Source organism: Phocoena phocoena, chromosome 18 (genome assembly GCF_963924675.1).
Source record: "Phocoena phocoena chromosome 18, mPhoPho1.1, whole genome shotgun sequence".
NCBI lineage: Eukaryota > Metazoa > Chordata > Mammalia > Artiodactyla > Phocoenidae > Phocoena > Phocoena phocoena.
This window is the reverse complement of record NC_089236.1, coordinates 75514122-75586210: the sequence shown is the minus strand read 5'-3', so window position 1 is coordinate 75586210 and position 72089 is coordinate 75514122.

The window sequence follows — 72089 nt, the reverse complement described above, 5'->3', positions numbered from 1 at the left end:
TTTTTATTTTCATTTAACTTTTATTTTATATTATAGTTGAATTACAGTGTTGTGTTAGTTTCAGGTGTACAGCAAAGTGAGTCAGTTATACATGTACATATATCCATTGTTTTTCAGATTTTTTTCCCATGTAGGTTATTACAGAATATTGAGTAGAGTTCCCTGTGCTATATAGTAGGTCCTTATTACTTATCTATTTTATATATAGTAGTGTGTATATGTTAATCCCAAACTCCTAATTTATCCCTCCCATGAGGTTTTATAATAATACAAGATTAGGTAAAACAAACATGGAGAAAAAGGACATAGAAAAGGCTCAGATGGAGAAAAAAAAGTCAATCAAAGAAATCAGTGACTCAAATTTTCCAAGCAAAAGGAAAGGGGTGACATCAAAATACAAGTATCCAAGAATAGAGGCAGCCTGTTAAACTGAGAGCAGGAAGTATGTTATTACTTTAAGTGATGGCAGGAAACTAATGGGAAAGTCAAAGGTAATGATCAGTGTATCAAACCACCTTTTGGTTTGGGGGTGTGAGAGGTGATAACGTTTGCCTTGTGGTGTTTATTCCATTTGAATTTTCGTCCAATGGAATCAGTGATTTAAACTTAAGACAGTGACATAAAGATAAGCATGGAAACAATGATTTGTTTCAAATATGTCCTACAAAGAAACTCAAAGTCAAAGGTGATTCAAAGATTAGAAAGTCTGGGGTGGGGGTGGGGTGGAAACAGACTCATGAAACCATGCAGGATGAAGTTGCCAATAGGTATCTCCGTAGAGAGGACTTTTCTATAATAGCACTATTTTACCGGCAGTATGCTTAGGAAAATTAGCCAACATCCAAACATTAGTATCAGGGAAACAATCAGCAGAGGCAGCAGGAGCCATTGTGGTAAGCTGCAAAGCCCCATAAATATCCCCCAGTGCTATTAGCCTGACAGCGGAGGTGATGAGCACAGGTTATTCTGACAAATAGATGCATATTCCAGACACACTGAATTAGTTCCAGGATATATCATCAGGGGACACCAGATGACATTGGAAACAGGGGACCTCAAAGCGACATAGAGCAAATCATAAGAAAGATGGAGGGCAATTAAAGCGAATGGTCAAAGGTGTCAGAGGGCACGGGGCGGGGTGGGGTGGGGTGGGGGTGGGATCAAAAGGACCAGGGAAGAGAGGGATGACAACACCGCTTCTGAGACACCCATAGGTCACTGCAGACAATGCAAGGACACAGAGAAGAGGGGACTCAAATTATGATGCCGAGCAAATCGATTCCAAGTTACGCAATGATGAAGATAAACTGCCCGAAACAGGATGTATAATTATCGGCTAAGCTAACAACAAACTGTAGCAACCGTCAGGACTTTATCTTAAGGAAAACAAGAATCTGTAAATATACATTGAACCAAACCGGCAAAAACCAAATTACATATATAATTCAATAAACATAACTGAAGGCCAGCTACACGCCAGGCACTGGGCTGGGAATTCAAAGGCACATAAGAGACCCTGTGGAGTCTGTGATACAGACAGGGAGAGGGAGCCATGAACAGGTCGAGTTGTCTCATAATATATGAGCACTTGTATGCATTGAGTACAGAGCATAGACATGTCACCATGGAAGGGTTATGGCCGGAGAGCTTTTCTATGAATGCTTGGGATTTTAAGAGATGTTTACAGAGAGACGAGGGGAAGGGGCATCGCAAGGGAGGAAAGGGCAGGTGCAGAGGAAGAGGGCCGGGGAAGGACGTACGGGGATCAGGGTCCCGCTCGGTGTCTGGTCCGGGCGGAGGAGAAGCTTCAGAGGGGCAGGAGTGGAGCGGGAGATAAGATGGGAAAAGGAGGTCCTGGTGGGTCCTGGGCGGCCTTGTGTGTCAAGCAGGGAAAGGGGACTTTGTCTTCAGTCAGTGGAGTCAGCCACGGTTTCAGTGGGAAGCAGGGAGGGAGCTCTGCGTTTCAGAGCTATGGCCCTGGTGGTGGTGTGGTGGGCAGACTGGGCGGAGGCAAGACTGAAGGTAGCGAGGTTTCTGCCACCAGATGGGGATGGAAGACCTGGAGGGGAAGGACTTTCAGAGTTCCTCTCCCGACGTTGTCATAAGAACAGCTACAAACTGTCCATCACTTCCCATATGCCAATTGCTTTACCTGCAAAATTCTCTCATTGACTCCCTGTAACCATCAAACGTCTCCCTGTGACAGCTGGAATTCTCCCTGCAGCTCTGAAAAGGTAAGCAACCTGCCAAACCCCTATGGCTCTTTACCCCAGAGCGGCTCTAAAACTCGCCTTCTTAATACCACGTGTGCTTAAGAGAATTTTTTTTCCCTAAAAATCCGTAAAACTATAAATCTGAAAATCTGTAAATAAATTGACTTTGGTGAGGAAAGCAGCCATTCCTCTTCCCATGACTTCCATCCTGTGTCTCAGATCAGACCACATACCACTTCTTTCTGAAAGTGTGTTGAGTTGACCCTTTCTGCAGCACATGTAACTGAGCTTGCACGCATCTGTCCTCTAGACTGGAGCTTCCGAAGGCGGGGTGTTCTGGATCTCTTGACCTCCAAGTCTCAGCAAGTGCCCTGCACACAGTCCATGCAATTATGGGTTGAACGAATGAAGGAATCTCCTGAGTGGCTTTTCAGCCCTGTAAAAGGCCTGTAAACGCTTGTAATGGCCATGTTACAGCTGAGATGGTGACTTTACCTGTCAGTAGTTAATGTCCCTCATCAAAGGACAGGCTTTCCCTAGAGGATCGCACACATGCGTCCTTCATTGGAATGGCCTGACTACCAAGCTTTTAACTAGTGAGTGAGAGAAATAAACTAGCACAGAGCTCTACTCGTTAATCTTTTATACATAGTATAATCGTTAAACAGGCTGTAAGTCAAAAAATACTACATAAAATACATTTAAAGACTACGATATTTTTTAATGCTTAAGAAAAATGTTAATTATTCAGCCTTTACTTAATCATAAGCTTAATGTAATCACTGCCATTTTCCCCATTCCCTTCTTAGAATGTGTCTTCCTCACCAGGTGTGAAGTTGAATTTTAGGGTCATACCCCTATCAGGGCTCATATGCATTTCAGGAACCTCCGCCGTGGGACATGAGGCCAAACTGTCACCTCAGGCCACTCCTGCTTCTTCCATCTGCCAGGGTTTTTCCCCTACATGGCCCACCTTGATCCACTCAGCTACAGTGGCCACTTGCGCCAATTAAACATAGGTCTCTCAGCATGCCTGTCCTTATCATGCTAGAAAGTGTTTTCTCTTCCCTCTGATCTCTTGACTCCAGTCTTTACTCAGGACCCAGGCAGGCAGGAAGCATTAAGGTAATAAGAAACCAGTCTGCTTTTTATCTCTGAGTCTAGAAGACCCTCCACACCTGACTGCCTCCAGGGATTTTCTTTAACGGCTGCTTTTTTCTATCTTTTTCTTTTTGAAAACACTCTCTCCAAGTTTTATTCTTTTCTGATTAAACCTTTATTCTACAAACAATGCCTTTTCTTATTAGCTCCCTTAGAATCTTTAAATTTTTACATTCTCCACGAAAAAGACTGTATCATTTTACACAGAACCTGAGTTTTTAAAACCAAACCTAAAAAAGGTCTGAAAGCACATATTTTACATGGGGTTTTCTCCTAATCATCTGACCTATCTTTTTTTTTTTTTTTAACATCTTTATTGGAGTATAATTGCTTTACAATGGTGTGTTAGTTTCTGCTTTACAACAAAGTGAATCAGTTATACATATACATATATCCCCATATCTCTTCCCTCTTGCGTCTCCCTCCCTCCCACCCTCCCTATCCCACCCCTCTAGGTGGTCACAAACCACCGAGCTGATCTCCCTGTGCTATGCGGCTGCTTCCCACTAGCTATCTACCTTACGTTTGGTAGTATATATATGTCCATGCCACTCTCTCACTTTGTCACAGCTTACCCTTCCCCCCTCCCCATACCCACAAGTCCATTCTCAAGTAGGTCTGCATCTTTATTCCCGTCTTGCCCCTAGGTTCTTCTGACCATTTTTTTTTTCTTTTTTTAGATGCCATACATATGTGTTAGCATACGGTATTTGTTTTTCTCTTTCTGACTTACTTCACTCTGTATGACAGTCTCTAGGTCCATCCACCTCACCACAAATAACTCAGTTTTGTTCCTTTTTATGACTGAGTAATATTCCATTGTATATATGTGCCACATCTTCTTTATCCATTCATCTGTTGATGGACACTTAGCTTGCTTCCATGTCCGTCCTGGCTATTGTAAATAGAGCTGCAATGAACATTTTGGTACATGACTTTTTGAATTATGGTTTTCTCATGACCTATCTTTTAGGTAAATAAGATTCCCATCCTTCACCCAACAAAGCAGATATATTTCAAATGAGTTCAACTGCATTTCTAAATATATTTTCCCAACTGATAGAGGGAAATTAGTATCACTCAAGTGAAAAGCCCAGAGCCCTAACATGGGAAGGCTGTTTTTACCAGAATGCTGCTTGCTCATCATGGGATCATGGATCTCAGTCTTCCCTAAGAATCTGCGTCGTAAATAATGCAGCGAGAGCATAGCAAGAAATCACTGCTTGTCTTTTCTTTCTTCTTGTCCCTCCCCATGTACAAAATAGATACTAGTGGGACAAAGGTGATGGAACTAATGACTGATGATGACAAAGAAGCCTAATAGCAGAGAGCACTGCCATCAGAAGGACATTATGCATCACCCTCGTGAAGCACGCTTGCCAATTCCCTCCACAAGAGAGCTGCAGCTTCTTAGGTCTTCTACTCCTTATCCAGGTCCCACTCCAAACACCGGAATTTAGTGAGCAATGTTTATGCCCCATGGACTCTAAATGCCCTGGACTTAATGACACCACACCATTTAGGAACGCTAACGCCATAAAACCAATCGAAAGAAAGCGGACCTGTGGGCCTTCCTGGAGTGCGCGGTACTCCGTCCCTCCCGCCCCTGCCTCCGCCCCTCCCTCTGCCCCACCCTCACTTATCACCCGCGCTGTTTCCTGCTGCAGACCCTCTCCCCGATGGCTGTGCGCTCCGGGAAATGTCCAAGGGAACCGTGTCGCCCCCACCTCACAGAGCAAGCAAGAATTCACATCCTCAGTCGCCACATTCAAACGATTACTCTGATATAACATCGAAAACATGGCATTTGAAATCAGAAAACTTGTATTTTAAATTCGGTTCTGGTAATCATCCCTACTGGCATATTAGAATCATCTGGAAACCTAAAAAGAAATATCAGTGCCAGGCCGTCTCCAGAGATTTCGATTTCATTTATCTAAGGTGAGTCCTGGGCACAGGCATTATTTAATGGCTTCCCTGATTATTCTAATGTGTCACCACCATTGAGAACACACACACACACACACACACACACACACACGCACACATCTGTGAGCCTTGAAGACAAGCGCTTAATTTAAGTCTTTGAGTCTCAGGGTTTCCACTTGCAAAATAGGGGTTGTGATTTCTTTCTTGACAAGGTATTACGAAGATTAAACATGGTATACATATGAAGGCATCTTGTAAAATACACATCACTAAATTTAAAGTATTTTATAGTCATCATTAATAATTCAAGTTTATTTGTCGACTTATTAACTCCTGCGCATTCTTTATTCTGTTGTTACTTTTCTGCCCATCTAAGCAAGTGAGTAAGGACCTTGTGCCTCTCTGCTTTGTGCGTGTGCGTGTGCATGTGTGTGTGATTTTTAGGGACAAAACAGAAGTTTCCATGAATTAGAAGCTTTTCCAACCCAGGCTATTTGGAAAAGCCAAGACTCTGGGGTATCTGGAGTCAGGAGCAAGGACACTCAGATGACTTCCTCAGACGTAGGACGAAGAAGGCTTGGAACCAGATGCCCAGACTTAGGAAAGAGAGATTTAAGTTGGTTGGGAGGGCAGTAGAGGGACACAATTCCTCCCAAGTTTGTGTAAGATTGTCTAGAAGCAGCGTTCATAACTTTATGTCTCATCCTGCAAGGAAGAGGCCCGGCCTGCAGGATGGAGGCCAGTGATGTGACCCGTGAGAGTCAGGGCTTGGGGTGCCTGTCCAGCCTGTTACCGGAGCGGCAGAACTCACCACCTCGAGGTCCACACTCCACTTCACTGTGATTAGAATTCACATTTCTATCAGCTCAGAGGGACCCTGGAGCAGATCTTTTCGAGTTATAGAAATAAAGAAATTAAGCTACTTATTATACAATGTTAATATTGTATAATAAAAATTCAGAGCTAATAGTTCTTCATTTAACAAAAGTTTAACAAGACCCACCATGTACCTCAGAGCTACTATATTAGTTTACAGGGATATCCTTTAAACTCAACAAAATAGATTAGGGATACTCATGATAGAAATGGGAATAACTTTAATACCTTTGTCCTCCCCACCAAAAGGCTCACATGAGATAGTAAATTTAAAAGTGAAAATCTGTACTGTCATCAAAATGGATTAAGAAGCTGAGGCTATGCCATAGTCAGATACACACAAAAGAGTTGGGTAGCATCCTAGTCAGTAACTTTTACATAGCTCTAAGACGAGTATGAAGAAAATCTGCAATAATACCAAATTTAGCATCAGTCATTACTTGATTTCAAATTGGGAGTCACAGAGCCCAGGCAGAGTTTGCAGGCTTAAGTCAGAGCTGAGAATCAGAGGAGTCGCACGTTCAAATCAAAGTGTAATCCATCCCACTTGTAGGGTTTGGATTTGAAGCCCAGTTTGACCAAGAGACTGTAAAAGAAAGTTCGATCTGTCTCTAGTCACTTTGAGAAAAATTGCCCTGAATGTCTACCACTGCAGCCAAAATCTCTGGGTACATAAGCTCAGCCTATAAATGATGTAACTCAACTTAAACTTGGGATAGGAAGTTGTTTCCATAAAAGATAAATAGGGGACTATAAATAACCCAGAGAGGTTTGGAATCAAGTATATTGATGACATAAATCAAATTCATTGTATGAAGACTTTTGTTTTGAGTTTGGGAATAACTGTTTGTATATTTGATATGTAGGGTGCTTATAATGTTTAAGAGAATTTAGCATCCTAGAGAATCCAAAAGATTAGCCATGGTATTATAATTTTTAAGGTAATTAAGTAATTAATTTAGGCTTGTCATTTGACCTTGAAAGTGAAAAGATAATTTTAGCAAGTTTTAAAAGAATATTAGAGTATGTAAAACTAACTAAAGTCACCATGTTTTCTATAATAAATATGAAACTTGTCAATGTGTACTATATTACACTCTGTCTTGGCAACCCGGAAGTATTGAAAATATTTGGCATTTAAGGATAAAAATATGAAACATTTTAAATGTCAAATAGGAATATCCTTACCCTTTCTGTGGGCAAAGTTTGCTGTACTCAACATGTTTAATCCATTTTCTTAGACTTTTAGACACAAAAGCATTGAGAAATGTCATTTAAACCAATCCTCCAGCCTTATCAATGAAGATCAGAAATAGAGAAGTTAAGTGATTTGCTCAAACTGCAAAGTTATTTGTGTCCAAATCCAGCAAGAAATTTCACGACCCCCCAGCTGAGTGTTTTCTCTCCAGTGGCATCAGCTGGGTTTACTGTTTAATGAGATGATGTCGTTCCCTGGGACATACCACTGATAGTATCTTAATCTGAACACAGTAGATGGTTCTTATTTTTCCAGACAGAGAAGACATTTCAGTTACCCCAATGTTTACAGCTGAGAACATCCCTCTTCCTAGTTATGAACATTCTCTCCTTGGTACATAATAAGAAGGCTACAACCCTAACCAAACTTCACCGGCTTCTTTCCTAAAACCACTGGAAAATCCCACTGACCTGAACAATGTTTTATTGTAGCCACAACTTATCCATTATTCAAAAACACTGACTTTCTTAATGTCCAATATCCTATGCTCACTTTCACAACTTTGTAGTGAATAACTTATTCCATATGAGACTTTGTGAAGTGCTTAAAACCCTGAATAATGCTCCTAGGACCTACTGGAGAAGGATCTTATGCTGTAAGAACACTGACTACTTAATTTCTGCTACAAGCAAATCGAGGTCCTGTTCTAAAGTGCTAACATTCCTCTAGGGGTGGGTGGAGAACAGCTTACGCAGGAGAAGAAATCTGGCTCACTGTCGACAAAGCACTCACAGCCCTTGGAAGAGTGGCATTGCGCAAATGCAAAGCTATTATTACATGAAAGCATTCAGAGGATAATATTAGCCACAATTGTATTAAATATTAATATGAATGCAAATGGTGGCTAAGAGCTTTAAAGAAGAACTGTAGAAGTTGATAATACGTGAAGTAAAAGTACGAAAAGCTCGGGTATTTCTAACTGTGCATACCACGCAAAGCCAACAAACTGAGGACTAATAATGAATTGTCAGAAGTCATGCTTTCATCTTTAACTCTTTCAGCTCAAAACAATTTAAGTAAAAAATGAAGGTTGTCAGACGTTTTTCAATGAGCATTGAAAACTGGACTTAGACCCGATTTACTTGATTTCCATAGGTGATGGTTTTTTGATGTGGCAACTTGGCTAGGCTAAAGCACAGTTCTCAGTTATTCAATCAAACACAAATCTAGGGATGTTTGTGGGTGTGATTAGAATCCCTAATCAGTTGACTTTTTGTGGCCATGCCTCACAGCCTGCAGGATCTTAGTTCCTCGACTGGGGCTCGAAGCCACGCCCTCGGCAGTGAAATTGTAGAGTCCTAACCACTGGACCACCAGGGAATTCCCATCTAATCAGTTGACTTTACATTAATCAAAGGGAGATTATCCTAGACAGGCCTGACCTTATCAAGTGAACCCCTTAAAAGTGGGCTTAGGGCTTCACTGAGCCTGAAGACTCCATGCCTCTTAGCTCACACTCGTGGGTCACCATCCTCTCTTTCTGACTCTTACAGACTCTGGGGACAGCTCTCACAACACATAGGCCAATTCTCTGCAATAATGGAAACATCTGTCTGTCCTCTCTCCTTCTCCCTCTCCTGTTGGTTCTGCTTCTCTGATCGAACCCTGACTAATACACTATATTTTTCAATAAACATATTGTTGGATTTTCATGGGTAGAAGAATGTACTCTAAATAGTATCATTTTACTTTGTAACCATAACGCATAAAGGAAAACAATGTTTAATTTTGCTACCACTGTAGATGACATAATCTACCATTGATTTTAGGATATCACTACTCAAGATGGATGAGCTCTTCAAATGTTTTTCAACTGGATTTCAAATGAAATTCCAAACATAATGAATCATTGGGTCCTAAAAATTAAGGCTTCAATACTTTGGGTTAAAGCAAAGCTTTGGAGATAGCCTAGGACATTTAGTATGGACCAAAAATAAAAAAGGGCTCCCAGCACCATGTATTCCTAATGCCGTATTTCCTCCACCCTTAAATGAAAATCACACACGAGCACACACATGTAAACACACTGCCTAGCTGAGCAAAGCAAAATGTAAGATTGGGGCCATCTCTCAACAAGCCTTAGGAATACTGAAAATTTAAAAAACAGATTAAACTATAATTTAGTTCGAAGTTGAATAAAATAATTAAAATCATTTCAACTGGTTGTAATAATTATCTTCTCTATTTATCCTGAGTAGCTTCTGGTGTCTTAATAGATGACATACACGTGTTATTAACTCCCTTTTAAGGAAAACCAAAATATTTTAAATGATATATCAAAAAGCAGTTAAATTAATCAGACCTCTAACTTCATTCCTATTAAAACTCTCCAAACAATAATGTCTCAGAATTAAAAGGCATTAGGCAAAGCAAATTATAACACATTTGTAAAATGGAATATTATACAGCCACTGAAAATTATGTTATAAAGTAATTAGTGAGTGGGGAAAAATGATATATAATCAATAAAAGCAGGATAGAGAATTCTGTATATGTCACCTGATTTATAAAACATATAGGAAAAAATACTGGGGAAAATGTCCACAAATCCTAAACAATATTTATCTCTAAGTTGTGGAGTTATAGGGGATTTTTTTCTAAATTTCTATAGCTATTATGCATTACTTATTTACTTAAAATGATTTGTGAAACATGAAATCAATTGCTTTAACGAATTCTCATCTGTTACATACTGGTGATATTTTGATATTAAAAGTAGTGAACTCCACCCCCCATTCCCTGCCCAGGAGCACACACTGCATTGACCATGGGAGCTGCACACATTCTGTGACGAGCTCCTGGTGACCTACGTGCCTATGGCTCCTGCTGTGGATCAGAATTGGCTGGTGCCTGACTCTAGACTGTGTGCAGACCATGAGGGATGCTTCTGGATTGGCTTCTGGTGCCCCCAGTCTTTTTGTGATTATAGTTATCAATACAATCTTATTTAGTAAGAAAACCCAAGACTGTATTAAAGTCTTGATAATATGTGCACACACACACACGCACAATAAAAAGGTGTGAAGATTTCACAGACTGAAGAATTTTGCTTTATTTTTGCAGAGACCTAGATTAAATTCATCATCTTAGCCTGCCTGCTTCACATACACCCCTATTCTCACAACTGCATTATCCATCTCGTCTCAAACAGACGTTTTGATTTCAGTATTTTTCTCACTATATTTACTACTTTTCTCCCTCGGGGACCACGGTTCCCTCTGTCAGGGGGATTCACTCTCTCATCTTAAGTTCTCTTTTGCCAAAATTATCTTTCTAATTAGAGATGAACAGATGGACAGAAAGTATAAGAAAGAGAATTCAAAATAAGGGATATTTAAATCAACTTCAAAAACTAGTAACTGACCCCAATAATTTTGTATCAGAACAGTCTCCCTTCTTTCTTCCCACATTTATGATCCCTACATATAGCGGGAGTGAGTAGATCCGTGACTTCAAACATTTTCTACCCAAGGCTGAATTTCAGACCAGATTTTCTCTTTAGGATTTCAGCTTATGAAACATCTAGCTCTGTCAGCACTTCAAAAAGAAATCATAGAGGGTAATGTTCCAGGCTTTGAGTCACCTGGAGAAAATATTTGGGAGTGTATGCATAGCTCCATGGAGAACCATTCTGATGTGGATAAAGAGGAAATAAATTCTCCTTTCACCAAAACCTCTGAAAGGCTTTCCTCTGCTTAGTGATAACAAATCAGGGCTCTATATCCAGATCAGATAACCAGAGGTATAATTTCTTCAAAATCAAATTCATCCTACTGAATGTAGCTTATTATCTAGCATAATGATAAAGAAAACAGCCAAACTGATGGAAAATATTTCTAATAATGACAAAGACCTGATCATCTGTATTACAATCATATAATTATCAGGTATCAAGGAAACAGAAGCAGGTTTGGGGGAATGTTGAAAGAATCAAATAATAGCGTCAACAACAAATAACTCGGAAGTTACACAAGTTGGGTTGAAAGCCACATGCACAAACTGGACTATTTGCTTAAGTTTTAAATGAAATTGGGGGCTGTTCCAGTTCCTGTCAGGCTGACAAACTAGTGGGAGCAGCTGTCCTCCCAGTACTTTGCTCTGGAGATCCAGAGAGATGAGAAGTTAATGGATGTAAGAAACTGATGTTAAAGCCATTTGACAGCCTGGGGAGAGAAAAGGTGGTGTTTCCTGTGGAATGTGGGAAAGTGATGGCCCTGAACAGTAGTTGCCAGGAGTATAAATGAGGATAGTTCGAGGGAGGGCATTTTCTTTGCAATATTTTCTTTTTTAGTCATAATCCAGGGCAGATTATGGCTGCCCATCAAGTTAAAAGCATCCGGAATGAAAGAGCACATCACCTACCACAGAATAAGAATCAGGTAGACACCAGACCTCTCATCAGAAGCACAAGGTGCTGGGAGACAACGGGGTCATTACTTCCAGTGTTGATAATCACTTTGCAACATGAATTTTCCCACTTAGTTATATTCTCAATCAAATACATCTGCAGAAGTTTTAGTAGACAGAACTCTCTTAATAGAAACGGCTCAGAAATAAGAAAAATAAATGTAGGCTCTCTGAAATCTATATATATTCACAGATGAGTAAATAACTGTTGTTTCTGCTGTTTTGGAAAAAAGGCAGAAACTGACACCATGGGAAAGGGTGAGCTTGCTTGGGTAGAAACTGAAGAAAAAATCTGGCTTGGGTTGCTCTGTCTGGTTTCTAATTGTGTTTGGTTCTGTTTTGTTTTGTTTAGGGATGAAGACGTAGATACTGAGAAGCTTAAAAATCAATGAAGAAAATACAAAAAATTATGGGCCTATTTTTTTTTTTTTTTAATTTTTAAAAATTGGGACACTCACCATAGGCATAAAAATAAAATGTATGATTTTTGAATCAAAAGAAGGAAATATTAATCTATTTTTTAAAAAAACAGAAAAGCGGGGCTTCCCTGGTGGCGCAGTGGTTGAGAGTCCGCCTGCTGATGCAGGGGACATGGGTTCGTGCCCCGGTCCGGGAAGATCCCACATGCCGCGGAGCGGCTGGGCCCGTGAGCCATGGCCGCTGAGCCTGCGCGTCCGGAGCCTGTGCTCCTCAACGGGAGAGGCCACAACAGTCAGAGGCCCGTGTACCGCAAAAAAAAAAACAGAAAAGGAGAAAAATTAAAATATGTGGTTCATAAAACATAAAATAATGGCACAATACATCTGACTATGGAAATATGGAAATGGATTATGCTGAATGATCAAGACCTTGTCAGACTTGTGATCGTCAGATTAAACAGTTGAACGAATTGCTGTCTACAAGAGACACCATTAAAACTAGAAGATCCAGGGAGTTTGAAAATTAAGGGATTGAGAACGATACTCCAGACAAATATAAGCCAAAGAAAGCCAAGTTAGTGATTTTAATATCACACAAAATAAAAATTCAAGCTGAAAATTCTGTAACTGCCATTATATAATAAAATAACAGTCGATTTTAGAATTTTATTTTTATAAACATTTGCTGACCTAACAATATTGCCTCACAGTATATAAGGGATCAACTGACAAAACCACAAGAAGAGTGAGAGAATTTAGTGAGAGTGAGAAAAATTAGTTAGTAATGGGGAAATGACAGTATATTAAACTGCATTGGGAGACTTGCATTACTTATAAGCCCAGTAAAAAATCCAAATATTTGACAACATAACCTATTGGTGAGACCATGGGGAAATACATACTTTCACCACTGGTAGTGGGAATGCAAAGTTATTCAACACTCAGGGAGAGGAGTCTGGCTCTATATCAAAAAGTTCCATATGAATTAATTCTTTGACCCAGCAGTCTTACTTCTTTAAATCTATCTCAAAGATACACGGACAAAAATACAAAATGAAATTTACTCAGGGTAGTTTTCCACCATTCGTTTCCAATAGCAAAAGATTAAGAACAACCCAAATGACCATCAACAGGAGACTGGCTGACAATCTTTGATACCATCCACAAGCTGGGATACACACAGCTGACTAAAGAGACTAAAGAGAAACTCTGTATCATGATATGGATCTCTAGGCTATAATGTTTTTTAAAGAGAAGCAAAGTAGACATAGTGGTTACTTAAAATCTTGGGTAAATAAGGGGAAGGGAATTTTTTTTTTCAAATGAAACAATATAAGGATAAACAATAAATTCTTTTCCATAGGAGAAGGAGACAAGCACATTTTCTGAGCAAATAAAATAAAGTAGGTAAGTTAGAAACCTTGTAATGTTCAATTTGAATTGGAAATACCAGGACAATTTTATGATGTGTTTTGCTTTAAAAACTATATGTATTTTGCAGGCTAGAAGCAGTGAGCTTGGAGACACTTATAGCACCTAACCTGGGGTCTCTAAAAATAATTCCCATTAAAGCCTGGGCACATAGAGATATAGCTGATGCCAGATCTGAGGTAGAAAGTTCATAAATAACTCTCTTTCTGGCATAAACTTCTTGTTATGCCAGCAAGTAAGGAAGTTATCAAAGACTAACAGAATCCTATTAAAAGGACACAGGGACACGAAAGGTGCACCCATTGGCCTAATGGCTGGGGGGCTAGCATGAAAAAGAATAATGATACACAATAAATAGAAACACTTCAAGCACATGAAAGCTCACGGGTTCTTAATATTAAAATATACACATTGGTCTCCACTGGAGGTTCCTAAGATACCAGCCCATGATTGTGAAAATTGATAAAGGCAAGAAAATTAAACATTCATCCTGAATGTCTTTTACCAACCGTATTTCAGGGTAAGAAAATGGTTGCTGGGATCCCCTGGTGGCGCAGTGGTTGAGAGTCCGCCTGCCGATGCAGGGGACACGGGTTCGTGCCCCGGTCCGGGAAGATCCCACGTGCCGCGGAGCGGCCGGGCCCGTGAGCCATGGCCGCTGAGCCTGCGCGTCCGGAGCCTGTGCTCCGCAACGGGAGAGGCCACAACAGTGAGAGGCCCGCGTACCGGAAAAAAAAAAAAAAGAAAAAGAAAATGGTTGCTGAGGGATATTTCTTCTTTACGGAAGAATTCTGGCTAATACATGTGAAGGAATAAAAGAATTATAAAATCACTATTTTGCCATTTCTAATGAAATAACAAATGTAGACAACAATGACCCAAGACCTCTGACTTTATTTATTAAAATAAGAAGTCAATAACAAAAGAAGAATTAACCAAAATTCCAGATATTCAGAAACTAAATAGGTGGTTACTAAATGAATTTTGGGTTAAAGAGTAAATTGCATGGGAAATTTTGGGATATTTAAACTGGGCAATAAAATACTACAGGCCAAAGTGTGTGCAACGCACCTCAAACAGCACGTAGCTTATGATGAATTATTTGGCAAACAAGAAATCTGGGGAATAGATAGCTAAGCATTCAACTTAAGAAGCTGAAAAAAAAGATCAAGAGAATAAGCTCAAAGAAACAAGATGAAAGGAAACAGTGTAGGTATGAGGATAAATCAATGAAATAGAGAATACAACAAAACCAAGAATGATAATGTTCCATGAGCTAAGGAACATGAATCACCCAACTTTCTGCCCTTGCAGTCTAAATAAAAAAACAAATGCATACGCCAAACAGACAAAATACGTAAAGAAATACCGTTAGACCTGGAGACGACCTTTAGATATAACACAGCCCGGCAGTACCCTTCCAGTTCTTGTTTTTAACTGTTTCCAGCTCCTTTCAAACAGAGGCAGACCTCAGAGATATTGCAGGTTCGGTTCCAGACCATTGCAATAAAGCAGATATTGCAATAAAGCTAGTCACATGAAGCTTTTGGTTTCCCAGTGCATATAAAAGTGATGTTTACAGTATCCTGTAGTCTATTAAGTGTGCATGATGTCTAAAATAACAATGTGAATACCTTAATTAAAATATATTTTATCGCTAAAAAATACTAACCATCATCTGGAACTTCAGCAAGTCGTAATCTTTTTTGCTGGTGGAGTGTTGGAAATATTGCAAGAATTACCAAAATGTGATACAGAGTCACAAAGTGAGCAAACGCCGCTGGAAAAATGGCTCCGGTCGACTTGCTCAGGGCAGGGTTGCCTCAAACCTTCAGCTTGTCGAAAATTCAGTATCCACAAGCACTAGAAAACGCATCGCAATAAAACACGGTATGACTGTATATTGAATGCTATGAGTTAGATGAACTGGAAAGTCTTAAGAAACAACCCCACAAGACCACCCTCACTTCAGATATCAGCTGCAGGTTCGGGGGCCACCTGCACTTCAGACCAGCTGACTACACATTGGAGGGTCTCCACACCCACTCACAGAAGTCACTGAGGGCTCTTACACTCACGGTCACGCTTATTACAGGCAAAAGATACAAATGAGATCCAGGAGAAGGAAGAGACACCTAAGGTGGAATCAGGAAGCATCACCATCCCTGCATCCAGGTGGACGATGGGCACAGAGCAGCACCACCCAGGGAAGCTCACCCAGAGTTTTGGTGTCCAGGGATTCTGCAAGGGCTCCATCCAATCCTGCCTGAATGTCTGACCTGTATTCCCCAGCTCCTCCCTTTTTCTCTGGCTACTCCAAAGATTGAAATTAACTTGAGTATTCCCCCAAAGCCCCCATCATAAGTCATATTGTTAGACTGTCCAGTGGCTAAAACCCCAGGCAAATAAAGACACTCTTAGGCAGGAACGTTCCAGGAGCCTGGAGAGCACCTCCTAGTAGCCAAGGGCAAAGGCCAGACCTCTCTTTAGAACTCTTTAGTTCGTTCTTCACTACACACTGAATACAAATTTGGGGGAGTCAGGCAGAGAATCCATGTTTCCTAAAAGCTTCCTTTCTAAAAGCCAGATTTGGAAACCACTGATGTAGCTTAAAATTATAGTGTAAAAAACAAGAAATTAAATGCTTTGTTGTGTTAATTATCACACAGATAGTAAGAGGGGAGCCAGGACTAGAATTTGGGGAACACGGCTGAGCTGTAGAGGGCAGGGTACCTTCTCACCAGCCCTCGTGCATCCATCAACTGATTTAACCTGCCTCGCCCACATACATACAAACCTATTCTCGTATTGTTGCAATTAACAAACTATGAATTCATGGAAAGGCATTGTGGAGTTCTTCATGGCCTTATGAATCAGAAAGTGGTAAAGGAGGTTTCAAGGTATGCTTGAGGAGAGGACTCAGGAATAATTCAATCAGTACAATTCATATATTACACCAACAAACTCAACCCTGCCCTTACCGATCCTTCTGTGTCAAATTTCATTTCCCCAAAGTCAAACGTGAGCAAATGTGGCAGGGCTATTGCCATTTTGATAAAACAAAGTGGAAGAAGATTCCTGCAATCCAATTACTTTTTAAATAATTTATCATTCATTCAACTTCACCTGTGTTTCACATGGACGGGAATCTCATATACTACCTGCATTGCAGAGAGATTATCATCTCGACTAAACATTAACTACTTATTCTTCCTTTTTGCAGTTGTGCCTCACAGTAGTACTCAGTGTCAGCGACGTATAAGAATCAGACGAGAATCCATTTCTTATTCTTGCCTTTTCATATTACTAAGCCTCGTTGCATAAATGTTATTTTTTCCCTTCAATAATTGAAGTCAATCGCTCTACTCACGATTAATTAGCAATTGATAAAATTTCTGTGATTTCTGATGTGGAATTAATGACATGGATATAATTTATGTCAAAATAGTTGTTACAAAAAACGTAGGTAAACAAAATCTAAATTATACTCAACTGATAAATTGTTGCTGAGCAAGGACCCCATTCTGGGGGTTCAGATTGTGTAAATCTGTGTGAAAGACCAAGAATCTGCATTTCAAATAAGCATCCTGGTGATACTGTAGCAAAAGGACCTAGGAACACTCTGTGAGAAACATTTTAAAATCCAGATGTGAACATATATATCACCTGTGGATATTTCCTCCTGGGCAAATAAATATTCCTTATCCCTCTAGGCTACTAAGAGGAGAAGTAAATTTAAATAATAAACTATAAATAGATGTTAAAATATTTAAATATCCCTATTTGCTAAGCCTAGGGGTGCCTTTGTGCCTTTTTTTAAAAAATAAATTTACTTCCTACATACACTTGGGGAAAAGAAATCATTCTTCCCAAATAACATTTGTCAGAAATAAGAATTCTATCCTTCCCCAATCTAGCTCAGATTTAGATGTCTGAACAAAAAGAACATAACTAAGAATAAGATGTGAAGGAAGAAAAATATTTCCATAACAATGTAGAGACTAACCCTACGCAGGCAGGCATGGCAGAAAAATGCTGTATTTAAGGATACAAAAACACTTTCTGTTTCAAGTGTCAATTTTAAGATACTTGTGGGTTTTCACATTTTTTTCTTCAAGGATAAAATTTCTGAGATTATGCCTATGAATGTTGGGGTGATCTATGATTACCAGGAAATGGTTCTTTATCCGTTTCTTAATAGATAATGGGTGATGGGTATGGAATATGTATTCACAAACTGAAAGTAAAAAGGAGTTGAAATGTCAGATTTGAAACTTTTAAATTCAGCCTATGTCAGTCTCAACATTTATGATACATTTGAAAGAAGTTTTAATGAAACACATATGATAAATTGAAAGAATATTAATGAATTGTGATTCAGTCAACTGAGTTTTCCCATTGATGCCCAATCGCAGTTATTAAGAGCTTCTATCCTAACTCCCTTGGGACGTTTTAATTTCTTGGTTCTCCTGCAAAGAATGTGCATTGTTATGGAGTGCTGTCCCATCCGGTTCCTCAAGGGAACCAACCCTCCCCAAGCATCGGGTTTATACAACGGGAGCGTCTTGCCACATGAAAATATATTTGAAGACTTAGCTTGTCGACCCCTCTCTCAGCTTCCCTACCGTGCTTGCTGCCTGCTTACCATCTCTCCTCAGCCTTTCTCCTTCAGCTCCATGTGGATCAATCTTCTCTGGCCCCCATCCCTCCCTTTCCCTCTCGGCTCTGTTCTACTTCCGCCCCCTGAAGTCTGCATATTCATTAGAAGCCTCGCGATAATATCCATCTCGGCTGTGCCAGGGCTCTGGATGCCTTTCTCATCAGCGTTGGTTCCAAGATTAGGACCCCTGAGGGGACACTGTAACCGTGCTTCTCAGCCTTTCAACTCATGCATGTGTAAAGGCAGAGAAGCTCAGATGCACAACATCAGGAGTGCAGGATACTCCCCAACCAGCCACGCTCCCGTTTAGGTGAGTATAGGTTGACTGTTTAACTGCTATCTGTGTAAATGTGGTATCATTTTGCAGTGGAAAACCTGGAGGCTATGAGGCGGCCTTGAACCCAATCCAATGCAATGGAAACAGTCCCTTACATAGATTTCTCAGTAGCATTTGGGTAGAGGACAGGGACCTTGCAGAGAACCGTGTCCAAAGAGCAGTTTGGATAAAGACAACCGAGGAGCCCTAAGTCATTCTTTGGGACCCTCAGAGTCCTAAGGAAGGGGAGATTGACTCCTTCATCTCCCCCGGGGACCCAGATTTTCATTTTGCATTGAGACCCCACAAATAACGTAGCTGGTCTCGTTCAGAGTGGAATTAAATCTTCTTATATTCACTCTCTACTTCCAAAAAAAGAGGAGGTAGATCATGAGAGTGGTCTAGGCTTGAGGACTGGTGTGGATCAGGCGAAGGAGAGCCTGGGGATCTGGGGGACCCAAACCAAGGGTGATGGGGGAGGTGCGCCACAGCGGAGAGGGGGCTGGGAGACAAGAGGTCAGAAGACAAGAGAGCTTCCCAAACGCATCCGGATTTGAAATCAGCTTTTGGGAAATAATAGTAGTATGTTCTGTTTTCAGACGTGTAAGTTATCATCTCTATTACTGATTAGGTGCTCAAATTCTTAAAGCACCATCGGTAGGTAAACAGGTAAAGATGCTATCCACTTTTCACCAACGACTTATTGGGAATAACTGTTTACATACTTAAAGAAGACCTAATGAATGTGTGGATGTATGGTTTCCATCTCCTCAGACACAAACCCACTGTCCTTTCCCCTGATTTTTCTACTTCCTTTTGTTTTCTTCTAATAAATAAACATATAAAACGTCTATTACTGGAAAAGCTAAAGGCAAAATCAGAAAATGCCAAAATGAGACTTCTCATTTCAGGGTTGAGAACCAACACACGTATATTTTATTGTTACAAGCATGTGTGTGTGTGTGTGTGTGTGTGTGTGTGTGACACAGAGACAGTCACTGCCTCACACTGGGCCCAATTCCCTGAAGCTGGGCAGAGAACACATTTGAGAGCATCATGGGGCATTGCCTGAGGTGGAAAAGAGGACGGTCAAGTCATGAAGCAGTTCAAATAGAAGGTGTAGAGGATCCAAGGGAAACAGTTTTCCTTGCCCCGCTGTCTCTCTGGCCACAAGGAACCTGGGGCTTTTTCCCAAGAAACTAGAATAAAAAAAGTAAGTCAGAGAGAAAATGATCTTCCCTTGGGTCCTAATTTTTGGAATTTTTTTGTCCTTAGGGACATAATTGCTCAACTATTTATTGGGCATTTATTTGGACAACTACCAAGTATGCCCAATTCTGTGAGAAAATAAAATCAGCCCTATATAACTAGAAGGCAGGAGAGAACTCTTTTACGATGTTTCTTGGATAGAAACTAACATCCTTTACTAAACCATTTTGCTTTACTGGTTTCAGCTATTGATAGGAGCCTGGGATTTGTGAGATTTGTGAAGACAGCATCCATTCAGCAGGGATCAAATGTAAGCTTGATTCCAGGACACGGGGCAATACTCGAAAATGGACCTGACTCAAATTACAGCAAGGCTGCCACATGACTTTTTTATACTTGCTCTGTGCTGTGCAACACCATTGCTGAATTATTTGCTTTCCTCATCAATAATAAAAAGTGTACTGCATGCTTATTATGTGCCAACCCCCTTAAATAGATCATCAATTTAATTCTTATGCCAACCCTGTGAGGTAAGTGCTAGTATGAGATGCATTTCATGCAAGGTTGGTGGGGCGGGAGGAGCGGGGATGGGGGGGAGTGAAATGAGACAGCAAAATGGAAGAGTCAAGGTTTAAACCCAAGTTTGGGGGCTTCCCTCGTGACGTAGTGGTTAGGAATCCGCCTTCCAATGCAGGGGACATGGGTTCGAGCCCTGGTCCGGGAAGATCCCACATGCCGCGGAACAACTAAGCCCGTGCAGCACAACTACTGAGCCCGCGCTCTAGAGCCCGTGAGCCACAACTACTGAGCCCGTGAGCCACAACTACTGAGCCCGCGAGCCACAACTACTGAAGCCCACGCGCCTAGAGCCCGTGCTCCGCAGCAAGAGAAGCCACGGCAATGAGAAGCCCGCGCACCGCAACAAAGAGCAGCCCCTGCTCGCTGCAACTAGAGAAAGCCCGCGCACAGCAACAAAGACCCAACGCAGCCAGAAATAAATAAATAAATTTATTTAAAAAAAAAAAAATTAAGCAGCCTAAATCCAATGTCTTCAGAGTGCACACTCTCAACCAGGTTTGTGATATAACCTAGGGTTATATTAAGACTGTTAAAGAATGTTGCAGGGCTTTAAAGAGACAATAAGCGGGGGAGGGGAATATGTCCCAATAACTATTAAGGTGTATTCTGAAATCTTTCTACAGTAGTAAAAAAATAAATAAATACATAAAAAGCTCAGTGTTTTGTTTCTTATCACAAACTCCCTTTTCGCCCTCATTCGACTATTGTTTTGCTACAAAATGTATTATAACAAAGTGCTTTTGACCGTTTCTTCCTCCCCTGAGGCCCAGATACTAAATATTTATTAATGGGAAAAAATACCTTAATCTGGACATTTAAATTATGGGTAAAAATTATATTACATTTAAAAAGTGGAATGAATGTCATGGAAATTATTTTAGAAACGAAAACAAACTTTTTATTTAAAAGCGATTCTTTTAATTGAAGTAGAGTTAATTTGCCATGTTGTGCTAGTTTCTGATGCACAGCAAAGTGATTCAGTTATGTGGGTCCTTTTTCAGATTCTCTTCCATTGCAGGTTATTACAAGATACTGAATACAGTTCCTTGTGCTACACGCTAAGACCTTGTTGTGTATTTTATATATAGTAGTGTGTATCTGCTAATCCCCAAACTGGATTTGTTTTTAATGGAAGTAACACCTACAATGTCTTTAATACTAAAAACAAACAAACAAAAAGCAGATACTTCAGGGCTTACAAAGAAAAGCAATAGTTCCTTGATCCGTCCTGCCCCTAGCAGCCCTGCTCCCCAGAGCCATGGACCACTTTTATACACTTTGTGTCTTTAATGTTTTTGCTGGTTATCTTCATGTCTCTAAATAATATGACCACATTGCTGCCTGGAATCATCAGTTTTGCGCGTTATCAATTGACTTCCACCCGGTGAGGGAAGGCTGACATGAGTCAGATCCAAGCCAAGCCCGGCCCTGCAGCCCGTCGACTGCAAACCACCGGGTGAAAATAAAAGCCAATTTGGAAACCAGAGGGAAGGGCATGTCTTCAGTAACCAACTGTTACTTGTACTGCCTTAAAAACTAAAAATGTGACCTTTGGCCTCTCCAAATAATGGAGTCCATCTTACAGTCCTTCAGGGATGGTAGAGGCACAGATAACCAACGGATCCTCATAGAAATCCTTTTTCCTTCTGCTTTGTTTTCACTCGTCCCCTTTTGCTTGGCTGACTGGATAATCCCGGCCTCTTTAAATTCCAGGGCGTTGTGTGTGCTGGCTCAGAAACCCAACACCAATGCAAAGGCTCCAGGAAGTCATCTTAAGGAATAAGTATGTTTTGTAAACAGACAACTGGCATGGGACTGAATACATGGACTCATAAGCCACCCTTGCCTGTGCTTGCTATGGTCTTCAGGATTTGAGCCAAGGTTTTAGCTTAAATTTCAATGTAGCCAACATTAGGATATGCTAGCAACACCACTGTTCTCACATCCCATTATTTTCTTCATTTACAAAGTCATAAACGTCTTAAAATGAAAGGCATAGCCTTTTTTCGACGTGAACCTACTCAAGAATAATCCTAGCTATCTTTAATAAGAGAGGAAATAAAAAGATCATGGTTTGGAAACAGAAATAGACAGAAGTGTGGATGGAGGAGAACTAAAATAGCTGGGTTTGCTGAGTAGTTCCCGGTATTTATTCTTGGAAACTTTGGGATTATTTCTATGATCTTAAAATATTCTCAACAGTCTCAAGATATAGCAAAGCCTAAATAGTTTTGATTTGAAAAACAACATAATTAGATTTCTTTTTCCTGGCATATTTTATAATACATCTTATGCAGGAAGAAGAAGAACGAAAATATGAAATGACCTGCCTGCACACATTCAAGCAGATGTGGATGCTGTAACCCAGGTTTAGTGAAACGCATATACGATAACAACCCCCCAATTTTTTAAAAATGAAAATAAACCTTTGGGTCTCTTACCATTCACATTACGTTTCATATTATGAGAATCTAGAGCTTCTGGCATTTCAGACAAGTCAGGGCATGAGAATCTTGAAGGAGACTTGGCTTCCGTTCTCCTTCATTTCCCCAACCCCGACTGCAATAAAATTGACACCGTCTATTCCAAATGCAATGCAAAAATGTCACTGTCACAGAATCAGCCTTTAAAAACAATTTCCTGAATGCTGATTCATTTATACATTTTCACAACGAAGAAGAGACATTAACAAGTATCGGTCCTGTCCAGTTGTGACAGCGTGTGCACAAATCTGTGATAGAAGAAAGAGCCCATGATGGGGGCTTCCCTGGTGGCGCAGTGGTTAAGAATCCACCTGCCAATGCAGGGGACTCGGGTTCAAACCCTCATCTGGGAAGATCCCACATGCCGTGGAGCAACTAAGCCCGCGCACCGCAACTACTGAGCTTGTGCTCTAGAGCCTGCGAGCCACAACTACTGGGCCCGCGTGTCACAACTACTGAGCCCGCACGTAGAGCCTGTGCTCCGAAACAAGAGAAGCCACCGTAATGAGAAGCCTGTGCACCACAATGAAGAGTAGCCCCCGCTCGCCGCAACTAGAGAAAGCCCACACGCAGCAATGAAGACCCAGCGCAGCCAAAAATAAATAAATAAATGAATGAAACTTTTTTTAAAAAGGTGTCTTTGAAAAAATAAAGAAGAGCCCATGATGGAGAAAAGGAATTCAAAAATAAGAAGGAAAAGGGATCACACTTCAGGCAATGAAGACTTCATTAAGTGGAAAATAGAATAATTTCCAATTAACTAATTGAATTTGGAAGACAATCTGTTTTTCTCAAGCAGAACAAAGTCTTCAACCATAACTTGGACATGTTTATATTTTTCCTTCCGTGATTTTCCAAAACATGTCAGAGCATGGAGGAAATGGTATATCATCCTGATAATGTGCCCTGAGTTGATTTTACACATGTGACAACAAATTCATTGATAGAACAGTTTCTGTCTATATGATCAATAGTGACTAGTACCATTCCATGAGCCCAATTCTAAACGTAAACTGAGATTGGTTTAAGGCTGAGTTTGCTTCCCTGGGATACATCTTTTTCTGTTTTTTAAAAAATACTCATTCAGTGGGAGGAATAAAAGAAAAATCAACAGGAAATATCAACACAGGTTTCAACCTTGTGGACGCCTGTCACAGATGATAGCCAAACAGACTTAAAGGACTAGGTCCTCCTAGGATAGGGGCTGAAACACCAAGGAGCTTCTCAGAAGTCCTGAAGGCTGGTCCTCAGGAATCACCATCTCAGGAATCACTATTTTCTAAATAGCCTCCTTCCGAAGGGGGTTGGGAAGCTCTCCGATTTAAATGATAGACCAAAAAAAACCCCAAAACAAAAAAGGCTTTTCTTCCTTTATTTCTTCCCACCACAGCCTGAGCACAGGGCAAATCCTTATCAGTTAGGGTGGTGCTTATTTTTAGAAGTACGGCATGCTCCCTGGGTACGAACACAAGGCATTTATCTTTGCAGTTAACAAATGCCATCAAGTTAACAATTTCCACTTATGCCACTAAATCACCAACAACTAAAAATAGAAAACATATTATCAGATGTGGGCTGTGATCTAGAAAGTGTTTACCTAGAAGCATCTGATATAGAAAAGAAAGCTGGATTTCTTTTTTTATTTTTTTGCGGTACGCGGGCCTCTCCCGTTGCGGAGCACAGGCTCTGGACGCGCAGGCTCAGCGGCCATGGCTCACGGGCCCAGCCGCTCCGTGGCATGTGGGATCTTCCCGGACCGGGGCACGAACCCGTGTCCCCTGCATCGGCAGGCAGACTCTCAACCACTGCGCCACCAGGGAAGCCCAAAAGTTGGATTTCTTATGGAAGACTTTGCTTAATATCTGGTTTGTGCCCCTGAGGTCTGCTTGACCTTGAAAAAGTCACGTCAGCATGCAGAAGCCTGGTGTCTCTTCTTCATAGGGAGAATAACATCTCTCCCACCCAGTTGCTCTAAACATTCTGTGAGTTTAAACAAATAAATTAAAGACTTGGCAGGGAGGGCTCTTTTAAAATATCATGGAAACTTTACATCAAATTTTGAGAGTCTCACTTTCATTTACACTGTTTCTACGCACTAAAACCGGTTGAAATGATTCCACAAGAGAAACAAAACAGAATGGGATTCAGTCGACTTACCAGATTCAATTTCCCATAAACTAAATAACTATTTAACTGGATGCATAACTTCCTAACTAGTTATTTTGACATTGTTTAGACACAATCACAAAGAACCCAAAGTACAGCAAATGTTTTACCTTTAAACTTCAGAAACATCCTCTGACAGTATTTTTGTTATTTTCAACATATTCTTGAATGCTCCCTTCTGAGAAAAAGACTGACTTTTGGAAAGAATTTACATGGATTCCATTCCCACTGTAGCGTGCATATTTTAGCAAGTGGTTGAGTTTTGTTCCAAATGATTGTATTGTTGCTACAGGCATCATGACACAGACTAGAGAATTGAGACAACGCGAGAGATAATTCAATATTAAAAGTAATTACTCTTCCCTCCACTATTGCACTGTCTCAAATGATATTTTTCTCTTAATTATGTAATTACTTGCCTTGGTTCTTCATTTCACTCTGAAACACTGTGAAACACCACAGCCTCAGAAAGTAAGATACTGGCATTTTCCATCCACCAAAAACTGGGGCGGTAGATAAAATAAAAACTGTGATGAAATAAACGCATTGCCAAGACTCTCAGTTATATTATACTTTTGCATGTAAACAAATATCCACGTGTAGGCGATTAATACATCAGTGGTGACAGTGACAACTTCTCTGAGACAGCGGAGTGGTTGGCAGTGCTTCATGCTGCCAACCACCTAATAAATACCTCTATTTAGATATTTAAATGGTGCTCTGTCTGCCTGAGGAGGTTTAAGAAGCCCCATAATCATGGATAGGATCATTCCATCAGTGTAATATTTGCAGCTTGCGGTGGTCTGTGGGTGGTCTCATGTACTTCCAAGACTTTGAATTTCTCCTATAAGGCAATGACCCCAGCTCTCTGTCCCTAGACCAGATCACTATTCTGAGCTCTGACCAATAAACCGAACTCACTGAAGGACCTTGTTCTTTGGATATGGGCAGGTACCTTGTACCACATTTCCAAACTTCTAGTATAGTATAGTGCATCAGTATCAGCAGGGGAGCGGCTCCAGGACCCTCTCCTTCCACGGATACCAAAGTTTGTGGACGCCCATGTTCTTTATATAAAGTGGTGTGCTGTTTGCATGTAACCTACACACCTCCTCCTGTGTACTTTAAATCACCTCTAGATTACTTAAAATACCGAATACGGTGTAAATGCTATGTAAACAGTTGCTGGAGCATGACAAATTCAAGTTTTGCTTTTTGGAATTTTCTGGGATTTTTGAATAAATATTTTTGAATCATGGTGGTTGAATTCACGGATACGGAACCCGCTGATATGGAGGGCCGACCGTATGATGAAGTCATTAAAAGCATAGGCTCCAGAGACAGACTGCCTGTGTTCTAATCCTGGCTCCTCTGCTTTACAAGCTGTGTGATCTTGGTCAAAGTACCCATCCTCTCGTGTGCCTTAGTTTCTTCACCTGTAAAATGGGGGAAACAATAGCTGTCGGAGAGTTTTTTAAAAATTAAGTCAGTTAATCTCTGGAAAGGACCTAGAATACTATCTGACACATAGTAAAAACTCAGCAGATGTCCTATTCTCTTGTGATTCTTCTCCTCCTTCTTCTCTTTCAATGAATAGCACCAGGATTTGCCCAGTGATTTAAGCATAAACCTGGACTCAACTCTTGGACCAAGCACTTACCAGCTCAGTGACCCTGGGCAAGTGGCATAACCTCTTAGAGAGCCTCAATTTTCTCATCTGGGAAACGGGCATTACAGAGACTTCTAATACGGATTCAGTGAAAACCCAAGTAGAATGCATCATGCAGGGCCTGGCAGGTCGCGAACACTCAATAAAGATAGGCCATTGCTATTGTTTGTCTTGGACTCTTTCTCCTCCTTAGCTCCCATTTCTAATTACCTAGCAAGCCCTGTTGCTCTTAACCCTTACAAACCTTTAAATACCTGTCCTCCTTCTTCCGCTCTCTCTCACCTTGTGTCAACTTTCATCTCCTAACTGCTCCTGTTACCCCTGGCTCTGGCTTTCAAATCCATCTTCAGTTCTCCCCTAATTCAGGCATAACTGGGTCATACCCCTGCCCCATCCTCCAGGCCTGCCTCTCACCTATACACTGTTAGCACAGCTCAAGGGAGCTCTGCCCCATGCTTACCTGTCCACCTGGTGGTCCAGCTCCCCTATGTGGACACTCACCCCAGCCCTTCCCAACAATCTTGTGGACCCCTGGGTGCGGACACACACACCCGTTCCCCAGGACAGCAGTGGCACAGGGGCATGAAACAGCAAGATAAGATACAAAGGGCAAATCACGCAAAGCATTCTTTTCAGATGTTCGCACTCTAGGGAATGACCACTATTTACAAAATAGAAACAGACTCACAGACTTAGAGAATGAACTTATGGTTACCAGGGGGGAAGGGTGAGGAATACTTAGGGAGTGTGGGACTGACACGTACACACGGCTATATTTAAAATGATAACCAACAAGGACCTACTGTACAGCACAGGGAACTCTGCTCAGTATTCTATAACAACCTAATTGGAAAAGAATTCGAAAGAGAATAGATACATGTACATGGATAGCTGAATCACTTTGCTGCATACCTGAAACTAACACGACATCGTTAATCAACTGTACTCCAATATAAAATAAAAAGTTAAAAAACTTGTTTTTGACATATCAACAGTTTTGTTGGATAGGATCTAAGGTTAGAGAAGAGAATACAAATTTTCCACTAATTTTCAGGTTGACACATGAGAATTCAGATTCTTCGGAGCTTGCCAAGTGTTGCTGCGGGCGAGGCCTGGGACGCTTGGGGACGCCATCCACCCCTCACTGCCACTGAGGTTGTTTCAGGGAAAAACCCCCATTCCCTAAGGATGTCTCATATCCTGGTCTTTGAGCAATATGACAGACAGACAGACAGACCAAGTCCACACCCTCCCCATGGACCAGCTGAGTGAGCGATTCCTCTGTGTACACAAAAAACACACACTTTGTGTCCCTGTCTTTCAGTGAAGGTGTCTCCTTGGTCATCCCGTTTACCGGCCTCTCCTCTATAGTCTAAGGGCACAGGCTGTGTCCCATTCGTTTCTGTATTGTCACAGCCCAGCCTTGTTCCTGACACATAGCAAAATATATTAACATTAGGCAAAGGTGATACGTCTGCAAAATGAATCGTGTTTCACAGGAAAAACTATCTGGATATCTAAGTTTTTAACATTAACATTCGGCAATGGTGATACATCTGCAAGTTGAATCGTGTTTCATAGCAAAAACTATCTGGATATCTAAGTTTTTTTTTCTCAAATCTGTTTCAGATTCTATATGATACACCTTGATCTGTAACAGAGACCACAGGATATGGTCACCTATGCTGTATGTGCTGTAAGCCCATGGTCGCTAAGGTCACTTTGTGACACATCAAGTAGATGGCTAAGAAATACATCTAAAAATGTTTGAAGTAAAGGTTTTAAACAGTGGTGAGTAAATACCTCACTCTTCCAGGATTTAAGGACCTAAGGGCATAGTAGTCCCTTTGAAAATATTTTGAGATAACTTCAAGTTATTTATTTTCCAAAAGATTAAAGTCGCTCTTTCCACTTACACTCTGGAGACTTGTTGTATTCTTTGTTACCCAGAACTGCACCCTTTGAAGGCACCATGCCAAAAAATATCTTTTTTATTTGTTTTTTGTGGTTTTATTTTGGAGGAGTTTAGGGGAGGGAGGTTTGTTTTCTTTTTTACCCTTTGTCAACATTTGAGTTACAATAGCTGCAACAGTGGCCAAGCTGATAAGAAGGGGAAACCTTGTAAAAGTACAAACCTTGAGCAAGAAAGGAAATTACCAAATAGGGAAGTTTCATTCTCCTAAAATTAAAAACAGCCTGAAATTAAAGCAGCGTGACTGGAAGCCTCCTCTGGTTTTTGATTGGCCTTTAAGGCAGTAAAGTGGCGACCCTGTAAACAGAAGAGAGCAATCAACCCTTTTCCCCCATTCCTCCACCGAAAGGAGCAACTTGGTCCCCAGAATGCCTTAAACTAGAGGTAGGTTCAAGGACTGTTCTCTCAGATCCAAATTGTTCTCCCACAGTTCTCTGATTCTTCTAAGAGTGTTGCCAAGAAAGTCAGGCTTAGAATTGCAGTGCTTGAGAAAAAGTGCAGACTAAGCTTTGATAAGGAACTTTGGCATCTCTTGAATGGAAGGTCTACAGACTGGCTTGTTCTTATTTGGAGCTGGTGGAGTGAGGACAGAGAGCCCAGAGGGAGGTGGAGGGAAGGGCCGGGAGGATGTGGAAACTTGGACCAATTAGCTTTGTCTTTCTGGGACTCCTGGTTTGAGGGCTGGGGAGGAAAGGATTCCAGAGGCATCAGCCCAAGGTCACTTTCCTTTGGGCAAGGAAAGTAGAGAGACCCACAGTATCTGGATGGCCCATCATGGCTCTCCTTATTCAAAGACCTTTTGCTCCTTTAGACCTTCCATTCCCTTCTGAGATTAGCTATGTAACAATAAAATCAAAACGCAAGGAGATGCAGGGTATTTCTGCAAAGATCAATTGACCTGAGTAATTCAGAAGATGTGCATATCAGATTTCACCTTCTTTTCCACTTTCTCACTTCCTTCAAAGCCAAATGATGATGACGTCATTGCCAAGGACATCAACTGAGCTGCGATGGTAATATTGTCTCATTGGTCCTCAGACTGTCCAAACTTTTCATAAAAAGATGCATGTTTGATTTCAGTTACTGCAGTTGCTTGACGCTGATTCAGTGTAGGAATAAACTATATCACAACAGAAGAAGGAAATGGAGGACAGATCCAACTCAACATAATCACAGTTCTGGATTTCTTAAGTCTCTTTTCAAGTAGATAAGACAGAGAACTTGTCTTAGTCAACTCAGGCTGCTGTAAGTCTGGGGGGACTTACACAGCAGACATTTATTTCTCATAGTTCTGGAGCCTGGAAGTCCAAAATCAAGGTGCTGGCAGACATGGTTCTTGGGGGAGGGCCCACTTCCTGTCTGCAATTTGCTGTCTTCTTTCTGTGTGCCCACGAGATGGAGAGAGAGAGCTCCGGTGTCTCTTCCTCTTCTTATAAGGACACTAACTGAGTGTCCTTACAATTGAGGCTTCACCCTAATTGAGGTTTCAACCTCATGACTTTATCTAAACCTAATTTCCCCAAATCCCCACCTCCAAATACCAGCACACTGGGAATCAAGGCTTCAGAATATGAATGGTGGGGGGAGGGAACACATTCAGTCCATAACCGAAATCATAATCAATTTACTGAGACCCCTTTTAAATTAGCTATTAGTGAAAATGCGGTTAAGTGGATCCATGTCCACGAAGACAAGACTTCAAGAGGGCTATTTCCTAACTCTGCTTCCTGCCAAACCCTAAAGACAAGCTTGTCGCCCTTTCAGTAGGAGTTGGCTGGTTTTTTTTTTTTTTTTTGAGAGTTCTTTAAAAGTAGACTTAATTATATCTGTGTAGATCATTCCCCCGCACAACAGATAAGAGGGTCTGGAAGCTAGAATTCCTTATGTTCCACCTCATCAATAATCACAAACTACAGCCCTGTGAGAAGAAAATAGCTGTATTTTGTCAGGCAAATAAACTGGCCAGGCATACGTATGCCTCCAGTGACTAGGCTGTACTCTAAATCATGGCGATAAAGAAAGCATTATCTTCTATACTTTCTTATGTAGAACGTTGTACTACTTTTATGTACTACACTGTTTGCCAGAAACATATCTGGATAGGACAGGAACAATTCAAAATGCTATAGCCAGCACTGGGAACTATACTCAATATTTTGTAATAACTTATAAGAATCTGAAAAATATATATATATATATAAACATGTATATATATAACTGAATATATACATAACTGAATCACTTTGCTGTACACCCGAAACTAACACAACATTGCAAATGCATTTTCAACTGAAAAAATGCAATCAGGTAAAAAAATGCTATAGCCTTTTTCTTTCTGTTTCCTTTCTGACGGCCATTCTCTAAAGCTCTTTGGCAAAAGTCTAACTCTTCAACTACCTGCATAAAACTCGAACTACCTGCAGAAAAATTGAAGGGTGGCATATTAGCAGAGCAGCTATGTAAAAGCTTGCTGATTAGGGGAAAAGTCTGCTTTGGAGGATCCTGGTGTGACTCCATGTTGCTCCCCACTGAGTTACTGAGTGACAAGATAAGACAGGGCAGGAAGCAAGAGCTTTTAGAAGGATTTCGCCAGGCCCTAGGAGGGGCTTAAGACCCCTAAAACTAGCAAGACAATGTTAAGTTCTATTTGGGGTAATGGGGTAAACATCCAATTAAAGGATTTCTCTCCAGAAGTAAGGGAGCCTTCCAGAGCATTTTTCCAAGTCCCAGTGTACAACCAACACAGCGCCAGTATCAAGAAGAGGTCCCAGGAGAAGGCAGACAGTGCTTGCGAAAGCTAAACAAGCACCAGTCCCGAAGTCCTGACTGTAAAGGTTGAATGTAGAGCAAGAAGGTACTTACATCTATCGAGGTACTTTTTGTTTTAAGCATTTACCTTTATACAGTAAAAACATCACTCTGTTAAGAAATTGATTTTGCACAAATAGTACTAATTAGTAAAGATTTTTTTTTTTTTTAATTTTAGGTCACATTAGATGAATCAGCCAATAAATATTGTAAACTCTCCATGACTGGTGAGTTAGCTTAACTGAAAGTACAGGGTTATTTTAATAGATACAGCTAATGTGGAAACTATTGCAATTACCAACATAGTGCTCAAAATAAATAAATAAATACCCAAACACCTTCTAGACGGTACGCCTTGCGAGTAAAATCTTAGTATATTAAATGACAAAATCACCAGTAACAAGTAGAGCAAAGCAAGCATAAATGTTGAATAGTCACATTTACATAAGAATTTAAGGTACTCACAATCCAGTATTTATACAAGAGAATAATAAAGATAATAAAGAAAGCATGTTTCTATAATGAAATTATCTTTTGAACATATTACTTAGAAGATTTAAACATAAAGTCATATTTTAAATATACTTTTTAGGTGATCTATAATTACACGGGAGAACAAAGCATTGCAGCAAACTACCATCCTGTCCTAGAAACAAAATGTCTGTTGCATCCTTGTTTAGGACATGAAATAATTAATAGCTATGACCTCAATTTTGCTAAGTATTTTGCCAGTAGGGGAGTGTTTTGTGAAACACTGCAAGTAGCTATGTATTATTGAAACTGAGTAAGAAGTAGCTTGCCTAAGGCCACTCATAATAACAGTTCCAGAAAGAAAAATCCAGGGGTGCTAGACTATTAATTTTCTAACTTTATCTGGATAATATTTATAATAAATTAAATAAATATTATTTTGTGCTTCAGTTAAAATTGTCTATAGTCAAACCTTTGCAATCAAACGTGAACTACTCTGCAACCATAAAAATATGGAATATGGGTTGATTAGGGAAAAAAGGCATGAGACAAAAAAAATTATGATACCTGCAATATTTTTCAAAGGCTATAATTTTAGATGCCATCCTAGTGGGGAAGATAAAGACAAGATCATGAATGGTCTCGAAGTAGAACAATTATGAGTCTTGATGTTGACTAAGATCAAGATGACCTGAAATTTGTATGACTCTTATGATCATGTTTTACAAATTTAAATTGATAAAATTGACTATCTTCCTCCCTCACCTTCTAAGCCTGCATTCCCTATCTCATTTGTGATACATTTGTCTACTCCAGCAGTAAACCTAGGTTCATCCTTGACTTCTCCCCCTCAATCTCCATATCTTACCTCCAAAATATTCGTCAGATTCATCCTCTCCTTTACATCCCCATCAACACTACCCTTGTTCAGGCTCTCATGCCGTTAATCACCGCATTAGCCTTCTCACTGCACCTTTGCCTCCAACTTTGCCCTACTTAATTCCATCTTCTTCAAAACCACAGTCCACTGAATCCAATGAGGGGAGCTGGTTGTGTGGTCATGAAATGAGGCAGTTGCCGTAGGCGGGGGCCGGAGGGTGGGAGAAACGGGTGAACTCTTCTTGGTTTTTGTTGTTTTGGCTTAAATAAAGGCGGGGTGGGGGGAAGCAGAGTAGTTGGAAGTGCCCACTGTATCCCCATACAGTACTGATGAGCAATCTCTCTAAAACTTTAAATGCCTTCCAATCACCTGTAGGCTAAGATCCCAACTCCTTGACATCCTGTTTGAGACTTTACGTGACCTGTCCCTGGAGATCTTCCCTTTGTCCCATCTGGAGGCTGATTTGTGTGCATTATTTCAGTGGATTCCTTGTTTCCAGTTGGGTTCTGCCAATGGGGCGCACAGGCAGCTTGGAGGAAGGGAAGAGAGTGACGTCGGAGTGTCCCTCACCCCCTCCATCCCCTCCCATTCACAAGTGAAGAAACTGAGTGTTAGGGAGAGGAAGTCGTTCACCCAAGGTCATAAACTGGTGAGGGGCAGAGCTTAGAGCTGCACTTTTCTAACCCCAAAGGCATCATTCCACGTCGTGGTTTCCCATCTGAGCATCTACAACCTGAATAAACACTTTCATGCAAATCACAAGGGTTATGTAGGTTCGTGTTTTGACCACTGCCCTAAAGAAGCATAAAAAAACTGAAGAGGGCTTCCCTGGTGGCGCAGTGGTTGGGAGTCCGCCTGCCGATGCAGGGGACGCGGGTTTGTGCCCCAGTCCGGGAGGATCCCACATGCCGCTGAGCGTCTGGGCCCGTGAGCCACCGCCGCGGAGCCTGCGCGTACAGAGCCTGTGCTCCGCAGCGGGAGGGGCCACAGCAGTGAGAGGCCCGCGTACAGCAAAAAAACAAAAAAAACCCTGAAGATTTAGCTCTGCCGAGATGTAATCCAAATTGGTTATACGAGAGTTGTATTTAAGAACAGAAAATACTACATTATAAACTATCACAGAAACCATTTGAAGTGCTTCTGGAGGGAGCCAGGAGATCACGGCCTGTGCATGTTTAGATCTGCCCGCGTAGGTCCATCACCAGCTCTCCGCAGCTACCTGTTCATCTCTGGCTGCCTCCTCTTAGATGAAAAATGCAATGAGTATCTCTCTTTGGACTTAAGTTTGTCTAACACTTCGTGTGTGTGTGTGTGTGTGTGTGTGTGTGTGTGTGTGTGTGTTTGGAAACTTCACAAGGGAGATCTTTGCTACCCAACTGCAGATATAGAGTCGCAGTTTTACGGAAACGTCTTCCGTACAAAAGAATCTAAGCTCTTGCATCGCCTTTGATGACCTAGCCTGAGAGCAGCGTGCCCGCAGGGCGTAGTGCTCCAGGCCTCTGCTCAGACAATTTAATATACTAAGACAAAGGTTACCAAAGGAACGCTAATTCCCTTCGCCTGCAAGGGGCTAAAGGGTTTTGTGTTACTGCCGCTGGGAGGGGGCAAAACAAAACCCAGAAGCTCTGCCAGACCCTCGAGGTACGGGAGGCGGGCGTTTTAAGTGAGCCGGGAGGGAAACAGGACGGGACCCTCCCTGGTCACACACACTACGAAGTGGCTGCCCCAGCCTTCAAAGAAAGCAGCGGCAGCTCTGTGACTCCGGGGCCTCCTTCCTGATGGATGCCCTGCCTTGTTTCTAATTTAAGCTTTCTTATTTTCACTTTTGTCTCCCTTATTCTTTGTGTCTCCTTTTCATCTTTTCCCTCCTCCCTTCTTCTTTTCTTCACGTTTTTCACTTTGTTTTCAAACATAAATAATGTATTGTGAAATCAAGTTTAAAGGATGATAAAAGAAAAAATTTTAACTTAGAAAAATAAGACTTTTATGGTTCCAATTCTTAAACCATAGAAATATATCCATTTTGCATCTTTAGTGGTCACTGGATCTGTAAAATCTCAATAAAATTGTCTACTACTTTTTTCACTCCACATTCTTTTGTGAATGCCCTTCCCTTTCCCATAAGGTTATTATAGCGATGTCATAATTAGGTGATATTCTATTCTGTCAGCACGCCTCTTGTTTTTTTCTTGCCTCCTTCTTTTCTGCATACACAAGAATCTCTGCTTTAACCATCTTGACTACAGCTGGGCGTTCCATTTGCCACAGCAGCAGGTGATGGAAAAGTCTAGTGTAACGCTCACATGGCTGTGTTTTATAGCTGATTTTAACCAACCCTGAATTCACCTATTTCTATTCACAAGCTTTGGGGGGCACTTTTAAGGAGCATCAGTACCAGCGAACATAAAGCCAGTACTATCTCCACCTTAAACACTATTTGAGAGCCTGCAGGTTACTATTTCTCGTCCACAAAACATTTCCAGGCAGAGGCAGATAAGGGTTATGGCTCATTGTACCTTGTCTGATATATAAAACTTGGGTTGTGTATGTGCTACGTCAGTTATTTTAAAAGCCTTTGTCATTTCTCAAACTTCCACTCCACTTGCAGAACTCTCCTGGCATAATTCGACTCAAGTGCTTTCTTGATTTGCGGAATGCTTCTGTTTCTAATTCTCAAGTCATTTTCTTAGTGAAGTGCAACTGTCTATTTATTTGTACAACTTACCTAGAAACAGAAGGCCGGAGAAGAATAAACTGAGCCTTGTGATAAGCCTTCTATCTCCTCCTTGCAAAGTGGCCCAATACTTCCTGTGTTTCCAAGTGCCACACCACACTATCTAATAATACTCTCAAGTTTCAGCTGATATGATGAACAAACTCAAGACACAAGCTGTTCCATTCTTACAGCCATGAAATATAAGCCTACAAAATGAGCAGTGACATTGTAGTTAAGCCCTGCAATCTCCAATCCATGAAGGCAGGTTTCTAGAGGGCGTACAAGTGGCTAGCTCATGCACTAAGTTTAGAATTGATTTCTTTCTTTTTTCATTTCCCAATACTATCTCTGAAATAACTACATTAAATTATTTCCTACGCTCTCTACCCCCAAGTGAAAAATAGATACAATAATATAAGCTACCACAAATACAGGTTACACTGAAAAAATTTCACATTTCCCCACTTAACTGCTCTGAAGTGAAAGGATTATTGGGAAATAAATAGGTGAGCACACTTGATTTTTCAAGGTAAAATCATCACTTTCATGTAAAAATAAAATGAACACATGTAAAAATTTTATTTAACTCATTAATAAAAGAGGGAATGAGGAAGACATTAAAATCAGTTCAAAAAAGAATTTAAAGATTAGACATAGGTGTAGGCAATCAGGACTGCTGAAATGAATTTACAAATTGACGCAGAACTGATAAATATCCAACAGGGAAGTTAAATGCAATGTTTTGGATCATCTTTTCTGTAAGGAAGAAGTCAGTTGTATAGACTGAACCAAATTTATTTGCTTTGCTGTAGACAAGGAGCACTTATTCATACCAGTTTTCTATAACTTAACTTCTACCCCTAAAGAGTTATAAAACAGCCTAGTCAACAGAAAGGCAATTAAAGGTTAAACGTCTATAAAATCAGTCCCCAGAGTTGGCTAGACCCACACTGTTCGGTACCATTGCCACTAGACACCTGTGGCTATGTAAAATTAAACTAATTAAAATGACACAAAATGTAAGCAGTAACCACATTTCAGGTACTCAATAGCCACAGGTGGCTAGTGGCTACCATACCGCCCAGGGCAGATGCAGAGCATCTGCGTGAGCAAAGAAAGGTCCACCCAACGGTGCTGGACAATGACCGGAACTCAACTGAAAGGATACCCAGTAACCCCTCTGTCCATTTCCAGCTCTTTGACAATTTTTCCTAACAAAGCAAAATAAGCAACAGCAATAATGATATGAAGTGGGGGGAGGGGGTGGGGGGGCGGGGTAATGGCTAGTATTTATCAAGTATCGAACATATGCCAGGCATTGGATAAGACCATTTACATATATTATCCAATTGAGTGTTTACCATTTACATGTATTACCTAAACCAGTCCTTAAAATAGCTTAACCCCATGTATTAGTTGAGCAAACAGAGATTCAAAAAGGATTAAATCATTTGAGTCTTCATAATTTACATACATTATCTAAGGAGGCCTCAGGATAACTCAACCGCACTTGTTAGTGGATGAATCAGACACTCAAAGAAATCAGAATAATTTGCTTGAAACTCTACAACTACTAAGGGGTTGGGCCAGGATTCCATCTCACATCTGTGTAACTCTTAAGTCTTGCTTGTTTCGCTAGACCAGATTGCTCAGACTACAGTCAACTGCAGTTGGCGCTTGCCATGGGCACTTGCCGTCCACCTCTGCAAGGATTAAAGCATGAGCTGCCGCAGCTGCTCACCTTCAACACCCCCGGAGAGGAGTTCAGGGTGGAGATCAGGAAGGAGGCCCTCTGTGCTCTGGGAAAAACTGGCAGAACAGGCCTTCAGATAGTTAGATATTTTCAGGAGCTGATTTTATGGGCCCAATTCTTGTATCTCCTCGTATCTAGAAAAGCACTAAAATCCTTCATGGTGACGTCTACTCCTCATGACTAGCCATAACTTTCATGAGACTAGCAGAAAAATACATGCTTGATTGCATGTACTCCCCCTTCACCAAAATCACATATATACTGACCTCCCTCCCCTCCACCTCTTTGGAGCAGTTTCTCAGAGCCATCTGACATGTTGTCTCCCAGGCTATAGTCCTCATTTTGCCCCAAATAAAACTTAACTCTCATGTTGTGCATTTCTTTTAAGTTGGCACTATGTGTCTTAAAAGAGAAGTTAGGACAGTAGACGCAGGTCAACATAGGGTGCAGATAGAAAGTATGACTAATAAAAGATACACCCAAGAAATCTGACAATCTGACCTACCCAGGTTGACTCAGGCCACTGTCTCAGGAGAATAAAACATGGTGGCCTGGCTGCTGACAAAAGAGATGAGAAGTGTCTGTCCCATCCTTCTCCTTGTCCAAGGATGTCACTTAGCTAATGCCAGGCACAGTGTGTCCAAATGTCATAGCACTAACAACATCACGGTATGTGCATCAGTAAGTGTTCTCTCCCCAGTTAGACCTTGGATTACTTGGGGGAGAATCAGAGAAGAAACACACTGGCTTTATTGTGCCACCTGGTACATAGCTCGTCAATAGTGTTTGTTAATAATACGATCTCCTCTAACCATTCCTATACCCCTGCCCGCCAATATCAAACCACCTCTTCCCAAATCACCCAAAACCAATTTTTTTTTTTTTTTTTTTTTTTGCGGTACGCGGGCCTCTCACTGTTGTGGCCTCTCCCGTTGCGGAGCACAGGCTCCGGACGCGCAGGCTCAGCGGCCATGGCTCACGGGCCCAGCCGCTCCGCGGCATGCGGGATCCTCCCGGACCGGGGCACGAACCCGCGTCCCCTGCATCGGCAGGCGGACTCTCAACCACTGCGCCACCAGGGAGGCCCACCCCACACCAATCTTTAAGAAGCACAGGTGCCTGGACAACTTGCTAGGTACACAATCCTTGCTTCTGCTACTATCTTACTTTTGCAGCTGTTAGGTGATGTGGTAACTTCAAACGATGGATGTGCATCAAACAGATGCTCACCCGCTTCACCACTTACTGTGAGACTTTGGGGAAATTGTTCAAACTTTTTCGGTAGCACTCATATTTTTCTGCGAAGCATGGGCAATAATCAAATCAGTATCACAGAGTGGATTGAATAATTTAATGAGATAATATATGTAAAAAGCTTAGTACAATATCTGGCATTTAGACCCCTAAAATATCATCTATTCACGTTGTTATTATTCTGAGTCAAATAAATACTGAATCTTGCTATACTGTCATAATTCTCAATATTTGTGTCAAATGTCACTTCACTTTGAGAGATTTAGAGAAGAGAAAGTGAAATGCAGGTGTGTGTACCTTAATACATTTTCTCATATAAATGGACCACGTCCCATCTAAAACTATAAAACTTTCCAATCCTTGTCACCGCACGCAGTGACAAAAACAAGACCAATGTTTATGAGATTCCAGAAGCAGAGTGATTAAATGAGAATTCCAGAGCTGAGTAATTCTCTGGCTTAATGACACCTGACTTTTTGAGCATTTCAGTTTATTTTTTAACTTCTCTTCTAATGGGGGGACAATGTGCATGTTTGCTTTCTCTGCTTCAACCAGAATGGAAATGTCTTATTATTTTTTCCTGGATGTCCGGGTGCTGATGTTGAGATTGAAGTGAAGGGGGAAAAAGGCATGTGGATGGAGTGAGAAGGCAATCGAATCCGTGATTGAGCTTGGAAACTATTGCAGGCGTTGGGCAGAGCCATGGAAGTGATAGGGAGGGAGTGATTCTTGGAAATTCGATAGAAGAGAGAGGCTGACTCGGAAGGTAAATACAGTAACATACGTGCAGTACTGGAATCCTCCTGTATGCACGCACTCACACAGACACTGATGCAGTCGGGCTGAGAATTCCCAGCGTCCTTTCTAAAATGAACTAATCTCCTCAAGCAGGTCAGCTGAAGCAGACCCCCAACCCTTGAAACCTGAGCCAGCCTAGTGGCAGAGCCCAGGGGTGAAATCCTAACCTGCTAATCAGCTACATGATCTTACCCTTCGCGAATTCTGTGTTTGCTAAACACCTAGTGCCTGTATACACAGCACGGAAAGCGAATGCCTCTCGTTTTCAACCTTCCGGGGCTAATGTTCTTCATCAGTCAGAGCTGCCATCATGGATCCGACATCCTCCCTTTTCAATCCAGAGGAGTTTCCTTTTTCATGATGGGAGCAAATTGAAATCTGTGCGCTAGTGATTTGCGAAATGTGCCCTGCTACAGAGAGAGCTTTCTGATTAGCCTTGTCCTGTTATAATCATTGGTTTTCCAGGAGTCATTCAGAAAACGTTCTCAACGCAACCTAATTCCCACATGCACGATGAAACCCAGGAGGATTCTGCAGATAGATACTTAATGTACAAATAGTCAGGAGAAGCTGTTCAGCTGCATTTTATTTTGAGGATCCAACTAGTTAATATGTGAGGAGTGTTGCCAAGAAACATGGTAGGATTCTTCCTCTCTCCCGAAATGCCTAAGATAATTGTCTTGTAAAGGTAAGAAGGTACTTGAAACCAGATCCGCTGGCATTCCAAGCCCTTCAGGTAGTCTGAGAGGTCTGTGCTAATGAAATCCTCCTTTGTCATTTACTTTTCTTCGCCGGTGATTTACGCAAATGCTCAGATTTTTCACTACCTAGAAACAGATTTACGGATGAATGAACCCCTTCCTCCGAATGAAAACATTTCAGTCCTCTTAACCTGGGAAGTCTCCAAAAGGATATCTGTTTGGATGATTATAAACTATGTTGATATCCTACTACACTGAGCTTTGGAAAATAAATAACTATATGATTTGTGACTCTAGCAGAACCGAACCTTCGGAGTATTCACATTTCCACTCAAACAAAGAAGCAAAGTGTAATCCGGTATTTCAAAAATCACTATATGAACGTAATACTATTCAGTGGATTTAGAAATTTAAAATCCTCAGTGTTTCTTCCAAATTTGTCTCCAGAGTAAGCAGGGACATCTCAAATGCAAAAAAAGAAAGAAAAAGAAGGGAAGAGAGGAAGGAAGGAAGGAAGAAGAAGGGGAAAAAAAAATAACAGAAAGGCTCATGCAGCTGTGTTATTCATTTACTTGAAATATTAACAGGAGAAAGCCCTGGAATGATTTCTGCTCACAGAAAAGGTTTAGCACCTGGAGATCTCTCTCACTGTTGAAAGTTCCTGACGCCAGTTTGGTGGAAAACATGCTGGAACCCCGTTCAACGAAGAGAAAGCAGACCAGGGGAGAACCAACCCCAGATGTACTGGAAAACCAGCAAAGAAGCAACAAAAATTATAATGACTTCCGGCTTACTCTCAGCAATGCAAGAAATATGTTTTCTAATATGATAAAGTGTCAGAAGCAGATGTAATATCACTTAAGGATCAAGTTGTTTTACACCATTTCAAGTAATCATTTAAATATACATGAATGACGGGGAAATAATTTTACTTCTGCTTTTTCATTTTAATAGGTTGCTCCAGGTAAGCCCAGGGAAAGGTTTACTTGACTCTCATACTCAAATTTCCTTCATTTAACAATTTGAAAAATACCCTCAAGACTTCCGTAGTTATCTAAATTCATAATAGCTTTGTACAAAGTTTCAACTGTCGACTGAAAAAAATGCACAACGTGAGAGTTGTGAGTTAAGTTTTATCTGGGGCAAAATGAGGACTATAGCCTGGGAGACAACATGTCAGATGGCTCTGAGAAACTGCTCCAAAGAGGTAGGGGGGAAGGTCAGTATAAATGAGATTCTGATGAAGGTGGAGTACATGCAATCAAGCACATATTTTTTGCCGAAGGTTTCTGCTGGTCTCGTGAAGGTTTCTGCAAGTCACGAGGAGCAGATGTCACCATGAAGGATTTTAGTGCTTTTCTAGATATGAGGAGATGCAAGAATTGGGCTCATAAAATCTTCTCCTGAAAGTATCTAACTATCTGTAGGCCTGTTCGGCCAGTTTTTCCCAGAGCACAGAGTGTCTCATTCTTGATCTCCACCCCTGAACTCCTTTCAGGCTGTGCTGAAGGTCAGCAACTGCGGTGGCCGGTGACCTAATCCTTGTAGAGGCAGATGGGAAGTGACAATTTTTAGTTAGTGCAACTTAATCACTGAAGATTTAAAGGATAGCACAGAAGTTTTATTACATTTAATTTTATTAAAAATAGTTATATTTTTGTTTGAAAAGCATTCTGAGTTCCTATCTATGTTACAAGGTGTACACAGAAGCAAGGCACGGAGTCAGCATTTGAATTCAGTTTGAACACAGCTACAGGCACAAGCCGTGGAGAAGGGGAGCCTTCCTGTGAACCGTGCCATTTTCTAGGTAAGTAACCGCAGGCAACTTGTTTAGCTTCTGAGTTTCAGTTCTCTCCCATAAAAGGCTGGGTTTATAAAGCTTAACTAGTGAGAATTAAATGAGGTAATCAATCCATAAAACAATCCGTCAATCAAAAGTTATTGAGTAATTGCTAATTACCAGATGCTGTGTCCAAAACATAACTCTCAATAAATAAATAACAATAGCCATTATTAGAAGGATGTATTAATTTTTACCCATCACTTTTGGGTCAATACATGGCCATCCACCACTAGTAAACAACCACCAAGCCCAGATGATAATCAGATTTTATTAATTTGGACAAATTAACTGACCTTTAACTTTTGGAGGAGAAAGATGGCAAGACTTTTTTTATTTTACAGATCAAAATAGGCTAAAAAGTTCAAATACCTTTTGCAATAAAAGTCTCTAAGAGCAAGCACATAACTCACAGGCACAACTTACAATCTCCATTTTGGAAGAAACTTAATTTACTTTTACTTTGCCATCTGCAAAGTAGCATACAGGGATAATGTAATGGTTAAGCAAACAAACAAAAGGGTAATAAGATTAATTAATTACAAGATTCCATAATGAGTAACTACATTATTAAATATAACTATATTACTAAATAATCCTGCATGTATATGGTCTATAGATGAAAAGTCTGTTTCATTTTATACTTCCACCAATAGTGCATGAGAGTGACTATCCTATAATCCTTGGAAATATTGCAATTTTGGCAATGAAATGAGTCTCATTATTGTTTTATTTACCATTTCTTTTTTCTTGTGTTAATTGGCAATTTACGTTTCTTCTTCAACATATTTCTTCTGTATATCCTTTAAAACTTTTTCTATAGCATTGGTAGTCTTTTTAAAAAAACTGATTTTAAAAGTTCTTTAAATATTAAATATATTTTATGGTTATAGTTTGGACATATTTTTGCCAATTTCGAAGTTTATCTTTTAACATTTTTTATGCTGTCATATATCTTTTATGGAAGTTTTAACTTTCCGTGTAACAACTCTATCTTCTCTGGTAAAAATTCTAAGATTTGTATCATCTTAAGAAGACCTTCTCCATCTCAAGTTTATAAAGATAATATTCTTTTTTCTGTTCCCCTATAGTTTTTATTTATTTAGGTCTAGATGTTTAGTCGTTTTCCCCACTGTACATACAGGTCTCTCTGCATTGACTTGAAATGCCAATCAGACAGTCACTTGATGTGGGAAAGCGATTCCACTGATGGCCCTAATTAATGGCTTCCCTGTACCAGGTCTTTCACCTCCCGTAAAGAGTTGAACTCTCTTCCTCCACCTTTCTTCTGGGCCCGCCTTGCTGCTTTGGCCAGAGGAGTATAACCCAAGCGATGGTGTGCCAGTGTCACGGGGTCACGTGTGCTTCTGCTCTTTCTCTGCCTCAGCAGCCTGGATGTGCCTGTTAGAGGCTGAGGGACCTCGCAGAGAAGAGCCAAGCTCCTCAGCCCAGGCTACTTGGAACCAGCTTACAGTCAGCCAAGCCCCAACCAAGCAGGAGAGGCCAGCCGGCTCAGAAGAACTGCCCAGTTGGCTTGTGGATTCATGAACAGTAACAGATGATTATTATTTTAGACCACTGAGATTTTATTAAACAATAGTGCTAACTGACACTCACACTCGGGTCTTATCCATACATACAGTTCTGGACTTGATTGTTTTGCATCGATTCTTGGCATGTTCCTGCAGTGTGTATTTCCATATCACTGTTCTACTGGGGATTTTCCCCCAAATGCTTAGCCACTCCAGCATGAGGTGTAACGAATAACTATCTTCTGTTTGTGATGTCACACGCTCTTCCACGTGCCCTAAACGCTTCTGGGTAGGGCTTTTCCTTTCTTTCGTAAATATCTATCCAACACCTACTGTGTGCCTGGCACCGCGCTAAGTTCTCTAGCCCATCAAAGGATTGTCGTGAGCTGGCATCTTGCGAGAGCACGGCCTCACAGTGCTTCATATACTGAACAACTCTGGACCGAAGAAAAATAAAATTTAATGTTATGTCCTGTCCTAGAGCAAAGCAAAATCACTCTGATAACCAGAGGAAGGGTAGCATCCTCTCTGGCTCAAAAAGGTGTATTTGGGAATAAAAGTAAGAGAAGAAAAGGGAAAAAATAAGGTCTCATAGTAAGGACCTAATCTAATGACTCAATAGGCTGTTACTTTTTCTTTTATCAATGTGAAAACTGAGTATCCCTGTTTAAATTGACTTTTATGTTTTCCCAAATTTTCTAATAAACAGAAATATGTGTTCCTGAGAGGTCTGGATGACCCAGTGGCTAAAGTGCATTCTATTTCCAAACTCCTTTATACTCTCCTACCTTTTTCCATCTTACACAATAAAGTCAGACACTCAACTCTGCTGTATCTCACTTTCTATATTAATAAAATTGTAGCATGTTGTGAGGTTTAATTAGATAATAAAGCACTTTGAGGCCCCTCCTTGATAAGTCCATGCAAGTGAAGAATATTGCTAATTTAGTAATCGTCGTATGCACTGAAAATTTGTCCTCTAAAATGTGCAGATACACTTTAAAACTCTGGACAATCACATCTGCTTTGGGCAGAGTAAAAAATAAGGACTGATGAGAACCTTCATCTCGGGATGGATGAACTACGTTGTGCTCATTCGCTTCTTAAAATTTCTATTTTTACTCCGTCTTCATTTAAATGTTTAATTAGGAAGGAACGTTTCTCTGCATTATAATTAAATGCAAGCACAGATTTCACCACAAAAGAGACATGTTCCATTCAGTTTCTACTAAGTTTTGTTTTGTCCCCAAAGAATCAATATGAAAATTAAGCTGGCTGTCTGAAAGCCTTAAAAAGAAGTATAGCTTTCATAATACAAGGAAGATTAAAATGAATTAAAAATCTCAAAGCACATCCTTTTAGAATAATTGCTTGCTATATTCTTGCAACCCTTAAAGGTAGCTTTCCCAGAGAAAAGAAAAATGAACAAAGAGGGCCTTTGGTTCCAGCTTATCTGCTTTACAAGCTGGAACCTTTTCACAGTTGAAGCACAATTTTTCACTTTTAATTGGTGAGGTGGTAATGGGAAGATTGCAAGGCAAGAAGGGAACCCTGTCCTGTTTAGTGATGGAGGGGACCTGTAAGGGGCAGGAAGTTTGGAGGTACAGAACAAATAAAAGATTCGAGTTTACATGTTTCCCGGAATCTTCTCCAGACATTCTAACCCTTTCAGAGCTGCAGAATTTAGCCGGAAATCTTGTACGAATCTTGTAAGAAATCTTGTAAGAATGAACTGCAGCTGGGGAATTCTTGCTTTACCTGTTCAGTCCTCACTCGGCTCTTCTGTTTGCCAGAATTCACCTGCAATGTGTACGTGTGTGCACACGGAATAAAGAGGATGACAATGAATCCTTAGCTCCTTAGGCAACTCTAAAATATACTAAACCTTCCATTTCAGTATTGGCTTGAGATGCAAGGCTAGAAGCACGATGAGATGGGGAAGTCTATTCCCTGGTTATTTCAGTTCTTCTGGTAAACACTTCACTCCTAGCACTTCTTCCAGGACCTGGAAGTTAAAGCTATCCCAACGTTAAATAGACCCCTTTCCCCCACCTAGAAAAAGTGTAATGGGTATGAGTTCTACTTGAACTGGACAAAAGATGGTTCATATTTTACCAAAATATTTTGTTCATTTTGGACTTTGATGTTTAGTTTTGGCATAAATGTATCTAACCCACTCGTTACGTTTAAAAGAAGAATTGATCATTCCAGGGTTTTCTGTGTGCAAATCACACAGAAACACAGAGGGTGTCCTAATTGCTGTGGTGTCCAGAAGCTAATACGTATGAGTATGTCCACCAGCATTTAAATGGGAATGTTTTTTACTTATCTAATTGCAGGGAGAAAGACAATGGAGATCACCAAACCACTGGAGTAGGGAATTGCATGACCACTGACTAAGCTGATGCCCTCTTGGTTTATTTTCAAGTGAACTAGAAAGTGGAAATAGAGCCTGATGGATTTAGGTTATGTTGAAAAGAAATTATAAGCCATAAATGGATACACAGATAATTATTTTTTTCTCCTCAGTAATATATGTTACACACTCAGTTGCCCCAAACACTCACATCACTGTCCTATGTAGACAGTCACACATGAATTTTCTGAAACATTCATTAAAGATTTTATTGGTGGCTTTACTCATGCCCATTGGGCCCAAGAAATCAGGGTTTACTTAACAAGCAGGTTTGCACAGCCATGAAACACTTAAGAAGGCTAACTCACCCACCCGGGGCGGGGAGCGGAGGGCAATGCACCAAACTCACCTCCCCAAGGTGACACAAGCACTCCTTCAGTCCTTGACACTGACATCTGATTCAACTGGATACCCCCTTTCTAACATTCTTCCCTTGGCTATTTCTGAAGGAAGGTGCAACTTATCTAAGATTTCCAGGCACCGACATCTTCTGACCCCGTCTCTGAGCACACTAGTATCTAGACCTTTATGAACATATGCACGCAGGCCAGAAGTCTACTTTTCCACACTCAGGAGAGGTCCTCTGCCCTCCCTCTCTTTGTGTGTAATCCAACTCTCACGGCCTCTCTTGGAGAAGGCTGCCAGAGTTAGTCCACTTTTCTCCAAGCTTTTGTGTCTAACACATTAGAGGGGACAGAGGAGACGTGACAATAATTGCAACTTGGGCTCATGGAGGAAAGAACCAGATCAGGGAAACTGCTGAAATTTAGAAAACGTCTGCAGATTACTTAATAGCAATGTAACAATGTTTGTTTCCCAGTTTCAGTAAATGTGCTATGGTTATGCAAGGTGTTGACATTAGGAAGAGCTGATTGAAAGGTGCACAGAGGGGCTTCCCTGGTGGCTCAGTGGTTAAGAACCTCCTGCCAATGCAGGGGACACGGGTTCAAGACCTGGTCAGGGAAGATCCCACATGCCGCGGAGCAACTAAGCCCGTGCGCCACAACTACCGAGCCTGCGCTCTAGAGCCTGTGAGCCACAACTACTTAGCCCGCGTCCCACAACTACTGAAGCCCGCGTGCCTAGAGCACGTGCTCCGCAACAAGAAAATCCACCGCAATGAGAAGCCCGCGCACCGCAATGAAGAGTAGCCCCCGCTCGCCGCAATTAGAGAAAGCCCGCGTGCAGCAACAAAGACCCAATGCAGCCAAAAATAAAATAAATTTTAAAAACTTTAAAAAAAGAAGATGCACAGAGACTATACTGTTTTTGCAGCTTTTCTGTAGGTCTAAAACTATTTCAAAAGAAAAAGAATAATAATTTTTATTAATCACTAACTATAAGATAGACACTATTCTAACTCATATATACCTGTAACTACACACACACACACACACACACACATACACACACACCCCTATAATTTAATCCTTGCAAGGTCTGGAAGATAAGGAACGTTATCCTCACTGTACAGATGAAGAAAGCGAGGCACCAAGAGGTCAGTGACTTGCTCCAGACCCTACACCTAGGAAGTGCCGGGACCAGGGTTACGACACCTGAAGCTCCCCCCAGGTTTCTTTTCTCAATTTTAATAAGAATCAGGTTAATTATGATCCTTCAGGGTATGAAAGATACACGTTTAAGAGATAATTTGGGTTCCCAGATCACCAAAAATTGAAAGACACAGTTGAGATGCAAACTTAGCTAGAATAGCTGAAATTTGGGCCAAGAGGCAATGCAGGCACTGATGTGGCTTTTTGAGAACACAGAGTGGAAGACCATATGGCTCTCTGAAGAGGGGAAGCTTTCATATGTTGTTCAGTGTTGTGCTGGTAAAAGCCTACTAGCTGGCTCTCCAGAGGGGGTTAGGGGAGCCATGATTTGAAACATTTGCCGATTTTCATGGTGAGATTCTTGTCATGGGTGATGTCGAGCAACCAACATGTGTTATCATCATGCACATGACACTTGAGCAGACATAAAGAAGAAAATGCATAAAAGCAACCCCTTTTTGTGGGGTTGATACCCTTCCAGTGAATTCTTTCTAGAGCACTAAGTGACTCATAACAGTTTGAAATTTGATTGGTTTCTTGCTTACCTGGTGAACGGTCCACATTTATACAGAAAGAAGTGTAACCATGCCACAGGGCACAGACAGGAGGAATCCAAGCTGGGGGACCTCCCAGACATGCCCTCTACAGGTCTGAAGGTTTGCTAAAGAAGTTACAATTCTTTAAGTGTTTTAGTTGTGTTACTCATACTGAAGTGAAGATGAACCCATTGAGAAAACCACAGCATGGATGTTGGGAGACCAGCTTCCTAGTGTTTATTTTTATTATGTGTGTTGGGACATATGGAACATTCCAAGTCTTCTTAGAGAGGGAAAAGAGTACTTTGAGTGTGAGAAGAGAAGATTTCCCAATGACCACTGTACTGGGCAGAGGCCTGGTTGGCCAGGTGAGCTTTGGTGGGAAGAAGACACATTTGACTATCACCACAGTCACCTCCTCCACTCTTGAATGCAATACACACACACAAGAAACTTACAGGTATCCTCTCAATCACTTGGATTTACTCTCACTCATTCAAAAAATATTTATTGTATTTCCATGACCCACTAGGCATTTTTTGAGAGGCTGAAAATATAGTATTGAATGTTCTCTGCTTCCCTGGAGCTCATATACTGGCATCCCAGTCTTTATTTCTCCGCATCTTTGATAAACGCTACGGAGGAAAGGAGGAAGATGCATGATGGTGAGTAATGAACTATCTAGCATAGCCTGGGAGCGTGTGGCAAGGTTTCCCTGGAAAGAGCCCTAAGACGTAAAGGATGCATAGGGTTCATCTGAGTGAAGCTCATTCCAAGTGTAGGGAACTGCATGCTTGAAGGTTGTGAGGCAGAAGAAGACAGGAGAACGAAAGGAAGGAAGCTCAGTGGGCTGGCAGCTTCGGACGCCAGAAGAAATAGTCAGGAAGGCACGGTGTGACATAATCCGATTGACAATAAAAGGGAAAGCAGAAATTGCTCAGTTTAGTCTATAAACCCTCTGACCATGAGCTGCAGAGCAGTTAAGCTGGTTAATACTGAAAGCACATGACAGTAGCATTTTGGCAGACAGTGAACTACTTTTAGTAGAGGCTGGAGTAGATGGGGAACTAGCATGCTTTATGAAAAACCAACTATTACGTTGAGTACTAAATGAGTGCTTCCATTTCGCATCTGAAAACCTGTAATATTGTCCTCATCTTCTAAGTGTTTGTTTATTAAGTTTATGCTTTATTTTTAAAGATAAGTCCAGACTTGTAAATAAGTCCAGACTTGATGGAAAGCCTCATCAAGCCATTCCAAACCTATACAAATGGAAAGAAATGAATTTACTTAATTCCTTTGGTGCATGTAAAATCTACAACTCCCATATGTGTCCATTTTCCTAGTCAACAAGCATCTTCTTGTTTTTAAAATATCTATTATTTAAAGAGGACTGGCCTCTGTTTATCAGATGGCAAATCGAGTCTATGGTAAGGTTCAAATCTTTCCCCAAATTCCGTGGCAATGACAGAAGACATAGGAACGTAAGAAAGAAAAAGATTGCAACATCCTGAACGCAGAGTATAGGCCCATCAGTGGGCCAGAAATTTTGAAGAATTTCTGATATAGGGCATCTGGGATTAAAAAGAAAGAGGCTCAATCAGTGTGGAATGTTCCAGTGTTTGAGCATCAAAACAAGGTAGGGAAAACAGGGCCTGAAGGGAGCTGGATGTTTTTACCAACAAAACCCAGGAAATCTCCTATAAAATCTTATGGAGTGGGAGGTCTTATAATTTTAGAGAAAAGGAGCTGTGAAGGAAAGACCAGCACACTTGATTGAGCAAAACATAAAAACTGTGAGGCAAAAATAAAGTTATTAAAAACTACAAATACAAACAACAATAATCGTAACAAATGGGAAATATTTTTGCAACATAAAAGGCAGATAAAAGTTCGATACTTGTAATACATGAAAAAGTTTTTTAAAATATTAAGAAAAGATGAATACCATAAGAGGATAATAGCAAAGAACCAAAATGGGAAGTCAGTCATAAAAGGATTCAAATGACCATAAATCTGTTGTGTGTTGTTTTAAGGGTCAACCTACTAATGCTCAAGAGAATTCAAAATAAAAGAAAAAAACACCTTTTTTTTCACCTAGTATCTTAGCAAATATAACAGTACCCATTGTTGACAAGCATGTGGCAAAACCAGGCAGAGCGCTCTGTGGGAATGTAAACTGTCAGGAGAGAAATCTGGAAAGAAGGACTACAAGCCTTGAAAATGTCATACAGTTCAAGGTATCAATTCCATTTTCAGGAATTAATCAGATACGTTTGTTTATTACCTGTTCCATGCAGTTTTATTTACAATACTTACACTGTCCTCCCCACGCCCCTTCCACATTCATGTCTTTCCCAGAACCTCAGAATGGAAATAGGGCCACTGCAGAGGCAGTTAGTTAAAATGAGGTCATACTAGAGTAGGGTGGGCCCTTAATCCAATAAGATTGGTGCCCTTATAAGAAAAGCAGAAGAAACACAAAGACAGAGACACAAGAAGACAGAGATTGGAGTGATGTGTCCACAAGCCAAGGAAAACCAAGAATTGCCCCAACCACCAGAAGACAGGAAAAGGCAAGGAAGGATCCTTCCTTAGAAGACTTCACAGACAGCACAGCCCTGCCAATGCCTTGATTTTGGACTTCTGGCCTCCTGAACTGAGAGAGAATAAATTTCTCTTGTTTTGAGCCACCCAGTTTGGGTACTATATTATGGCCATCCTCAGAAATGATCACAATACTAAAATGAAGAAACTACCTAAATGTCCACCAACAGGGATTGGGTAAATAGAGTTGACCCTTGAACAACGCAGCTTTGAACTGCCTGGGTTCACTTCTACGAGGATATTTTTCAATAGTAAATACTACAGTACTACACGATCTGTGGTTGGTTGAATCCTCAGATGCAGAGATACGAAGGGCTGATTACAAATTATACTCGGATTAACCCTCCCCCAAGCATTGTTCAAGGGTCATCCATAATTATAATAAATCTATATAGGGGAGCACAATGAAGCTAGTAGAAAGAATAAGTATATCTATGTGGATAAATGTGGAAAGATGTGTGCATTATATTAAGCAGAACTATCTGGTCCTATAGCAATATATATGATACAATTTTATTACAATAATAAATATGTGTGTAAAAAAATAAGGAAAAATATAATTCAAATTGTTAGCAATATTACTGGGAAATAGTACTTTCACTTACTATTATTTACATGGGCTTCTGTATTGTTTATGGTTTTTTAATGAGAATATATTACTTACAAAATCAATAAGAACTATTAAGATATTTCAACTTTAGAAGAAAAAAAATACCACTTAAAAAAAAAATTACAGTCCTAGGAAATACCGGTCAGTAGGTCAGTATCAAAGTAGCATCATTGAAAATGTTTCTCCTCTAAATGACTCACAATTCTCTCTCCTAATGATGTTTCATTAATAAACGTTTTTTATTCTGTGACTCAAAGCAAAGAAATTAGTGGCAGTCCCCTCCTTATAGAGATATTGCTAGAAGGAAATCCTCTAAATAAAAACAAAAGCTATATCAAAGTGTGACATTTGCCAAAAGCCTCTCTGTAATAACATCATCATTTCTAATTTCTGTGTCTTTCGGTCCATCATCCTATATAGGTTCCATTTTGAATGGGATCCACCTCTTCTCAGTTGTCTTCCTTCTCCATACCACCATGTAGACACTAATCCCTCCTGAAGCATAGTTAATGTCATCCCACACACTGTTGTGGGGGATCAGCAGTAAATCTGCAAAGAATGCCGTACAAAAAGCACATTACTCATCAGGGAAATGTGTGTGCTCATCTCAAGCATGTTTGATAGACTTAGATCTAAGAGGGGTTTAGAGTTTGGCCTACTTTCTGGGGGTGGAGATCCTTCCCATTTAAGATACTTCTAATTTTTCTAATTCCAGGCCCTTAAGCAACATCTGTACTTCATTCTGGGCTAAAGGGGAGAAAGTCTGTACTCAGTTAATCAACAATAATAATAGTTAACACTGATTAAGTCCCAGTTTTTATCAGCTGCTGTTTGCTTTTGTTTTGTCTTCTAATTCATGCATTATGCTGTCTATATTATGTTAATTATAAAAGACATAAAATATTCTTTTCAAATAGTACCTTTTTTATCCCAGATAATAAAAATATCGGGGGCGGAGTCAAGATGGCAGCATGGGAAGATGCGGAATTAGCATCTCCCCACAACTAGGGTGCCTGCCGGCCACTGGTGGGAGACCCTGAAGCCCAAGGAGACAGGAGGAACCCCCAAGTGAACCGGTAGGATGTGGGGGGACTGAGAGGGGAGGAGAAGTGGAGGCCAGACAGGATGGATGCCCCCGAAGCAGGGGAGATCAGGAGAGGCAGGCAAGAGGGGCCCTCCCAGACCCCAAACCAGAGGAGTAGGAAAGGAGAGGAAGGGTTTGCCCTGCCCACTTGAGCCCAGGAAGCCTGCTGGGCTCCCAGGTGAGGTCCTCTGACCTTTGAGACCAGGGGTGGGGGGCACGCCTGGGTCCCTTCTGTTCCTTGAGCCTAAGCCCCACCCCCATGGCCCCCAGGGCCTTTTCCAGCCCTGTGGGTCCTGAGCATACGCCCTGACCACCGCGCAAACCTTGCCCTTGCTTAGGCCCCGCCCTCCACAGCCAAGGCCTTTCCCCCATTTTTTTTTCTTTTACCTCCTAATATATCTGTTAGTTTCCTAGTCTAATTTTATTTTTTACTTAATCATTGTTCTCTCTTTTTTTCTTGCCACCCCACAGGGCTTGCAGGATCTTGATTCATGAGCCAGGGATCGGTAGGAAGCTCCTGCAAGTGGGAGCTCCAAGTCTGAACCACTGGACTAATAGAGAACCTCAGACCCCAGGGAATATTCATCGAAGTGAGGTCTCACGGAGGTCCTCATCTCAGCAACAAGACCCAGCTCTACCAAACAGCCTACAAACTCCAGTGTTGGAAGCCTCAAGCCAAACAACCAGTGAGATAGGAACACGATCCCACTCATTAAAAAAAAAAAAGAGAGACTGCAAAAAAAAAATGTCACAGATAAAGGAACAAGGTAAAAACCTATATGACCAAATAAATGAAGAGGAAATAGGCAATCTACCTGAAAAAGAATTCAGAGTAATGATAGTAAACATGATCCAGAATCTCGGAAATAGAATGGAGGCACAGATTGAGAAAATACAAGAAATGTTTAACAGAGATCTAGAAGAACTAAAGAACAAACAAACAGAGATGAAGAGCACAATAACTGAAATGAAAAATACACTAGAAGGAATCAATAACAGAATAACTAAGGCAGAAGAACGAATAAGTGAGTTGGAAGACAAAATGGTGGAAATAACTCCCAAGGAACAGAATAAAGGAAAAAGAATGAAAAGAATTGAAGACAATCTCAGAGACTTCTGGGACAACACTAAATGCACCAACATTCAAATTATAGGGGTCCAAGAAGAAGAAGAGGAAAAGAAAGGGTCTGAGAAAATATTTGAAGAGATTATAGTCGAAAACTTCCCTAACATGGGAAAGGAAATAGTCACCCAAGTTCAAGAAGCACAGAGAGTCCCATACAGGATAAACCCTAGGAAAAACACACCAAGACACATATTAATCAAACTAACAAAAATTAAATTCAACGAAAAAATATTAAAAGCAAGGGAAAAACAAAAAATAACATAAAAAGGAATCCCCATAAAGTTATCAGCTGATTTCTCAGCAGAAACTCTGCAGGCCAGAAGGGAGTGGCAGGATATACTTAAAGTGATGAGAGAGAAAAACCTATAACCAAGATTACCCAGCAAGGATCTCATTCAGATTCGAGGGAGAAATCAAAAGCTTTTCAGACAAGCAAAAGATAAGAGAATTCAGCACTACCAAACCAGATTTACAACAAATGCTAAAGAAACTTCTCTAGGCGGGAAACACAAGAGAAGAAAAAGACCCACAAAAAACAAACCCAAAGTAACTAAGAAAATGGTAAGAGGAACATACATATGGATAATAACCTTGAATGTAAATGGATTAAATGCCCCAACCAAAAGACACAGACTGGCTGAATGGATCCCAAAACAAAACCTGTATATATGCTGTCTACAAGAGACCCACTTCAGACCTAGGGACACATACAGACTGAAAGTGAAGGGATGGAAAAAGATATTCCATGCAAATGGAAATCAAAAGAAAGCTGGAGTAGCAATACTCATATCAGATAAAATAGACTTTAAAATAAAGACTGTTACTAGAGATAAGGAAGGACACTACATAATGATCAAAGCCTCAATCCAAGAAGAAGATATAACAATTGTAAGTGTTTATGCACCCAACATAGGAGCACCTCAATACATAAGGCAAATGCTAACAACCATGAAAGGAGAAATCAACAGTAACACAATAATAGTAGGGGACTTTAACACCCCACTTACACCAATGGACAGATCATCCAAACAGAAAATAAATAAGGAAACACAAGCTTTAAATGACACAATAGACAAAATAGATTTAATTAATATTTATAGAACATTCCACCCAAAAGTGGCAGAATACACTTTCTTCTCAAGTGCACGTGGAACATTCTCCAGGATAGATCACACCTTCGGTCACAAATCAAGCCTCGGAAAATTTAAGAAAACTGAAATCACATCAAGCATCTTTTCTGACCACAACACTATGAGATCGGAAATCAATTACAGAAAAAAAAAACTGTAAAAAACACAAATACATGGAGGCTAAACAGTGCACTACTAAATAACCAAGAGAGCATTGAAGAAATCAAAGAAGAAATTAAAAAATACATAGAAGCAAATTACAATGAAAACACAATGACCCCAAACCTATGGGACGCAGCAAAAGCAGTTCTAAGAGGGAAGTTTATAGCAATTCAATCTCACCTCAAGAAACAAGAAAAATCTCAAAAAGACAATCTAACCCTACACTTAAAACAACTAGAGAGAGAAGAACAAAGAAAACCTAAAGTCAGTAGAAGGAAAGAAATCATAAAGATCAGAGCAGAAATAAATGAAATAGAAAAAAAGAAAACAATAGCAAAGATCAATAAAACTAAAAGCTGGTTCTTTGCGCAGATAAACAAAATTGATAAACCCTTAGCCAGACTCATCAAGAAAAAAAGGGAGAGGTTGCAAATCAATAAAATTAGAAACGAAAAAGGAGAAATCACAACTGACACTGCAGAAATACACAGGATTATAAGATATTACTACAAACAACTATATGCCAATCAAATGGACAGCCACAAAGAAGTGGACAAATTCTTGGAAAGGTACAATTTTCCAAGACTGAACCAGGAAGAATTAGAAAATATAAACAGACCTATCACAAGTAATGAAATTGAAACTGTAATTAAAAATCTTCCAACAAACAAAAGTCCAGGACCAGACGGCTTCACAGGCGAATTCTATCAAACAGTTAGAGAAGAGCTAACACCGATCCTTCTCAAACTCTTCCAAAAAATTGCAGAGGAAGAAACACTCCCAAACTCATTCTATGAGGCCACCATCACCCTGATACCAAAACCAGAAAGAGATATCACAAAAAAAGACAAGTATAGACAAATACCACTGGTGAACATAGATGCAAAAATCCTGAACAAAATACTAGCAAACAGAATCCAACAACACATTAAAAGGATCATACAACATGATCAAGGGGGGGTTTATTCCAGGGATGCAAGGATTCGTCAATATATGCAAATTAATCAATGTGATACACCACATTAACAAATTAAGGAATAAAAACAATATGATCATCTCAATAGATGCAGAAAAAGCTTTTGACAAAATTCAACACCCATTTATGATAAAAACTCTCCAGAAAATGAGCATAGAGGGAACCTACCTCAACATAATAAAGGCCATAAATGACAAACCCACAGCAAGCGTCATACTCAATGGTGAAAAACTGAAAGTATTTCCACTAAGATCAGGAACAAGACAAGAATGTCCACTCTCACCACGGTTATTCAACATAGCTTTGGAAGTCCTAGCCATGGCAATCAGAGAAAAAAAAGAAATAAAAGGAATATAAATTGGAAAAGAAGAAGTAAAACTGTCACTGTTTGCAGAGGACATGATACTCTACCTAGAGAATCCTAAAGATGTCACCAGAAAAGTACTAGAACTAACCAGTGCATTTGGTAAGGTTGCAGGTTACAAAATTAATGCACAGAAATCTCTGGCATTCCTATACACCAACAACGAAAAATCAGAAAGAGAAATTAAGGAAACAATCCCATTTATCATCTCAACAAAAAGAATAAAATACCTAGGAATAATGCTTCCTAAGGAGGCAAAAGACTTGTACTCAGAAAACTATAAAACACTGATGAAAGAAATAAAAGATGAAAGAAATCAAAGAAATCAAAGATGACATAAACAGATGGAGAAATATATCATGCTCTTAGATTGGAAGAATCAGCACTGTGAAAGTGACTATACTACCCAAAGCAATCTACAGATTCAATGCAATCCCTATTAAACTATCAATGACATTCTTCACAGAATTAGAACAAAAAATTTTACAATTTGTATGGAAACACAAAAGACCCTGAATAGCCAAAGCAATCTTGAGAAAGAAAAATGGAGTTGAGAGGAATCAGGCTCCCTGAGTTGAAACTATACCACAAAGCTAGAGTAATCAGGACAGTATGGTACTGGCACAAAAATAGAAATATAGATCAATGGAACAGGATAGAAAGCCCAGAGATAAGCCCCCGCACATATGGTCACCTAATTTATGACGAAGGAGGCAAGAACATACAATGGAGAAAAGACAGCCTTTTCAATAAGTGGTACCTAACATCGTACACAAAAATAAACTCCAAATAGATTGAAGACCTAAATGTAAGACCAGACACTGTAACACTCTTAGAGGAAAACATAGGAAAAACACTCTTGGACATAAACCACAGTTAGATCTTTTTTGACCCACCTATTAGAGTAATGGAAATAAAAACAAAAGTAAACAAATGGGACTTAATTAAACTTAAAAGGTTTTGCACAGCAAAGGAAACCATAAACAAGATGAAAAGACAACCCTCAGAATGGGAGAAAATATTTGCAAATGAAACAACAGACAAAGGATTAATCTCCAAAATATACAAATAGCTCATGGAGCTCAATATCAAAAAAACAAACAATCCAATTAAAAAATGGGTGGAAGACCTAAATAGACATTTCACCAAGGAAGACATACAAATGGCCAAGAGGCACATGAAAAGATGCTCAACATCACTAATTATTAGAGAAATGCAAATCAAAACTACAATGAGGTATCACCTCACACCAGTCAGAAGGCTCATTATCAAAAAATCTAGAAACAATAAATGCTGGAAAGGGTGTGGTGAAAAGGGAACCCTCTTGCACTGTTGGTGGGAATGTAAATTGATACAGCCACTATGGAGAACAGTATGGAGGTTCCTTAAAAAACTAAAAATAGAACTACCATACGACCCAGCAATCCCACTACTGGGCTTATACCCTGAGAAAACCATAATTCAAAAAGAGTCATGTACCACAGTGTTCATTGCAGCACTATTTACAATAGCCAGGACATGGAACGACCCTAAATGTCCATCGACAGATGAATGGATAAAGAAGATGTGGCACATATATACAATGGAATATTACTCAGCCATAAAAAGAAATGAAATTGAGTTATATGTAGTAAGGTGGATGGACCTGGAGTCTGTCATACAGAGTGAAGTCTGTCAGAAAGAGAAAAACAAATACCGTGTGCTAAAGCATATATATGGAATCTAAAAAAAGACCCCAAAATGGTACTGATGAACCTAGTTGCAGGGCAGGAATAAAGATGTAGACATAAAGAATGGACTTGAGGATGTGGGGTGGGAGGGCAAAGCTGGGGCAAAGTGAGAGTAGAATCGACATATATACACTACCAAATGTAGAATAGATAGCTGGTGGGAAGCAGTTGCGTAGCACAGGTAGATCAGCTCGGTGCTTTGCAATGACCTCTAGGGGTGGGATAGGGAGGGTGGGAGGGAGGCTCAAGAGGGAGGGGATATGGGGACACACGCATGCATACGGCTGGTTCGCTTTGCTGTACAACAAAAACTAACACACTATTGTGAAGCAATTACACTCCAATAAAGATCTATTTAAAAAGTAGTAAATACATAAAAGTATCAAAGAACTGACACTTTACGGTAATAAAGACCAAATATATATACACAAAATGTCTCTTTAACCTCTTATTAGTATTATTATAAATTTATGACACTGCTGAGTATAGTTTGAAGTGTTTTTCCTGCAGGGCTCTTATTAGTATTATTATAAATTTATGACACTGCTGAGTATAGTTTGAAGTGTTTTTCCTGCAGGGCACTTGCGTGTGTGAGCTGTTCTCTTGGCCTTTCTGTCTGCTGCACGGATGACCACACCTAAATCCCGCAGGTGGAGGCGCCCACATTTGGGAGCAGAAATGAATGCCCTCATTTTGTTAAGGTCTGTTCCGTCAGGGCTTCCACTAACGCCTGAGCCCTGAGCATCTGGTCTGCAGACCGGAGACCAGGAAGAGAAGATGCTGTGATAACACAGGCCGGAGGGGAGCACGTGAGTATCCCCGGAAGCCCAGCGGTACCCAAGGAACTCCTAGCGGAACTGCGCAGCCTGCTGTCCAACAAGCCAGCAGCACAGGGGTTGTGTTTCCTGGTCCTCTTTCAGACTCTGAGCTTCTTGAAGCAGGAGCCATATCTTACTCAGCTCTGCCTTGTTCTCTTTATTCCAACAAGACACCTGTCACGGACGAGCTCCAACAAGGCACCTGTCATGGGTGAGATGGATGAATGGAACTATCTGACATCAGACTGGTACAAATGACTTGAAAGTACAGGTGAACCTAGAGCTTCATGTTTTTGTAGTTACTGTCAGTTCTTCATTACCTGAGCAAAGAATATGTCACATACGATAGGGGATGAAGGTATCCAGAACTTTCTTGAGCCCTAGAGACACAAAGTATGACAAAATGCCAGGAGCCAGAAAGGGAGATCTGGGGAATGATTTAGGTTAGGGGGTGATAAATGAACATCCCATGCTCTGTCACCTTTGATTCCAGTTTTCATGTGATCAACACTATAAATGATGGAGAGGTAATTCTCTTTTGATTAAATATATTTACATATGACAGAGTGACAATGGGGCAGTAATGGATTTATGGAGTAAAATGCAATCGAGGGGAAGTTGTCAGTGTATTAATTAAACAGTGGAGGGAATCATCCATCTGGAAGTTAGATGGAAATAAATTTGTCCTGGGGAAAGGCACGCAACGGGCTGTGGAACGACCATGGTCTGGGCAAGTGCGAGAAAGATGGTGGAATTCCCACGTAATCACCAATTCAGACATTGCTCTAAGAGAGAAGGGACTTTAAGTATAACATTAAAAATAACATACACACACACACCAACTTGTTATCCTAAAATTGATGGCTTATTTGGATACTTAATTTTTATAACAGGGGCCAAGTATCTTCACATACAGTGTGGATTTCTATACAGAGCTGTAGAGGGGATGAAGGGTTATTACCTAAGATGCTCGCTTTGTCTCAAGAGCAGTTTCAACAGTGACCACTCATGTCTCAGGTCACAGAGGAGGCAGGGGATCCTAACCTCAAACCCACGAACTCCTGCATGATTGCAGGAGTAGTTCCTCTGTGTGCGAGGAGAAATGGAACACAAATATTTCGAGGTTGCTGCCCAAGACATGTCAGCATACCAGCACTCCCACTATAGCTCAGGAACAGTTTTCACTCATCTCAGCTGGCATGGGTGAAATATCACAGCAATTATAAAACTCAGGATGCCAGATAGCTGAGCTTTAGGAATGGCTCCGGCAAATTGCTTCCATTTTTCAGCTCACAGTGAGAAGAAAGGCAGAAACAGAGAGAGGTAAAAAAAGAAAGCAAATGAGCATGCCTAATACAGGCTGTATATTCTCGTATGTACATATATAAATATATTAAGCTTCCCTTTTGTGCCTGGGAGAGAAAAGAGATGCAATCAGCAATTCAGGGACGATCAAAAAGATTAAAGGGAACATCTTATATATCTCCAAGGAGCCAGCATGAACATCTTTATTCCTGTTCCATTACCTTCCATTGCCACACTGAGTGAGGGAATATATTTTATTAAAAACATTTCTTTCACCTGGAGGTCCTGTCAACTAACAAACACAATGAAAAGAGAAGAAGCTGAGAGTGTTCTGTGTGCCCAAAAATAAGCTAGTTAAGAAAATGTTATGTTTTTTGTAATGGGGTAAAGAGGAAAGAAATGAGCCTGGATTTTCCCCTTGTGAAGCTCGACAACATTTCTTCTTCCTTGAGAACATTCCTTTAGTTTCAAGACAAGTGTGCTCATGAAAAATAAACTTTGCACTAAAAATAAGCAATTTGGTTTTTAAAAAAAATCTCTTTTCAAAGAGACAGGGAGTCCCTTATTTGAAATCATTTTCATTGCTGCAACACTGATTTTTTTTTTTTACTGGATAGCTCTAGTAAATGTATCTTACTAGTGTAAAATTTTTTAATGTATTTTTCAATGTATTTTTATTGACAAGATCGATTGCGATTTAATCTAATTTGACGCAATGTATTTTGATGTTTGCACTATATCTGTCATGTTTTAAAATGTTGGCTGGGTTATCTGTAGATCCACTGAAGTCTAAGATTTAAATATATATATCTCTATATTTTTATAAAAAGTTAAGGTGATTCTGCTTTGTAGCTGAACTCTCTTCAACATCAATAGGAAACAGGGCAATAAAAGACATTTTATTTATCTTACTTTTAATTTTTTTTACTTTTTATTTATCCTTCTGGAATTTTCTTTCAATTTCTGGCCATTAGAACATGGCAATAAGTTATAATTTCAAATTTCATTATTTTAACTAGTGTTTACTGCCGGTGGTTAAAAGAATAAACTCATAAGCATTAAATTCCATTTTCTAAAGATCACAAATACTTTGAGTATTACTTTATAAATTAAAAATTTGTGACATTTTCCCCCAATTCTCTAAGCCCAAATTGAGTCCCTCAAAAGACAGACAGCTAGCTGAGATTTTCATAAGTGTTCTTTCTGATGCAAAGTCAGCTTGGCATTACTAGAGGAAAGCTTATCACACATCACACATCTGGGACTTTTAAGCCATCAAGTTAAAGACAGTGGTTGAACAGACTGCCACTGAATTTCACGACAATTGGATTTGGGGCTTTATTTTTCTCACTTGCAAAATGAGGCAACAGTCCTTGCCTCCTCTAGTGGAACTGCTCGTTATGCGCCAAGCTGAACAGAAAGCCCACAGAGAATGCTTTGCTATAGACATGAAACCCGAGGCTTATCGATCTGATGTCACCTGCCCAGAGCAAAGAAGCAGCAGGAAGAGGATCTGAATGCAGCTCTACCTGACTCCAAAGACCCTGAGTTTCCTGCTAGTCTCGGCTGCCTAGTGATCAACTGAGTCCAACTCTTCTGAGTCCTTTTTATGGTCCTTCCTTCTTTACTCTCAGGTGTTGTCCCTTGGACACAGGCTACTTTGGTCAGTCTTCTGTCTGTCCGTCAATTAGAGGACTTCAAATGCACATGTTTCTTCCCTTTGGGTTGAGGCTTCCCTAGCTATTATAACTCAGGGAACTGGATTTCCCTCAACTAGTATTGCATTTCTGGAGCAGAACATGTCACAGAGGGCTTGGTGATTACCTGCTCATTATCGGTGTTAGCCAAAACTACTGAACTAGAGAGTAAACTCCTTGAGGTCAAAGATATGACCTTCCCAACATGGTTGTCCTATCGCATCTTCAATGAAAACACGTTGCTCCAGTGGCAGTCAGCAGATATTAGCACAATCTCCAAAAAAAACCAAGACATCCTTTGTGTTTAGAAGACGTTTCTGTGTTTCCTAATGCTTAGAAAGATACTCTATCCCTTCTCCATGCAGAATATTTCATTACACTCTGGTCACAGATGAACTAGCCACAATAGAGATTCACATGGGCCGGATTGAGACGTAAGGAATCAACGAATTTTTCAGGAATTCTTGGGAATAGGACTTGTAGACTCGGGATTCAGCCTTTCTCCCTGCTTTCCTGAAGGCAAGTGGCATCATTGGACATAATGACATCATGATGTCACTTAAGTAATGAGGACAATAACAGTATTTATCTTAGGTATTAGAACTTACTAGTCCGTTTTCATTTTGATCAATTACAGTGTGCTATCCCCTACACCAACTCTTTCTTCTCCTGCAGTGGCCACCTGCCCAAATCCCACAGCCCTGGGACCTCCATAAAGCTTCCCTTCGTTGACTGGAGTAGTAAAAAACAGATGGATTCTAAAGTACTTTTGTGTGTGTGGGTGCGTGTCTAATTACCTTCGATACCTCTCAACAGCCTTGTGAAGCAGACAGGAACTGAGACTTGGGTTTTATCAATAAGGAAATTGAGACTCATGGTATGAAATGGACTGGTCCCAAATTGGTGGGGCAGCCCAGACCCCCAGCTTCCTGGCTTCGTGTCCAGGCCTTGCTCTTGACTTTGTAACCTCATAAACCTTCCTGGGTTGGAACCCGGCATGATGTAAGGTGGTGATTTATTCAAGTCCTATCTGAAAAGCTAAGTCTAGCCAATAAACTCAGACACTTCAGGCTCAACGAAATTCATATCCACTTAGAAACTGTTTACCCAACAGAGCCACAAGCTTAAGAATATTGGAAGATAAAACATCTCTGTGTAATCTAATCACTGTTTGCTTTACGCTCCAGGATGCGTGTGTGAGTAATGAGTTTGAGGACTTGAGCATCTCCTTTGATCATTTGTTCTTTTGTGGTTTCCACCTTGTAACAAACCTGCCTCTGAGACAGGTATTATTAATTGCATATTGTTTTGTGTTTCTAATGTTTCATTTCACTGACTCTTCTGGGGTTTTTTTCTTCTTAGTTTGCGGATCCCAGCTGTTTTCAACGTTTAACCATTTCTTCATAGGGATCTTTTCCATCCAGTTTAATCTTTGGATATGAATTGAAGTTGGCCAAATTGTTTGTTAGAGTCTTGTCAGCGTTTCTGCATTCAGAAGTGTTTGTTGATTCATTTGCAGTAATAAAGATTTTCCCACACAGTCTGTTTGACACTTGCAAGTTCAGTCTGCACCAACTTCTACTGTATTAAGCAAATAACCACCAGTGCACTGAAATTCCACTCATTGTCAATGTTAAGGCAACAGGATTTTCTCCGCCAGCCAAACCTGTTGTTATCAGAAAACCCTCTCCAGATGAAAACTGAAAAGAATCATATGACCCAGAAAAAAGATTAGACTTCGGGAAGTCTTTGGTTTTTGCCATGTTTGTCAAGGTATCCCCAGAAGGCGTGGAAAATAATAAAGTAAAACGTATTTCTGGAACGAAGCCCATTTCAAAATAGTCTATGAACTTTCAAATTTGCAAGACAGGGCTTCTCAAAATAAGAGCCACAAAACTGGGCTATGGCAAACCCAAGGGGAACACAAGCAACTGAAAACCAGGGATTTAGTAACTTTTAATTGCCTCATTTTCAATTCAAAAGGGAGTGCAAGAATTGATATTAAGCTGTAGTTCAATGGCACATACCAGTCAGCTAGTTTGCTGTGACACACGGATCCTCAGAGATTTGTCATTACCCAGGCTTTCTGTCATTTCAGATGAATTTTCCACCTTGTTGGAAACAACATGCTGTCCTCCCTGATCTTCCCTATTTCTGCGTTCTATCTGGGGAGACTGATTTACATTATAGTGTTACGGAAAAAGCCTGGATAGGAAACAAACCCAGGATCTTTTATATTTGAAAAGGCATGGTGTAAAAAGCTTGTTCTAAAGGCATATGACGTTTGTCGACCAGAAGGAATGCAAAGGTCTTAGAACCCAAGATTGGAACTTAGGTAAAACTGTAAAACCTGACTTATACAAAATTAGAAAACAGGTCAATAAAACTGGCTAATGAATTGCCAAGATTGACACCCAGGCACCAGCTGCTGGGATGTCAAGCCGAGATTCTGAGGTCTCCAGGACACCACTCCAACCAGAGAGCTTTATTAAAAGAGGAGCAAGCATGTGCCTCCTTGTCTGTGCCAGCTTGCGTACTTCATGGACGGAGGGGACAGGCAGCACTGACACCCTCACTTAGAATCGTCAGGACTAAACAAAATATTCCATATTGGTCTGTTCGTATGTTAGTTAACTCTTGCTGCATAATAAATTATCCCCAAACTCAGTGGAATTAATAGCAACCGCTTGCTATCTCACTGGGGCAGCCAGCTTCTAAGATGGCCCACAGGGATTCCCACACCTTGGTTTCCATGTCCTTGTATGGTCCTCTTCTACTGTGAATGGTTACCTGTGCAACCAGTAGGATATCGTGTAAAGGACAATGTGTGACTTCTAAGGCCAGGTCATAAGGGACACTGTGGTGCCCACATTGCCCTCTCTCGTGAATCACTCGATTTTAGACAAGCCGGCTGCCATGCTGTAAGGACATCAAGTGGCCCCTGGAGAGGTCCACTGGAGGAAACATGCAGTCTTCCTGCCAATGGTCAGTGAGGCACTGAGGCCTCCCTAACAGCCATGTGAGGGAACCTTCCAGCCCAGTCAACACCTTGACTGTGACCTTGTGAGAGACCTTGGGCCAGAAACATCTAGCGAATGTCCTCGTGGATCCCAGCTTCAAGGAAATTGAGAAAATAAATGTTGAATTCTCGAAGCCACCAAATTTGGGGGGAATTGGTTATACAATTCAATAAATAACTACTACTGTTGGCTGGGAATTTGGGAGTGGCTTATCTGAGTGGTTCTGACTCAGGGCTTCTTGCAAGGTTACAATCTAAATGTTGGCCCATGGTGCAGTTATTTGAAGGTCTCGCTAGGTCTGAAGGATCTGCTTCTGGGGTGGGTGGCTTGCTCTCACGGCTGGTGCGCTGGTGCTGGCTGTTGGGAAGAAGCCTCGGTTTCTCTTTTGTAGACCTCCCTGCAGTCTTCCTGCATGTCCTCCCCACACAATGCCTGGCTTCTCACGGAGCAAGCGGACTGGGAAAGAGATCAAGGAGGAAGTAACATTGCCGTTCATGTTCTCGCATCAAAAGGTACATGTTGTCACTTCTGTGACATTCTATTTGTTAGAACTAAGTCGCTAAGTCTGAACCATATACTAGGGATGAAAATTTGGGCTCTGCCATTTGAAAGGAGGAACACCAAAGAGTTTTTGGATGTATTATAAAACCACAAGAGTCCACCCTCCAAAAACAAATGATTAACCTTCCTCTCACATGCAAAATATACACACCTCCTCCAAAACTGCCCACAAATCTCATTTCTTACAGCTGCAACTGGACTCAAGTACTGGCTAAATCAAATCTTGTTGCAAATGAAGTTTCACAGATGTGGTTCCTTGAGTGCAGTTCCTCCCTATCTGAAGGCCTGTCAACTGAAGGGACAATTATCTGTGCCACACACCTATATAATATCATGAGATAAGATTGGGTATTCAGTATAAATACTGTTTTAAAAATGGTAAAACAGGGCTCCCCTGGTGGCGCAGTGGTTGAGAGTCCGCCTGCCGATGCAGAGGACACGGGTTCGTGCCCCGGTCCGGGAGGATCCCACATGCCGCGGAGCGGCTGGGCCCGTGAGCCATGGCCGCTGAGCCTGTGCATCCGGAGCCTCTGCTCCGCAACAGGAGAGGCCACAACAGTGAGAGGCCCGCGTACCGCAAAAAAAAAAAGGTAAAACAGAGGATGTACGGGAGTCACTGATCCATGGAAATTCTGAAATCGAGCAGAGCACATGCTGACAGTTCCTTGCTTAGGAGTCCAGGCCTGGGAATGATTCTCCATAGCTCGTGGCTCTGCCCTCCAACCCCCTAGATTTTTCCTCTGAATAATTCTTTATTTTCCATAAAAGGCAGCTTGTGTTTTCAACTGGATTGTTTTCTATTTCTTGTTTGTAGAACTTCAGGGGTTCCAAAGGCCTCTTTTCAATTCTACTCTTTCTGTCCCTTATAGTTCAGGCAAACAATGTTTTTGCTAATAAAATTCCCTTAAAAACTTTGTGGGTCTCCTATGATTCCTGTCGGTATTTGCTCCATTAGACAAAAGTCACAACCATGGAGGTCTTGTGAGATAAGCCTTTCTCTACCTTGGGCTTCTTCTGAGACTGATGAGGAACAAGAATTTTAAGCTTTTCAGAAACTTAGTTTCTGAATGGTCCTGAGGTACATATTTGATATTTCTGCAGTCTTAACAAAGGAGTTTATAGTCACATCTTTGGCTACCGCTTCATATCATGTTTTCCTGGGAGTGGTCTGGGTTTGATCTTAGCCCTAGAATCATTTTTAGCTTTAGTATCATTTGCTATCTCAAGGGTCTGGGATTTCTAAAATGAAAAATTCCTGTCTCCTTTATGTTTCATAGATCTTCCTTTAGTTTATCTCTTTTTCCTTGCATTTTACTGTAAACAGCAAGTAGAAGACAGGTAACCGCTCTAATAATGTGCCTACAAATTACCTTGATTCTCCAATTCATTAGCTCCATTTTCTACTTTCATGCTATTTTCACCAGTGTTGCTAAACTTTATGTTACTACAAAATAAGAATACATCACTTCCAGTTTCTAATAATATTTTCCTCACTTTCCTTTAAGCTCTCACTTACAGTCTTGTCAAAAACCATCAGGCTTCTATTAACAATCTCTTCCAAGCATTTGAAGCTTTCATGAAAACTCTCCCCAATGTTCATCCAGCTTCTACAGACTGAGCAATTCCAAAGCCAAACCTACATTTTTAGTTGTTTGTTATGGCAGGACTTCCAGATACCAAATTCTGTGTTAATTTAAAGGTAGCTAGGTAATAAAGTACCCCAAAACTTAGTGGCTTAAAATAAAAATGATCATCTATTTTCTTGGATTTCCTGTGGATCAGGTATTGGAGAGACCATCAGTGAAGAGGTTCTGGCTCAGCTCAGCCAGGGTCTCTCAAGTGGCCATAATCATGATGTCAGCCAGGGCTGTAGTCATCTCTGAGGGCTTGACCGAGGCTGGGACACCCACTTCTAAGGCGGTTCACTTGCATGGCTGGCAAATTGGTGCTGGTTATCAGCAAAAGAGCTCAGTTCCATTCTGTGATAACCTCTCCAAGAGCTAAGAGGTTACCTCTGTGACCTGGCTGGTGACCCAAAAGATAGAGATCAAGGCAGAAGCAATACTGTGTTTTAGGACCTAGCCTCAGAAGTTACTCATCATCACTTCTGCCACATTCTATGTATAAGGATCAAGTTACTAATTCAGGCCCGTATTCGAGGGGAGAAGAATTAATCTCCACCTTTTGAAGGAGGAGTGCCAAAGATCTGTGAACATATTTTATAAGTACCACAGGAGGCCTCTGAATCCCCAAGTAAGTCAGGAATACCTCCAGAACTGTCCAGAAGTCCTCCAACATCCTCAGGATGAGCAAGACCAGTATCCTTAGAGAACATGAAGGTATCAGGCCTATTTCAGTTCCAAGCTAATGGAAAGAGCAAGTGAGTAGAGAAAGGGCCTGCAGCATCAGCCTGCCTATTTGGACATGGGACCTGGTTTTGCCTCTCCGCCTTGCCGCAGACTGACCAGAGCAGGTGTCTTGTCTAAGAGGTGTCTTGTCTTGTTAACCTGACCAGCGGCCTGATCTCAAAGGCACTAAGGTAGTATGCTGACCCACGAAGGAAGGAAAAATGGTTTGTGAAAACTCAGGAAATAAAATAATCTCCATGGCTGGAGAAGAGAGAGAAGTAAGCATGGTTTTGTGTGGTTAATACTTAAAGTTCTCTGCGTAACACCCACTAGTGTAAGTATTGTGCTTTGTAATTTCCAGACCATTTTCACACATATTCTTATGTGAATGTGCACTATTTCTTTTGATACAGTCATGGTGGATTACTGTGTAATTTGATACTTGACATGTGCTTGTTTGTATGGGACAGAAGGAAAGAAGTTGGAATTCATCAACATTTTATGACATATCACAATAAATACGAACATGGAAAACATCTACGAACAGGGCAATACGCATACACACTCGATAAACAACAGCTATTTCAATTCCATACACAGTGAATGTCGTCTTCCAGGAATCTGAAATCTCATGGTGAGGCAGAGTACGTGCAGCTGTCTGCAATACAACGCTAATTACCATCATATTCATAGCAGAGGAGCTAATAAAGTGCTATGAAAGTCCAAAACAGGGTAATATTCATTTTGACCAGCTGGATCAGGATATTTCTCAGAAAACTCAACCTTGGGTAATGAATAACATTTTCTTTCAAGAGGAGAAGAGAGAGAAAGACAACCCAAGTGAAGGAAACTAATGGAGCAAAAGATTTGGATGTGGCTGTAAATTCAAGATCTGCTTGAGAAAGTGCAGAAGGATCCATAGGAATGGGATGTGACATGGGTGATGCAGACAGTGAGGGCGGTGAGAGTGAGGTCTGAGTTAGGCTGAGACTAGATTTGAGGTGGGAGGGGAGTCTGAAGGCCTGAGTAACCAACCCGGGCTCTGCCGAAGGCAAGGAGGAATGGTGACTTTGAGGAGGGAGATGACACAATTAAGTCTGTGTTTCATGAACCATTGTTACTTGTTTTTTCTCTATTTTCATATTCTATGTGGGGCTTCCCTGGTGGCACAGTGGTTGAGAATCTGCCTGCCAATGCAGGGGACATGGGTTCGAGCCCTGGTCTGGGAAGATCCCACATGCCATGGAGCAGCTAAGCCCGTGCGCCACAACTACTGAGCCTGTGTGCCACAACTACTGAGCCTGCGTGCCTAGAGCCCGCGGTACTCTGCAACAAGAGAAGTCACTGCAATGAGAAGCCCGCACACTGCAACGAAGACCCAATGTAGCCATAAATAAATAAATAAATATATTTTTATAAAGTATTCTATGTGTAACGTTACTCATCTTAGGAGCAAATTAACATCTCCTGGGTTTGCTGTGAGAACTTCTCATGGTAGTAGGTGAGAATTTAAGGATAAGCAAAGGGCTAGAATAGCTTTGGTCAAAACATAATGGAGAGAAATGTTTGTCAATGCTTACAAGTGTGAGAACTCTTTAAATCCTTCCACTTCATTTCAATAACAATGAAAACAACGACAAAGAGTCCACACACAGTATGTAAAGAAGAAAAGGATCGGAGCCTCACATTCCAAAACGATAGCAGAACAGATTGTTTTGAAGGGTCTGTCATGATTCTCTCTTTAGAGTTCACTCCCTTCCTCAGAGATTTACAGCCGTGTTAACATACTTTAGTCAACAAAAATACATCAGACAAACAAAAATGAATTTCCCTCACTTTCTCCTTTGGGCTTCCTTTCTCTCCTGGACCAGGATGCCCGTGAATCAGGTTCTTCAAGTTTCCCCATTGGGGCAACACGCTCCTGCCCAATTTGGGATGGAGCAAAGACGTAGTGGCAGCAGTGGTTTTTCAGATTCTAAGATGCTGGAGCTCATAAAAGGCAGGCAAATAGCCTCCTTCTTTCAATGCTGCCCTTTCAGTTTTTTTTTTTTTTTTTTTTTTTGGTAGGGCTTAATTTTTTAAAAAAGAAGAATTATCAAAAAGTGGTTTTTTATTGAAGCTCAGTTTGAACACGAAGCAGAAAACTCTAGGCTCTAACTCATTTTTCAACCATCTTCCCAAGATGTTTGTTGCTGAATGATTAATGGCTGGGTGTGGGAGGTTACACAGCTCAGAGGTGAAAGGCAATGTAGCTAAAATAAACAGATGAAGGAAGAGGGCAGAATCACATCAGTCTGGAAAGCAGGCTAGCATTTCTAGAAAATGAAAACAACTTCTAAAAGACAGAAAAAAGATGTTGGCTTAAATATAGTCAAAGACAGAATATGAGATAGCCTATATTGATTACAAATAGGATGCAAAATGGGAGAATTACCCCTTTATTTTTTTAATTACTGTTTTAGTACACTCTGGTCAAAATGTAGATTGGGAAATAAAATGTAAAATCTAGAAATAAAACAGGGAAAAGCATAATAATAAATTATTCTTCTTTCTAAACATTGCCATCTGTTTTCTTAATTGAAATTATATACAAATTGTATACAAATTGTGGTGTTTCAAATGTAATGAAATAACATCCTTTCTGCATTCACTATATCAAGCTTTAGTCAACTATGCATTAGTAACAGTAAATAAAATTTTTAGAATAAAAATTACCGCAGGTTAAATTTAGACCTTAAAATGTCTTGAAGGGCAAAAATTTTGATTTTTAAATCAGTTCCTCTGCCACTTCACAAGTTTGCATCTTTGTGTCCTTAAGCATAAATGTGAGTTAAGACTTCTATGAGAGGGAAAATAATGTACCAGAAACTAGAATCCATCTTGCTTCTCCTGAAGCTGGATGAGAGATGGCTGCTGGAAAAGGAGCTTAAAAATAGGGGGAAAATAGGCCAGAGAATTAAGGAATATGAAAGCACACATTTTTCCCTGGCTTCTGCGCTGTCTTGATTACTGCAACAAAAGGGACCTTTACAAATATAGGATCCTCTTTTTCCTCCCAGAGAGGCTTTCATATGAGGACAAAAGGGGACAAGGGCACCTGTGCTATGGGAGCTCCTGGCTGTTCCCTCTTATCTCTCTGGGGGACTCTTTCCTTATCTCTGATAGAGCTGTCTCTGGGGGGGTGACGTCAACATTTTTAGACCATCTTCAGTAAGGCTCTTAGGAAGGACTTAAGGATGCTGAGTTGCTGTGCTCACTAAATCATGCCCCTCACAGCCCCAGCCTTTTGCATCAAGATAAGAGGGAGTCCCTGGAGGCCGGGGGAGCACTTAGCTAATTTCTTCATGGGTGATCCACAGTCTTCCTGGAGAGAGCAGAAGAAAACCATTTAACAGACACGAGCTCTGTCCCCGCCCACCTGTAAACTGTCACTAGCCTGACACCTGAGTCTCTCACTCCAGTGTTCTCCATTCTGGAACGTGCCCAGGGAGCCGAGCTTCCACATCTTTGCCTCTGCATGCCTACGGTGGGAGTTCTCTCACCGAAAAAAAAAACAGATGGTGGTGTTTCAAGGAAGAGAGCCCGGGAAAAACTGCAGGGTGTGAGAGCAATCATGGGAGCCCAAAATGAAATAGGGGTGAAAGCAGGTCTAGCTGATCTGTAGATCAGCTAATAGGAAGAAACAATTATAGAAGATGTATTACAAATATTTTCAATCCACAAGGAGAACAACAGCACTGTTTTCTTTCTGAAGTGTATCCCTTTCAAAGCCACTAAATATTAGGGTCATGTTCACCAAACAAGAGAGTAGCAGGATTCAGCTATGGAGTCTGGACTCAGTGATTTCTCCCAGACGGTTCTCCCAGCGACCCGACCGCACAAGGACAAGCAAGGTACAATCAAACACTAAAAGTACTGTACATTCAAGAATTACACTGGTAAATGCATCCATCCTTAGCTAGGGAGACTGTCTAGAGAGTATTTTATATTTTACTGGATTTTAAAAGCAACTTAAAGCACAGAAATAGTACTTAATGTTAATTTCATTAGGAAAGGCAGAATGTGGAACAAATAGAGTGATTTGAATATTCTACCTGCAAAAACTGCAATATGACATGTTATGACCAAAGGTTTGCTCTGAACTAGTTTGAGGCTTTAAAATGGATAAGGTACTGAATTTTGAGAGCGACTTAGTCTCCTACTCTCTTCCTCCAGCTGTTCGTTCCATGTGCCAAGCAACTCTGGACTCAGGACCTTTGCACATGCTATTTCCTCTGAATACATAAAATAGAAGAGTCTCTCTCTGGACATCTGCGTAACTCACTTCCTCGGCAACTCAGGTCCTGCATCCACCTCCTTGATTAGAAGCTTTCCTGAGTCACTCAATAAAATCACAACAGTTCCCACTCTCTACAAAACCCTCTTTCTCTCTTAACCTGCTTTGTTGTTCTCGAAAGATTTGTTACCACCTGGTAGACTATGTATTTTTATTTGTTTATCATCTTTCTCTATCCACTAAAATGTAAGCTTCATGGGAGATGTTTT